This window comes from Nicotiana sylvestris, chromosome 9 (genome assembly GCF_000393655.2).
Source record: "Nicotiana sylvestris chromosome 9, ASM39365v2, whole genome shotgun sequence".
Lineage (NCBI taxonomy): Eukaryota > Viridiplantae > Streptophyta > Magnoliopsida > Solanales > Solanaceae > Nicotiana > Nicotiana sylvestris.
In genome coordinates, this window is record NC_091065.1 from 150,430,973 (window position 1) to 150,495,165 (window position 64,193).

The 64,193-nt window shown below is 38.7% G+C and overlaps 3 protein-coding genes and 1 long non-coding RNA gene across 6 annotated transcripts; 2 read left to right on the forward strand and 2 right to left on the reverse strand.

Annotated features, from left to right (window-relative positions):
• Positions 1–13,626: 13,626 nt before the first annotated feature.
• Positions 13,627–20,346, forward strand: LOC104219166 (protein ENHANCED DISEASE RESISTANCE 2-like). Of its 2 annotated transcripts, none has more exons than XM_009769800.2 (11): positions 13,627–13,845; positions 15,663–15,848; positions 15,977–16,294; positions 16,374–16,463; positions 16,609–17,085; positions 17,739–17,877; positions 17,975–18,137; positions 18,237–18,365; positions 18,821–19,015; positions 19,130–19,252; positions 20,013–20,346. In XM_009769800.2, the coding sequence occupies exons 3-11, from the start codon at positions 16,051–16,053 to the stop codon at positions 20,133–20,135; spliced, it is 1,683 nt and encodes a 560-aa protein (XP_009768102.1). In that variant the 5' UTR covers positions 13,627–13,845; positions 15,663–15,848; positions 15,977–16,050; the 3' UTR covers positions 20,136–20,346. The 2 variants fall into 2 exon arrangements, with proteins under 2 accessions (XP_009768102.1, XP_070012386.1); XM_070156285.1 differs by having other exon boundaries at positions 15,663–15,697.
• A 1,219-nt stretch (positions 20,347–21,565) lies between these two features.
• Positions 21,566–23,507, forward strand: LOC138876844 (uncharacterized). Its single transcript, XR_011402120.1, has 3 exons — positions 21,566–21,652; positions 21,767–21,926; positions 23,418–23,507. It is a non-coding gene; the product is annotated as an uncharacterized lncRNA (long non-coding RNA).
• An 18,064-nt stretch (positions 23,508–41,571) lies between these two features.
• LOC104219167 (protein IMPAIRED IN BABA-INDUCED STERILITY 1-like) lies at positions 41,572–46,673 on the reverse strand. 2 transcript variants are annotated; one of them, XM_009769802.2, is made up of 9 exons: positions 45,866–46,673; positions 44,819–45,103; positions 44,366–44,683; positions 43,965–44,192; positions 43,646–43,743; positions 43,263–43,317; positions 42,684–43,133; positions 42,198–42,315; positions 41,572–42,091 (listed from the first exon to the last, which is right to left on the reverse strand). In XM_009769802.2, exons 1-9 carry the CDS (start codon positions 46,265–46,267, stop codon positions 42,084–42,086), a joined length of 1,962 nt encoding a protein of 653 aa, XP_009768104.1. In that variant the 5' UTR covers positions 46,268–46,673; the 3' UTR covers positions 41,572–42,083. The 2 variants fall into 2 exon arrangements, with proteins under 2 accessions (XP_009768104.1, XP_009768103.1); XM_009769801.2 differs by having other exon boundaries at positions 43,209–43,317; positions 45,866–46,672.
• A 4,983-nt stretch (positions 46,674–51,656) lies between these two features.
• LOC104219168 (probable WRKY transcription factor 4) lies at positions 51,657–56,189 on the reverse strand. Its single transcript, XM_009769804.2, has 4 exons — positions 55,480–56,189; positions 53,495–54,198; positions 53,239–53,397; positions 51,657–52,122 (listed from the first exon to the last, which is right to left on the reverse strand). Exons 1-4 carry the CDS (start codon positions 55,873–55,875, stop codon positions 51,840–51,842), a joined length of 1,542 nt encoding a protein of 513 aa, XP_009768106.1. The 5' UTR covers positions 55,876–56,189; the 3' UTR covers positions 51,657–51,839.
• Between the last annotated feature and the right edge of the window lie 8,004 nt (positions 56,190–64,193).

Genomic DNA, 64,193 nt, shown 5'->3' on the forward strand with positions numbered 1-64,193 from the left:
TCGTAAGCTGAGCAATAAACCTGCTGATGTAATTCAACCTCCCTAGTAAACTCATCACCTTAGTCTTGTTCCTTGGAGGTGGCAATTCTCGGATAGCTTTAATCTTTGACGAGTCCAATTCAATACCTCGGCGGCTGACTATGAATCCCAACAATTTTTCGGATGGCACACCAAATGCGCATTCTGCAGGGTTGAGCTTAAGATTGTACCTGCGAAGCCTTTGGAGGAATTTTCTCAAATCTCTGACGTGATCAGACTGCTTTCTAGACTTTATGATTACATTATCCACATAAACCTCGATCTCCTTGTGTATCAAGTCATGAAATATGGTTGTCATTTCCCTCATGTAAGTTTCCCCAGCATTTTTCAACCCGAAAGGCATGACCCTGTAGCAGTACGTTCCCCATGGTGTGATAAATGCCGTCTTCTCCGCATCTTCCTCATCCATTAAGATATGATGATAACCCGCATAACAGTCCACAAAAGACTCAAGCTCATGTTTGGTGCAATTGTCAATCAGAATGTAAATATTTGGCAGTGGGAAGTTGTCCTTGGGACTCGCTTTGTTGAGATCACGATAATCAACACACACCCTGGTCTTGCCATCCTTCTTTGGCACAGGTACTACATTGGCTAACCAAGTGGGATACCGAGTGACCCGAATGACTTTGGCATCAAACTGCTTAGTAACCTCTTCTTTGATCTTTACGCTCATATCAGTCTTAAATTTCCTCAGTTTCTGCTTGATAGGAGGGAATACCGGGTCAGTGGGCAATTTGTGAACCACCAAGTCAGTGCTTAAGCCTGGCATGTCGTCATATGACCATGCAAAGACGTCTTTGTACTCAAATAACGCTTTAATTATCTCTTCCCTGAGTTGAGGTTCAATATGGACACTTATCTTAGTTTCTCTGATATTATCTGGGTCCCCAAAATTGATTGCTTCTGTATCACTCAGGTTAGGCTTGGGTTTTTCTTCAAAATGGCTTAGTTCTTTACTAATCTCTTCAAAGGTCTCATCCTCATCATATTCCGATTCGTCATCACACTCTATTTCTTGAATTACTATTTCAGAATTAGATTGGCTTTTAAGACTGGGCCAAAGATTCCTCATTCATGTCATGTTATTGAAACCAACATAAAAAGAGTTGTACAAGGAAGAAAAGAAAACAAAAATAAAACTGTCAGGAATAAGGAAAAAGGGAAATTGCATTTCATTGAAATTGAAAGATAACAAGGTTTATACATCCAAACAGACGGAACATAGAATCTGAATTACAACCCTGGAATAATCCAGATAAACTAAAAGAAAATCAAAGCAAACTACCAAAACTCCTTCCTGGTGGGGAGAGGAGTAGCTTCCCAATTGTTAATCTTTGCCCTGGGCCCAACAAATTGCACATCCGCCTTGCTAGAACCCTCTCCAGCTTTCATCATATTCACCTCGTCGAATAATTTCTCAAACCTTTCAAGCAACTCCTTATCAGGACCAACTACAGAACTGGGAACTGTTGTTGTTGGGCGTTTCTTGGTGCTGGGCCTGACAAATGATCTGGAGAGACGTGGGATGGTCTTTGGGAGGACCCATGCCCTCTGTTTCAACTTTCTGGCTCTTTTTATGTCTGCAACTGTAGGCTTGAACCCCAAACCAAATGTATCCAAGTTTTTGGGGAGAGACACCGACTGTACAATACCTTGCAGAGATGCACCCAAACCCTTGCCTGGTACAAAACCATTTTTCAACATTTCAACGGCTACCATGACTGATGCGGCAGCTACCCTCGGAGTTGGAACGCGCTTCCCTTCTGGAATTTTCTCTACCGATACCGTGTCAAAAACCTGATAAACCGATGGCCCCTTGTCGTTTTCAAACTCTATGAACAGAACAATGGCATCACTGTGTGCACACAAATTATCCTCGCCGTGCACAACAATTTCCTATCTATCCCATTCAAACTTGACCATTTGATGCAGAGTAGACGGGACCGTTTTTGTAGCATGAATCCAGGGTTGACCCAATAGCAGATTGTAAGAAACAGCCACATCGAGCACCTGGAACCCATGGTAAATTCAACTGGCCCTATTGTAAGCTTAAGCATTATGTCGCCGACTGAATCTTTCCCTCCACCGTCGAATCCCCGAACGCAAATACTGTTCTTGTGAATTCTTTGATCATCTACCTTCAATCTGTTTAGAGTAGAGAGAGGGCAAATATTCGCATTGGAACCATTGTCGACCAGTACCCGGGTAACCACGGAATCTTTGCATTTCACCGTGAGATAGAGGGCTCTGTTGTGCTCAGTACCCTCCACGGGCAACTCATCATCAAAAAAAGTGACTCTGTTTACCTCAAATATCTTGTTAGCTATCTTTTCCAAGTGGTTTACTAAGATTTTGTCAGGAACGTGGGCCTCATTCAGGATCTTCATCAAAGCCTGACGGTGCTCGTCTGAATGGATCAATAATGACAATAGTAAAATCTGAGCCGGTGTCTTCATCAATTGCTCTACAATGGAATAGTCCTGCACTTTCATCTTTCTCCAGAATTCCTCTACTTCTTCCTCGGTCACTAGCACCTGTTTGTCTTTGGAGCTCTTATCTTTTCTCAACTCTTTGGGGGCAAAGCATCTCCCCGATCGAGTCAAACCATAGGTCTCACAAACTTCTTCTTTAACCTCTTTCCCCTTGTAAGTCACTATCACTTATTCATAATTCCATGGGACCGCCTTGCTATCGACTATCGGTAATTGAGTTATCGGCTTAATAATGACAGGGTCTGTGCGGGCACCCTCTACAATTACAATAGGCTTGTTCGCTACTCCTAGCACAATTACTTTTTCTCTTTCTTGTTTTACTGCAACACCACTTGAAAACCCCTTCTTGCCTACCGCGGATGGTTCACTGTCTGCCCCACTCAACCAGATCATTGATTTCTCACTTATTGGTTTTTCAACCGGCCTGATTTCACTGGCCCAGATCATCATGACGGTCTGTGAAGGCTTCTTGGGCTCCCCTCCCCTATGCACTATCTCGATCATATTTGTCTTAGGATGGGCCGGCAATAGATTCTAGTTGATATTGGGTTCCTCGGGAGCTTGGACCTTAATCCGATTAGTATCAATGAGCTCTTGAATAACTGTCTTCAATTGCCAGCACTTCTCTGTATCGTGCCCCCGATCACTAGAACAATATTCGCAACTCACAGAGTGATCAAGGTTCCTCGGGGGAGGATTTGGCAGTTTTGTCTCGATCGGATTCAGCATACCCAATTGTCGTAACCTGTGGAACAAACTGGTATAGATTCTCCCAGTGGAGTAAAAGTTTTCTTCTTTTGCAACCTCTCGTTCTTAAACGTTTGGTTGGGCCGAAAACCTGATCTAGGAGGGTTCCGATAGGCTCTTAGGGGTTGATAGACATTTTGTGGAGCTGGGTATGTATTTTGTGGGACTGGCGCACGCCATTGTGCGTGGGCCGGAGGTTAGTTGTATGTTTGGGCATGGTGGACAGAAAAATGGGAGTCTGGTGATGGATAGTAGTGTTGTGGTGGGATATATAGGGTATAAGGGTAGGTTTGGTGGTGGGGTCGAGGCTGGTTATAGTAATGTAATGGACCCCTGGGTCCGAACCAAGCTCCTAAATCAATCGTTGCTACATCCTCTTTCTTCTTCTTTCCAATTACTCCTCCAATTCCGCTTTGAATGGCCTGGGTGGTTGCCTTAATAGCCGAATAACTCATGATTTTGTTTGTCTTGAGCCTTTCTTCTACCATACTACCCATCTTTACCACTTCATTGAAGGACTTGCCTATAGTTGATACCAGATGACCGTAATAAGTAGGTTCTAAGGCCTGCAAAAAATAATCCACCATTTCACTTTCTTTCATTGGAGGGTCAACCTTTGCTGCCTGTTCTCTCCACCTAAAACCATACTCCCTGAAATTCTCATTGTGTTTTTTCTCAAGTTTCGTCAAAGACAGACGATCCGGAACAATCTCGAGGTTGTACTGGAAGTGACAAGCAAATGCCTGAGCTAGATCATCCCATATGTACCATCTTTCATGATCCTGCCGAGTATACCATTCTAGCGCTGATCCACTCAGACTCTAACTGAAATACGTCATTAGCAGCTCGTCTTTCCGGCCAGCTCCCCTCATTTTGCTACAAAAACCTCTCAAATATGCCACTGGCTCACCATGCCCATCATACAAATCAAACTTGGGCATCTTAAACCCTACCGGCAGTTGCACATCCGGAAATAGACATAGATCTTTGTAAGCCACACTTACTTGACCTCCCAACCCAAGCATGTCTTTGAATGACTGTTCCAGACTTTTAAATTTCCTGAACATCTCTTCCTGTTTGGGATTTCTAGATGGTTTTTCAGTTTTCGCAGGGAGATCAAAATGAGGAGTGTAGGAATAGGGCACAGGAACCTTGAAAGTGGGCTCCGGGGGGTAATACTGGTTATCGTGAGTCTGGAACAGAGGCTCACTGGAGGATTGGTGTAATGCCGCAGGTGGGGGTGCCACAAAAATAGGAGTGGCTGGTGGAGGAGGGTACAAGACTTGTTTGGGCGATGGAGCTTGTGATGTATGGGAAGTGGTTCCATAGCATTGTTAATAGAGGGGAAAGGCCGGAGATGAGTTCACAGTTGTAGGTTCCTAGGTCTGAGCCAATGGCGGGACAAAAGCGGGGTTGGCGGGGTAAACTGGCGGTGGGTGCCCTTTTTCCCATGCTTGGTACATTTCAGCCATCTGCTGCTTCAGCTTATACAACTCATCTTTCAAATTAACCTCCGATTCTTCTACCTCTTTTGACGGATCGACAATACTTGCCTCAAGTTCCTGGTTGGCCATGTTCAGCTTGTTTTTGGACCAGGTGTTGTAAGAGTAAGTTGCCAGAATGCCAATCAAACTAACTACCTGCCTGAATTATAATTTCATCAATAACAAACTTGTTAGCGATTAGGGCTTTAACAGATAAGCAACCGCACATTTGAGGAGTGAGTGCACCTAAGCAGTTAACCGTTTCTATTATGCATTTGATCGGATGCTTGCGTCATCCCGGCTTTTCCTTATTTCCGTTTGCAACTACTCTTTTTCTCTCTCCCTTTTTTTTCATTTTTACCTTTCCTTGCTTGGTCTATCTTTTGTTTTTATTCTCTCATGACTCTTTCTTGCTTTGCCACTGTTTCCTTCTCATTGTGTCTCATTTCTTTTCCTTCTCTCTCTTATTCTTCCCCCTTTTTTTATCACTCTTTTTTCTTTCTTTTAGTTATGGCTGAATCCTATGGAGATTGCCTACGTATCATGACCCCGCATGAATTAGACCAAACGTAGTTCTAGAGATAAGTGCATAATATAAATAACAAAATATTTTGGGATTTTCAAATTTTCATAAAATAAAACAATTTTGATTACAACCACTCATTCTACCAAATTATAAAATTAACAGACTCGAAAAGGGAAATTAACAGACTCTGACTCAAAACAAGACCAACAAACTCTGATAGAAGGTGAAAACAACAGACTCGAAAACTGACTAACTGACTCCAATAAAAGAAAATACAGACTCGCAAATAGACTAACCGACTCTAATGAAAATCATGAATACATTAATGCCTCAAATGCTCCTGGGGCCCGCGGGACATCATTCGGTCTCGCCACAAGCCTATATGCAAGATCCCTTTGAAGCCTCTCCAAGTCACTCATTATCTGCCGGACAAATGTCATCATTGCCGCAAAGAAGTTGGTGCGAGTCATATCCTCACATGCTTGGCATTTCACAATAATGTAGTCGGCAATGGTTCTGATCCTCTCTTGGATTCTACCTTTTCTTGAAGTAGACGCCCGACTTGTTGATTCCGGGCTTCTAACACCTGAGTGTCATGGAGATGTTGATTTTGCAACTGTTGCATTTCTTCCTCCATCTGAGCCATCAACTGTTGCATTTCTTCCTCCAACTGAGCCATCAAATCATAACAGTGTTCCCTATTAGCTTTGAAATCTTTAGCCTGCTTGGATGCCTTATTCTCAAGAGTAGTTACTTTTCTTTTCAGGCTGGTGATTGTCCCTTCATACTTTCTCTTCATTTGTTGCACAAACTGTGTTCGACCTTTTCATTTTCCGCCAATTGAGCCCGGACTTTTGCTAGACTGGCCTCAGACTTTTCTAGGTCATCTTGATACTCAAGGGCTTTCTTTTTCAGACTGCTTATAAGCCTTTCATCCGCTCGACTTCTTTCCGGGTTTCTAATAGCTATTTTCATCTTTCGTATTTGAGCTTTGAGGGCTTCATTTTCCTGGGTTAGCTTCTTTTTCTCGCCTTCATCTGCGGCAGCTTGCAACCCATTCTCAAACTGAAGGTCCATGACTTGTTTTTCTAGCCTGCCTATGGTGGCTTGGTACTCATTTTCTTTAGTCAACCAGTCCCATTGCATCTGTGCTCCGTCGGTAAATTGTTGGACATGGGGTTTCTTTGCAGGCCTTTCGGGTTCATGATGAACTCGGGATCTTTTACCATACCACGCAGTGTAACCAGGCTCCACCTCGCTCTGGACAGATCTCGTACTTGAGTTCTAGGCTCTAAGAATTTGCACTGATGCCAAATCCGACGCACTCTTTCTTCTGGAAAAGCGGCTTTTGGTTCCAACTCAATAACCTGCCGACTCAAATGCTCATCGTGTGGGATGGTCTGGTATCGGCCTAACTGACGTAGAACTCGGTGCAGAGCATAAGGCTGGATACTCCGAAGACCCATTAACAGCACAAAGCATACCTCAGCCGACATATAAACTACCTCGTTGACCGAGAGCCAACCGAATGTCCATTCGATCTTATTTGCAGTCAAAGATCTCAAATGAGCATGCCATGCTTCCGTACCATCTGGGAACTCATAACCCTATACCCGCTTTTCATGTTTTTCAATGCACTCGAGGCCAGTCATTCCACAATTCAAGTATCCAGGACGGTGGCAAAGGTGTTCCTCCATCCATAATTGTAACAACATATTGCACCCTTCAAAGAACTTTCCCCCTTCTCGATAAAGGGTCAGAGCTCGGTAAATTTTTGCCAAAATCATCGACACTATGGTCCCATTTGCCTTTTTCACCATAAAGTCAGCTATTCCCGCGAGTCCCAACTCTATGTTCCCGTCTTTTCTGGGCAAATCAAAGTACCCAGGAACGCCGTTATAAAAGCTAATCCTCTTCGAGCTTCCCACTTGTCTTTATTTCCCGCGTGAGTAAGACCGGTATCTTGTGTCTCGAAGCCACGAGGATTCCTGTAACATCGGTATAAAAAGTAGAAGGTACAGAATCTTTTGGCCAAATTTCCGTTTCGGATGTTCTGACTGATGCTTAACAGGTCCAAAAATTTGCGAGGGGTTAATATTCTTGGTGCTACCGGGTATTGATTTCTAAGATTCCCCTCGAGACCGACGTAGCCTGCTATCTCTTCCAGGGTAAGAGTTAACTCGAAATCAGCAAAGTGGAATACATTATGTGTTGGGTCCCAAAATGGTATCAATGCCTCGATTATGTCTTTTCTCGGCTTAACCTTCAAGAGCCCGACAAGACCACCCAATGCTTTTGTCACAACTTTTCTGCTATTGTCCCCCAAATCATGCCACCACATATGTAGCTCCAAAGGGATCTTTTCACGGACTGAGAAAGGTTCATTTTGAATTGTGCTCATCCTGCACATTTATCAAGGTGATTTTAATTAAAGAAAACTATGAATCATTTTGACTCAAGAAAAATGACCATTTTTTCAAAAAAATTCACAAAATATCCAGCTTTACCAATACGGCCTTTCAGCACTCCGAAAACGAAGTTAAAGCTGTGTCGGCTAACCAGCCAAAACCTTTAAAAATGACTAAAGGTGGTTGTTCTTGAAAAAACAACTTTCTCGCGCCCTTTTGAGGGACATTCGGCTATTTTGACAAGAGTGGCATCACCTTACTTATTTGCAATAAACATAAATTTTGTTCTTTTTGGGCTATTTTTGCAAAAAAGGAAGTTGGACCCGATGGGGGTTACCTACGTATCTCACATCCGGTGAGAATCAAACTGGCGTAGTTCGGGCAAATAAAATAAAACCAACTATTTTTCAAAACAAAACCCTTTCTTTTTTCATTTTCTCAACAAAAAAAATTCGGCAGAGCTTCAGTACCATTTGGACATTGGTTTTCCAAAACAAGTGATTTAACTCACTTAGCCCTCACATTGCTATTCTCTTTTTCCCAACTTTCTCTCATTATTCAAAAGCCGGTCAGCATGCAAATCCCAATCAAATAAATGCACAAGTAGCAAGTAAGATGCATCAGGATGGTCTTTTCATTTTGGGGTGCACCTGTCCTAGACAGACCCAACCCCTGTGTTGAGTCTCCAAAGTCAAATGCACGTGATGCAAGCAAACGTTCCTACTATGGATCCGGCATTAGGTCTTGTTATACTAGATTTAAAACCTGGATTTATTGTTCTAGATCTGGATTACCCGAGCGGACAACTCGAGCCGGGGGGAGGGCAGCGTACCGGGAATACAGAAGCTTCACCGGTTTTGCAACTTGTCCGAACCTCATTCTAAAATTTGGGATATGACTCTAATAGAAAAGAAGTCACACGAAGTGCACACTCCTCCATGATTTAGAAGACTCAGAGAGAAGAAGGGTTTCGTAAAAGTTTATATATAGTTCATAGAATATCCAAGCAACACGTAGCACATTAGGCCCAAACATGTAACAAAAATCAGATAATTAATAAACCCAACTATAATAATTCATCTAAGCTCGAATTCTGAACCCTGAACCAGAGATTCTGGGTTCGATCCCCAGCAGAGTCGCCAGAGCTGACACACCTCCTTTTTCCTACACCCGGAAGGGGTGTATAATAGGGGAGTTTTTTCCAACTTAAAGTGACAATCGAAACGAGATTATTTATTTAAGAATCAGAATCACCACTTGGGATAATTTATGGTGTCCCAAGTCACCGGTTCAAATCCCGAATCAAGAAAAAGATTGACTCTATTTTACAGTCCGCGGACACAGAAATCCGGGTAAGGAATTCTGTTAACCCGGGAGAAGGTGTTAGGCATTCCCGGGTTCCGTAGTTCTAGCACGGTCGCTCAACTATTACAATTGGCCTATTATCTGATTTTAATACATGTTTTAGCCTATGGTATATTTTAAATTTCTAACCGCTTTTAATTATTTTAAGGAAAATTTCAACGTCATCTAAAACACGTCTTTGGACCACGCCACGTGAAATGCAGCCGCAGTCCGAGACATATTTTATTTAACGTTGTTAGGATTTGGATTTGGGTCACATGAAATGCACACCTGAGTTTAGGAAAGTAATTTTAAAATAGCGCGCCTAAAGCAACTATGCATTTTTAACTTTGCGAGGGCCATGAAAAATTCATCTAATGGCACACCTCGATTTCTAAAGGATTAAAATTAATTAAGTGAGGGTCATGAATTTAGGGATTTTATTTGGCATGGCATGCCTCAATTCTACTTTTAAAGGGGATTCAAGAATAATTAATTAAAGAACGTATGGAATTCTAATTTATTCCAGGCCAAACTTATACTAATGATTCAATAAAATAAGGAACTAGCAAAAGGCCGCCCCAAAATGATTGTAAAGTGGCCCAGCTGATGAAAGAAAACCTGTTTGGTTGACCATTGTTGTAGGTTCAATATGTGAAAATACTGGGATTCAAGTGTAGCCCAGCTTGGCAGCCTGATTGTGGAAGAAGACTACAGTTCGCAATCAGGCCAAGAATGATAGCCCAAAACACGACGCATCAAAGGCACTTGGAGCAAAATGCAATGCGTTTGAAACCTTACAAATGCATTTTAAAAAAAAAGACTTTGAATGGAGTAATCACCACTACAATTTTAATTTAAACGCATTTGAAACCTTACAGTTCACACACGAATTTTAAGACAACCTGATATGCAATAACACCTCTTTCACACACATTAGTCATCAACTACAAAACTCAAAAGCATCCATCGCTTGTATTAGAATCTGATGCAACTATAGCCCTTGAACAAACTTGAATTTCAAATCATTTCTGAAAAAAACGCGATACGCAAGAACTGAGACTGGCCTAGGAAATTTACTAGTTTTGAAACCAAACACCTACAACCATTTGATAGCCTTATGGATTCACATAACAAGGACACGAGAGTAATATTGATATTCAATAGAGACCCAAGCCCCAACCCTGTACATCATACCTAAGTTTTTCCCATTCAATATTTTACCATCATGATTCAGAACATCACATACAATCCATAGGTTATTCCCTAATGATTGCCAGACTTAAATGATTACAAGAATTCAGTTATTATTCAATTATGCGACTCCTAACATACATCATGAAAGCAGATACTGATGACTCATTCAACACATATTGCATAGGGTCTATAACGTTTGAACCATCTACACTTCAAAAGAACCACATTCAATTCTGAAGTAAACAGATGACATGTAAGAAACACATGAATCAGAAAAATTTAATAAAGGAAATGAAAACTAGCTATAGGCCATTAGACTACTGGTAGAAACTCCAGAACTTTGTTTCCACTTCATTTCATCAAAATATGCATTTACATTCTTCAGATCTCATGAGTAATACCTGGATATCGAAAGGGGCAAAGAACAAAGTGAGAAATCAGCAGTAGAACAAGCAGAAATCAGTACCAGCAACACTCAGTAAACCAATTTCAAACCCCAGAAAATGACGTACAACAACCCAGGAACCAGTTTCAAACACACAATAACCCAGCAAACATCAAAACCCAACCTCGATGACTAGACCTCAAACCATTTCAAAACCCAAGCCAGCAGAAATTGATTCAGGAAGTGAAGACCTCAAAATGCAAAGCATAAACTCAATGGAACAGTATTTTCTATCAAAAAATTCAGCTGTTGTGATATTTTTTCTCTCTCTCTTTAGCTTTGAAATCTAAAAATATGAAAATCTCAACAACAAAAAGAATCCCCTGTTGAATGCCCGGAAGTATGCCTTTATAGGCAAGGAAATAGGGCAACTAATTTGAATTAGATTTGCACCTTAGTCCCTTTCTCAATTCTCATTTTTGCTTAAAAAGTCCTTAAATTACTGACTTGTTGGCCAAGTAAGGCTATTTTGTAGCTTCTAAGAAGCTTCCTCAGGCTGTTAACAAAAGACTCCCTACCCCAACTTCCAAAATTACCCTTTGAGGACCCTATTTTTACCTTTAAGCCAAGCAGGCATATGGGTCAATTTAAAAAGGGGCCTCGTTTAAACTATGGGTCCAAACATTATAACCCAATCCACAAACTCCAAGCCATTAATCACTGAGCATTGAGGCTCAGATGAACGAGGGTGCTTGGGCCAAAAGCAAGAAGAAGAAAACAAGGGAGGAAGAGAATTGAGTCCAAAGAACTCAACTGATTCACACAAAAATGACTTAATTATCCTAGAAACAGTTATGAACCAAACAAACGATTCAAACAAGATAAATAAACTACTTAAATAGCACCTGGCTCCAATTACTTCTAACGTACTAATCCAAACGAGTTTTAAAAGAAATGATACAGAGGAGGAAAATACCTACTGACTAAATGGAAGCATGCCTCTCTCGAATAGACTCATCGGTTTGGATCTTGCATAAATCTGATAAAACTTCAAAATAAGTCGAAATCCAGGCTAGTCGCTCATCCTCACAGAGAATAGTTGACTAGCATGGGTTTTGACCCATTAATAGTCCAAGAAGTGACTCCGGCACCAGACTTGGTTTTGGGCTGCGAAAACTTGGACTCAGATTCAAAATTCGAACAAAACTAGGGTGGTTCGAAGGAAAATAATTAGAGATTGGGGAAGAGGGGATGAAAGAGGTCGAGGGGTGTTATTTTGGGGCTACTTGATGGTGGCGCCGCCGGGCTCGAGGTGGGGAAAAAGGGGCGGCGGATTAAGGTTTCAGGGGTGGTCGAGGGTGAGAGAGAGACGATGAAGGGGGGTGAGAGGGGGTTCCGACATTTTTATATGGAGGAAGTGATCAGTTCTAATCCGTTGGATCTTGTTGATCCAACGGTTGAGATGGGGAGGGGTCAAACGATGTTGTTTGGTTAGGTGTAGAAATCGGACCGGGTTGGGGTGCGGTTTTGGGCTGAGCCAACCGGGTATCTGTGTATAAATCAATTGGGCTTGGAGAAAATTAAACAAAAGGCCCAAAGTCTGATCTTCTTCAACTCTTTTCCTTTTCTTTTTTCAATTTATTCAACATTCTTTTTTTTTCTTTTTCCAAAATTTAAAATTAAAACCTAAATTAAATCTTAAAATCAAATTAGCCTATCAAAAATACTAATTAATTCTAAACAATAATTAACATAACTAATAAAATAACCAAATTTAAAGAAAACTACCAAAATTCGAAATTAAACAATAAAATGCAAAATTGCTTAGTTTTGTGATTTTTCCATTTTTATAAAATAACTAATTTGCTCATTAATCTAAAAAATATAAAATTAAATCCTAAATGCAAATGCAACATATTTTTGTATTTTTCGTGAATTAAATAAAATAAACGTGCGTAGACAAATGCAAGCAATTAACAAAACGAAATTGCAAATAATAGGAAAATTTATTTTGTTTTGAATTTGTGAGAGTAATTCATATAGGGCAAAAATCACGTGCTCACACATATGATTCAAATTCGTTAAACTAAAGCTCCACTCGTGCATGTTGTAGGAAAAACGGAGAATTAAAATGGATCATAGGGCTCCTGATTCTCACTGCCTGGCCACTTGTAATGCTGATTTTGTAGTTAATATATACAAATATTGACCTTAAGTATTTAAAATAACGGTAAACTATGGAAAAACTTGTTTGATGAGTATTTCAACCTAATTAGTAATAACCTTTACTCAAAAAATATATAGATATTTCAAGTGAAATTTATGTCTGTACACAAATTCAACTTCCAATATATATATTGCGACTTCAACAATATAAGCAATAGTGTGGTATTCTCTGCATACTTAAAATTCTAAATTTGTATTTGAAACTAGTACATTAAGATTACGAGTGAGAGTAAATCACAATATTCTTTGCCACAATTCTTTAGTATTATTTCATTTTTCCAACTATTTTTTAATTTTCCAATACAATTTGAATTAAAAGGGAAAAAAGGAATATGAGAAAATACTTGTTCGCATTTGTTATTTAATTTTCACGAATCCATAATTTTGATTATTCATGGACAAATGATAAACTGATGAGGAGGAAAATATATATAATGATGTAATTGTTACTTTAGTGCATTTAATTTTGTAAGGGAATAAAAAGGAGCAAGAGAAAAACTTATTCGCAGACGTTGGTATTTGCATGAAATTATATTAATTGTATTATTAATGGATAAATGACGATATGTTATCTAACAATGACTAAGTGATAGAGTTTATGCAAACATTAGTGCATGAATATTGAATGGATGGAATGGAGCTAGCCGGTAACGAAATAAGCAAACAGTCACACATGCAGCTAAAAGAACGTTCCTTTTTTTCTTCTTCTTCCTTCCTTTTTTCAACATTTCTCTTTCTATCTATATAATCACTCCGTCAAATTCCATTGAAATATAAATACAGGGGAAATAAATTCATCAAATTATATATATAGAGCTGATTGAGAAAAGAGAAGGTTTGGAATTGCTGTGCTAGCTCTCTCCCTCTCTTTCTTGGTTCTTGTTTTGTTCTTTCACAAATTATATAAGAGAGGGAGAAACCAAGCCAAGCTTCTTTCATTATCTTCCTTCTTTATCAACACTCCTCTTACATTACATGTATGTATGTATAACAGGTACATACTCTTTCATTTCTGCTTCCTTTTGCTATTTCCTGCATAGGCGCACACACATGCATGCCGCGGCGAAGCCAGAAATACATACAAGGGAATTCAAAAATATATAAGAATTTCAACACATGTTATTTGAACATGTGATGGAAGCAATTTTTGAATTCCCTTTGCCACATTACACAAGAATCTTCTCATATGTCAAAAGAATTCACCAGTTTATACGTAATCAGAAAATTTCATTTTTGCCCTATTTGCGCACAATGTAATATTTAGCTACAGGGGATATATTCCATTGAAACTCTTGACATCACCTAGTTCCGACCCTGCATGCATGCTTGTATGTAAATTTTTGAGTCACAACTTTGCATTTTGGATCACACTCGTCACCTAGGTTATATAGAGTTAATGTATACGTGTATGTATTCAAATGATCGATCATTGTGTGTATTTAGTATGAGTACATTAAGTATTTTTACTATTTCTTTGTACAACAACAATAATGCCTGAATCTCAAGCTAGTTAAGTTAGGCCATATACATATTCTTTCAACTCATGTAGTTTCATTTAAAACCGTCTCAATTCAATATTTTAAAAGCTCACAAGCTTGAGAGACAGTAGCTTTGATGTGATCTTCACGGACAGAAATAGATTACGGTCAATTCGATAATGATAAAGTGGTATTGCTTTTTCAGCCCAAACACAGAAAATATTCCTCAAATATGACCTAAAACAACTCTTTTTCTATCATTAATCAAATTTTTATTTTGAAAAATATGAATCGGATTTTGAAGAAGGGGAGGAAGAAGGAGCATGAGAAAGGACAAAAATAGGATGTCATTTCATGTACAAATGGGTTAGATATATAGATAGAAGCAACGTCAGAATGCCGCGGGACACTGCTTCATCATTTTTTTTTAAAAACCAAATTTGCAATAATAAATTATAAGCAAAACAAAATTTTGGTATAAATATAACAAATGACACCACCACTAGTAACAACACACTTTGTTGGCTCGCTGGTGAAGCGACTTATCTCTCTTTGAGAGGTTGTGAGGGTTCGAATCCCCATCTTCTATCAAATAAGGAGCATCAAAATTTGAGGTAGAATATGTTCCTTATGCACAAAGAATAATTCGAAATCAAATGAATGATGAGCTAATTTTGAGTGGTAAATTGATGCCTTATATATTAGAAGTATTAAAAAAAATAATTCGAAATCAAATGAATGATGAGCTAATTTTGAGTGGTAAATTGATGCCTTATATATTAGAAGTATTAAAAAAAATAATTCGAAATCAAATGAATTGAGGTTTACTATTGATACATTTTAGAAAATGAAATTCGTTGAAGAGAGTTGTATTGTGTTTTCTTAATTTTGAATTGTTTGTTTTTTATATGACGTAATTATTCACTTCTTTAAGTGTTGATACCGCTTATGAATAACACTATGCATGCCGCTAAATGGAAAGTTCTTGGCACTAAATACATTGTACTTTTGAAATTATGGGTACAGAATTTAATATTTATTAGAATTTTAGTGGGTTTCACATATATATCTATATTCCATGACGATATTGAGTTTAGTTGAAATCATTAAATATAAGTTGCATATGGGCTCTTTATGCTCCTCAATAACTATTTTTGGTGGCAAGAATTTTGCTGATTTAATCTTACATGTGACATATGAGTTTCACTGTTGCTAAACCTGAAAAAAATCTGTTTCTATCTTATCTCTATGAGTTTCATTATGTTGTTGAAAATTTGGGTACTACAAAATCAATACTAATGCAAGTTGATTTATACTTAATGCTACTTTGCAGGTCCTGTTGGTGTGTGCTGTAAAATTTTGGAACTTGTATGTAGATTTAAAAAACTATCCTTTTTTTTTCTACGTTTGCTCTTCTGAAACTGGCCTTCTATAGACGATACAGAGGCGGATTCAAGATTTTAGACTAACGAGTTCAGTGTGTTGTTGTATCCACTACTCCTTTCCTTTGTGACAATAGGTATGGAATTTGTATAAAAGCGAGTTTTAAATAAAACATTTATAGTTCGAGACGAAGACATTAGGTGTATGGGTGGATCCCCTCCTACAATAATCACACAGTTCAATTTACTTGTGCTCAACTACCAGGTATCCTTATTTCATCTGCTGGAATGGGACAGCAACAATTAGCAGAAGCTACTTTTGTGAGCTGAGTTAGAAAAATGGGTGCTTGTGTATCAACTCCAGGCCATACAATCAAAGTACAGAAGAAACACCATCGTCACCATAGAAAATTCCGTGGAAAGAATTTAATCTCTCTTGCAGAAGGAACTAGGAGAAGAAAGAGTGATGTAGGACCACATATTGCTGTTAGTGAGTTTGTTAGAAGATCTGAGGTCTCCAGTTCCAAATACCATCTCACTCAGACTCAGTTGCAGTGGCATCATACTCAATCAGATGCTAATGGTAAGTTTTTCTTTTGAATCGTGTGGCTATAAGACTTTTGAAACTTGTGCTCTAATTGTGTGGCTATTAAAACTTGCAGTTCTTAGCCAAGAAGAAGCATGGTTTGACACATACAGCAATGTTGAGTCTGACTCAGACGATGACGATGACTTCAGTAGCGTCCACGGAGGTAATGACTTCAGTAGTTTTCCTCTATTTTTTGGACCAACATACTACTTTAGTCTATAAGCAATGTCAATTCTTTCTTCGCGATAAATGAGCAATGGCCATGTCCTAATTCCTCATTTGCTTATTTATACTCTTCAATTTTGTAGATCTTTTTCCTAAACCTGGACAAGTAGTTCAATATGAAACATCGTCGTGCTTTATGGATAGCAAACTTAAGTACAAGGAGTACCACGAACGATATCTCAAGATAGACGGCAGTAGAACAGACAAGTTTTTGCTCAAAGATGGAGTTAATAGTCCAAAAGGACTTGCACTTATAGGTGGTCACGGCTATGAAGTTCCGTCCCTTGGGACGCATGAAGTCCTTGGAGCCCAAAGGAAGAGATTTTTGGACCGCGCTTATGGAAGTTTTAATAGTGTTAAAGAGGATAAATTTGGTGTGCAGGAGAAAACTCAAGAGAATGTGCTCAAGACTGTCTTACCAAAGCTGGTTACTTCCTTGAGTTTCAATGAAAAGATTATTAGTTCATCAAATTCAGGCCACGTTTCTCAAGTAAAGCAATCGACTATTAGGCTTTCTCTAACGAGAACATCTGTGGATGGAAAAGAAGAAAATAAGTACTGTAAGTACTTCACCATTTTCCATTTCAATATTATTCATCTTTAATCAAGTCTAATTTTCAAAAATCATTATATGCATATGCAACGATCATTATATGATATGTTATGTGGCGCCCATGACGGAGGGCAGGCAGATAAGGGCGGGTCATGTCAACTTAGGCGAATCCCACATCGGAATGGGAGAGGAAAGTGAAGAGCTTTATAAGGCATGACACAAGTTCACATGGTACACGCGCTTTTGTGGCATAGCCTGAAAGACAAATCCATGCGGGCCTAGGCCCAACGCGGACAATACGTTCCATGGGCTTGAGTCGTGACAAATATGGTATCACCGCGAACCCACCTCTTTGAGAAGGTGGTGGGGCAAAACCTCAATGAGGATGCTAAGTCTCAAGGGGGGTGAATGTGAATGTGACGCCCATGAAGGAGGGCGGGTCATGCAGGACTACATAAGTTCACATGGTACGCGCTCTTTTGATGCTCGATGTGGAGTAGCCCGAAAGATAAATCCCTACGGGTCTGGGCCCAAAGCGGATAATACGTGGCATTGGCTTGGGTCGTGACAAAATTTAAATTTCCTGTTCTGGAATATAAAAACATAGGTGAACAAACCTATTGTTGAGGACGTGTATTAAACATAGTTGTAATCTTGTAGGTTCATCGAAAAAATATCTTTATCGTCCCAAGGCCGGGCTCCAAATTCCTTGTAAAAGTACAGAAGAAAAGCTAACAGCAGGAAGTTGGTCAAAGATTGATCCGTCCAACTTTAAGCTCCGTAGTGACAGTTATTTCAGGTACAAATTTAAGTGGATTCTTCTCCTTTTCCAATTAATAAGTTGTAATGGATTAGTCATTATACATATATTTCTTAATTTTTCCCTTGAACTGCAGAGACAAGAAAAAATCACCAGCACCAAATGTGTCTCCTTATACTGCTATTGGTGTTGATTTATTTGTGTCCCCTAAAAAGATCAACCATATTGCACAACACCTTGTGCTTCCCTCTGTAAAAGGAGATGGGAAATTTCCACCATTACTAATTGTTAATATTCAGGTATAAGTGTAGTCTCTGCCCCGTCCGCGCCTTCTCAGATGAGTTTATATTAGATATAACATCCTATTCTAATGAAATATTGTCGATATTTTGTTTCAGTTGCCTACTTATCCTGCTCCAATGTTCGTCGGTGATGCTGATGGTGAAGGCTTAAGCCTTGTATTATATTTCAAAATTTCTGAAACTTTTGACAAAGACATTTCTCCACAATTTCAGGACAGCATCAAGGTAATTTCATGTCAACTTCATGAGTTTTCCTTCTGACACGTAGAGGATTTCATCTATGCTAGTCTTGGAAGTAAAATACACATCGTGTTATGGTTTTCGCTGTCTTACTTGAAAGATATGATTGTCAACAAGGGCAGCCCAGTGCACTAAGCACCCGCTGTGCGCGGGGTCCGAGGAAGGTCCGGACACACAAGGGTTTATTGTATACTGTATTACAACTCGTGACCTCTTGGTCACATGGCAGCAACTTTACCAGTTACGCCAAGGCTCTCATTCCAAAGATATGATTGTGAGAATATGCCAAAGTTAGAAGATAGACTGAGCTCTTCTGTCAGAACGATTTTGTGATTCATGAACACAATGTCTCCATTTTCTCTTCCATACAACAACTACTACGCCTCAGTGTTTTTCCATATTTAATTTTAATTTATATGTGCTGTTGATTGGTATGACAGAGATTAGTTGAGGATGATATGGAAAAGGTAAAAGGATTTGCAAGAGAATCATCTGTTCCTTTTAGAGAGAGGTTGAAGATTATGGTTGGGGTGGTTAATCCAACTGAGCTTGTTTCAAATGCTACTGAAAGTAAGCTTTTAAATGCTTACAATGAGAAGCCTGTGCTTTCGCGCCCTCAACACACCTTTTATCAGGTGGATCCTCTATCCTTTGGATTTAGAGTTTAAGCTTTATGCACTGACACTGTAAAATCTTTGTTGTAATGGGACATGAACGTTAATGCTATGTTCTTTCTCTGTTTATTCCAGGGTCCAAATTACTTCGAAATTGATCTTGACATTCATCGCTTCAGCTACATTGCAAGAAAAGGACTCGACTCTTTTAGGGAGCGTTTAGGATTTGGAATACTGGATCTTGGTCTAACAATTCAGGTTTCTCATCATTTTTTACTTACTCTCTCCGTTTCATATTACATGAGGTACTTTCTTTTTAGTCAGTTCCAAAACAAATGATACATTTCTAAATTTGGAAATAATTCAACTTTAAACTCTTTCATTTTACCCATTTACCCTTAATGAGAAGTTTTTATAGCTACACAAATGTCATGGCCCCACAAACTTTTTACCCCTTAAGCTTTTAAGACAACAAGTTTCAAAAGTCTTCTTTTTTCTTAAACTCCGTGTCGAATCAAACTATCTCATCTAATATGAAACGGAGGGAGTACTATATTACACAAATAATTGGATTCTGTAGGAATGAGAAAGTTGGCTTAGATTTTGGCTTGACAAATTTTTCACAGTAGCAACGCACGTTACTTGCTATTTTTAGGTGGTACCAATCCATACTTAATCTAGTCAATCGTCTGCAGTTATCTTTTAAGTAACTTGATTGTGTTACTCCCTTCGTTTCAATTTATGTGAACCTGTTTGACTGAACACAAAATTTAAGAAAAAGTTGGAACTTGTGGTCCTAAACAAGTCTAAAAGAGGCCCAAAGTATTTGTGTGGTTATAGAAGTTTCTCATTAACGGTAGAATTGTAAGTTTAAGCTAAATTGTTTTCAAATTTAGAAAAGGGTCATTCTTTTTTGAACGCACCAAAAAAAAATATGTTCACGTGAACTGAAACAAAGGGAGTAATATTTTTCATACGGTCAATAAATGGAACTTAAACTTTTTCTTGAATCGTACAGGCACAGAAGCAAGAAGAGCTACCAGAGAAAGTGCTTGGTTGTTTGAGATTAAACAAGATTGACTTTGTTGATCATGGCCAAATACCAACACTTATGTGTGTTGAAGATTCAAGTTCAGATTGATATTGCTACTAGCACCTGCATCTGGTATGGAGGAGGCTTCAAATAGCCCCCTTGTAATTAAGCAATTCCGGCTTTCTATAAATGACATAAAAGAATTCTATAAGAGGCGAAAAATATTTTATGTAATATGCGAAATACTACTATATCATGTTAATACAACAATTTGGTAACACCCAAAAAAGTTTTGCTGATAAAATGTGAAAAGGTCTTATATATAGTTTCTCCTCACTTGTCATGCATTCTGTCTTCCATATATTTTAGTGCTAGTTTGCTCCTATGAGATCCTTCATTTGTCTTGATATATCATGTCGTTTGGTTGTGGTGTTGGAGTATTAATCCCAGCATAAAATCTCTCATAGGGTCTCATAAGAAAAAAATAATCGCCTCATGACTAGCATTGTTTGGTTGATGATGTTAAATAATATCCATATTTTAATTATAAGAAAATCTATGCATTATTTTAAAATAATAATATATGCATTAGCAATATGAGATTAAATTATTTAAACAAAAATACTCTTTTAAAGTAAGTAATTCATATATAATAATTCTTTCGTTATTAATCATGTTATAACAATCCCTTCATTATTAATTGTATAATAATCCCAACATAACTAGTGTACTGGTGGGAAAAAAGCACGACACGTGTACCAACAACGAGGTGACAAGTAGCACTTATAATTGGGTCAATAAAGAAAAATAGAAAGGAAGGATAAAACACCCATAATGTTTTATCAGAGGAGGTACCATATCTAATAGCTGAAAAAAAAGAAATAGGCACGAGATGAATAAAAACTGGAAAAGGGGAAGATTCACGATTCTGTTATAAAAATGGAAGAGGAATCAATATTAGCTTTGATTACGGGTGATCCTCTATTATTACTGTATCCATTACAATTAAATTTAGTAACGGGCAATCAAGGTAATTAATATCGTTAACGAGTCAGAATTAAGTAGGAAAACTGTTACAATTGTGTATCCTTATACAAGGACTCATACCTCATTTTGTACAATCATTAGAACATATCTAAATATATACAATCAGTTTTTAATTTTTTTTGGTTCAAGATTCCAATCCGCAATTCTAGAAAAAATTAGCAATCAACAATAATCTTTCTTTCCTTACTTATTATTTCAATTATTTGCTTTATTTCTGCATTACCAAGAAAGTGAAATAATTTTGGTTATCAGTAATTCAATTTTTCTTAATATTAACTTTGGCCATAAAAATTATTTTTGGGTTAAACAAATTGGTTCCGTTATCGGAAATCTGATAACCTGTTCACTTTCCACATTTTATTTTTTAACAACAAACATGTCTACTGGTAACGAAATTGATCATGTGAATCAACAAGATAGAACTCCATCACATCACACATCCACAGCTACTCCACAACATTCATGAGAAAGTTCACCTGAAAGGTCTGCTACTCGCACTGATGGGCAACAGGGTGAACAAATCAACCAACAAGATACTTGGAGCAGTTGATTGCACAACATGTAAATGAAGCATGATGGTAGGCTAGGAACACGTGTTTTAGCTGCATTATGCACTCTAATTACTTCACTTTGAGTGTGTTTGAGCTTAAATGATAGTGATTTGCACTTATTACGTGTTTTATGCTTTGTAGGAGATGACTCCGAGTTAAGAAGATATTCTGGAGCTAAATCGACTAATTAGAGCTTTGAAGTCTGAGTAAAAGCCAAGGAATCAAACTGGGATCGCGTCCGGGACTCGTGGACTGGCGTTGCATACAAAATTTGGAAGAAAGCGCAAGGGTTATGATAATTGTAACAATTCTCCCTTGATTTTTCTTTGTGTCGTGGTTCTTTTCCAAGGGTTTTGTTTGAACCAGGTGTAGTTAGTTTTCTTTTTTAGGAATAGTGAAGTCTTGTGCTATGTATTAGATGGATATGACTTTTCTTGACGTTGTTGTGCCTTGAGAGTAGTGAGTGTCTTAGTTGTGATGCCTAGGTTCAGTTCTTGACTCATAGATAAGTGCCTTAATTTGGTTGATTGTGACTTTGCTTAATTACTTTTACTAGAGAGTCGGGATAGATCCAATCCTGTGTGAGTTATGTGCCATATGTGTGCGAGGTTATTGGTGATATGCATGTCCGTTGATGTCTAAAATTTACTTCATATGTTTGCAAAGTGAAATAGTAGTCTTGTTCAGTCTAGACATTTCTTTGTTGAGCCAATTATATGCTTTTACCTACCTAATTAATGTATATCTTAGTTAGCTCCATTGAGCATGTATTCCTATTTCTTTGGCAACCACACTACAAGCTTGACCCCTTTATTTGAATTGTCTATCTGTTTGAATCTTTTACCTCTTGTGAGCACTTTAGTTTGTATGAGCTTGTAAAATCTAAGTGGAGGTATGGTCAGGTTTTTGAGTGGAACTATTGAAAAAGGAGAAATGTGCATTGTTTGAAAAATTATGAGAGCCACATGTAAGGAATTGAAAAAAAGAGAGAAAGAAAACTCAATCAAAACTCTGAAAATAAGGAAAAAAAGTGTGTTAGAAAAGAGAAAAAGTGATCCCTTGCTAGTAGTAGTTCCCGTCTTGTTTGTACTTAAAGATATAGGGAGCTTAATGTTGTGAAGGTTGGGATTTGGTCCAAAATAAGTGTGGGGTTTAAATTATGAAATTGTATGTATTAAAGTTCTCAGGGAGGTGTAGTCACTATATTCATATGTATCCTACCCATCCACAGCCTACATTACAATCAAAATTAAGTCCTGTTTGATCTTTGACTAAATGAGCTCAATTAGTAGAGTATTACATTATGGGCAAGATTATATTATATTCTATGTGGTGCATGAATTTGATTTCTAAGAGTGAGTTAATTCTTTCTATCTTGAGTTCTTATTTGTTGTTGAATTTTATTATGTGTGGAATTACTCTCTATTGTTTGTGTGAGGGCACATGATTTGCGAAGGAAAGTTAAAGTCTTTGACCTTTGTGTTAGAGTAAGTGAATAGGTTGTGAAAAATATGTGATAATTTTGAGTCGAGTCATGAGATTAGGATGTTACGATATGGTGTTTAGAATATTTTAAATATTCTTGGCATGATGCGTTAGGAAAGTTGTAAGATGAGAAGGTTGTTTCTATGTGAAGTGTAGTTTGATTACTCGAGGACGAGCAATAATTTAAGTGTGGGGTGTTGATGGTAGGCTAGGAACACATCTTTTAGCCGCATTTGGCACTCTAATTACTGCACTTTGAGCTTAAATGATAGTGATTTGCACTTATTACATGTTTTATGCTTTGTAGGAGATGATTCCGAGTTAAGAAGATATTTTGGAGCTAAATCAACTAATAGGAGCTTTCAAGTCTGAGTAAAAGCCAAGGAATCAAACCAGGATCGTGTCCGAGACTCGTGGACCAGCGTTGCATACGAAAGTTGGAAGAAAGCGCAAGGGTTATGATATTTTTACTAATGCTTCGCATTATGCGTAGCACATTACAACGCATCAAGGCAAATGTGCGTCAGAAATTTTAGAAGTTCCGAGACTTGTAGTCTTTGGATCTGACAGAAAACTACACTAATTCTAGGCATAGTGTGTGGCATCAGTACAAATTTTTGTCAAACAAGCCAAATTCAGAGAGTTTACAACCGAAAAAAATGCACTAATGCGATGCACACTGCGTAGCACTGTGCGACGCATAAAGTGTAAAAAGTTTGTAGGTTTTCCTATTTCAGCTCAAAGAGGGTAGTTCCGTCTGGGTTCGTTCCTACTTGGTATAAATACACAAGAAACACGTTTTTGAAGGGACTTTTGACGTTAGAAGCTTTGGGAAAGGATTGGAGGCTACAAGACATGGGATTTCATCATCTCTCCATCAATTCAATACGGGAGTTTGGAATGTAAAGTTAGATTTATGCTCTCTTATTCTTTAACTCTTTTTGTGATGACTTCCTCCATAATTATGGAGTAGTTTACCTTAGGGTTTGACGTGCTTTGGTGACTTGATTATTGTTTATGGATTTGATTACTGCTTAATTGCTTGAATTTATTGGAAGAGTTTTAACTCTAGTTGTGATTTTATTCATTATCTTATTTAATCGGAAGAGGAGCATAATATTGAATATTTTGCAACGCATGATTTAATTTATTTTTGTACTTCTTTAAAGTAATCGAAAGAGCTTTATTATCTACCTCTTAAATTAAGATTGAGAAATATTCGAGAGAAGTTTCTCTTAGACTATTCTAACCAATATATTCTTGCAAGTTTCACCGCACTTCACATTAGTTTATTTAAAAGATTTAGATTTAATCGAGATAGGAGTCTGATCGGAAGCATAAGCTAATCACCTATTGTAAATGTTTCGGAACTTGGGTTGACACATGGATTTTAGATTATGGGACATCTCATCATATGACTTTCAATAGATCTTCTTTGCTAGATATTAGAATACTACCCTGTCCCTTGTTGGTTACTCTCCCAAATGGTTACAGAGTTAGAATGACAGAAATTGGTAGTGTGTCACTTGATCCTCAAATCACCTTGCATAGATTCATGTTTGTCCCATCATTCAAATTTAATCTCATATATATCTCTTCTTTAACTGCCCAACACAAGTCTTTAATAGCTTTCATTGATACTTGTTGTCTTCTGCATGCCCCTTCAATGAAGAGGCCTCTGGAGATTGGTAAAATCAGAGATGAGTAGTACCTTCTTTGTTCTCTCTGCTTGAAGAATGCTAGTAATATTTCAGCATCTACTCTTTCTGTTTCTTGTATTCCATCCCACACCTATGATATAAATAGATCCATCTGTAATAAGTCATCTACTACCTATGATAAGGACTCTTCATAATGTGATCACCTCTCAAATGTACATAAATCCATTCATAATAAAACTTTTGTTTGTGTTCCTTTTTCTTGTTTGTCTCATGGCAATGATATGAATGTATTTTGGCATAACAGATTATGACATGTTCCTTTTGTTAAAATGAAGAGCATTACCACCATTCCTATTACCTTTTCTAACAAACAACCCTTTATGTGCTCCATTTGTCCAATGGCCAGACATACCAGATTGCCATTTCCCCAAAGGACCAGCAACACCAAACATATATTTGACTTGTTACATATTGATTTGTGTGGACCGTATAATATACCCACATATAACAATTATAAATACTTTCTTACCATGGTAGATGACCACAACAGATCCACCTGGACTCACCTCCTATCCAGCAAGAGTAATGCCCTGCAAGTTCTCAAAGCTTTTGTTTCTCTAGTTAAAAACCAATTTCACACAACCATAAAGTCAGTCAGATCAGAAAATGGTTTAGAATTCACTAGTGCAGAAGCAATCTCTTTCTTCCAAGATCAAGGCATTGTACACCAAAGAACTTGTCCATACACATCACAACAGAATGGTGTAGTTGAAATGAAGCATATGTATCTTTTAGAGACATACAAGGCACTCTTATTTCAGTCAAAGTTGCCTATGAGGTATTGGGGAAAGTGCATTCTAACAGCTACATACCTGATAAACAAACTTCCCACTTTCTATCTCAAGAACAAATATTCTTTTGAACTTTTGTACAAGAAAAAGCCAAACTACTCTCACCTTAGGAGCTTTGGCTTCCTATGTTTTCCTACTATACCAAAAACACATAAGGATAAGTTTGAGCCCAGAACGGTGCCACATGTTTTTGTTGGATACCCTTTTGACACCAAAGGCTATAAAGTGCTAAATCTGGAATCTAAAAGAATCTACATATCTAGAGATATAGTCTATCATGAAGACATTTTCCCTTTTGCTATTTCTCCTACTACTTGTTCCTTCCCATCAACCATCCATTCAATTACCTTCATCACTGACCTGCATACCGACGCTCTTCAATCCACAACAGACACTCCACTCAGTTCAAACAATGTTGATACTGCATCCGATGAGTCTGCCCTCGATCACTCTCCAGGTTCTCTGTCTGAGTCACAGCCTTCTATCCCATTGTCACCTCACAAGACTTACCTGACAGTACCTTACAAGATCCTTCACCAATTCTAGAGCCTAGGAGATCTAGGAGACAGCACAAGCTTCCCACTCACTTGCAAGATTAAATTTACACCTTAGATAATTTAAGGGTCCACAAACTCTATAGAGAATCAGGTTCTCTATCAGGTTTAACAGAACACACGCACATTGCAGTAAGTAAATGACAAGAGAAATTTTACATCTACAAATTCCCAGCTCAACGGGATTAAAAATCATGACCTACCCTTGTATGATTTCAACTTCACTATTGAGCAACTTTTAGATTACAACTTATGCAACCTAGGAATTAACCTCTTAATCTCTCACTAACATGTAATACTCTATTACAAAAACTTTACAACTCGACTAACTCTAGCCAAGACTCAAACACAAGGGCTTAAAATTTACAAAGGGTTTCCTACAGAGTACTTCTAAACAAGCTAAGTAGGAATTACACTTGAAGAACTATTACAAAGTTACAACTCAACTAAGGACATATAATAACTTGATATGGGAACTAGTCCGTAGTCGTGTTGTTCTTTGTTCTTGATGCACTTGAGAATTGCTTGATGGATGATCAATCAAATGAGAGAGCTTTTTTGTGTATTCTCTAAGTGTTGAAATATTTGTTTTACCTTCCTTGATGTTAACAATACATTTGTGACATCACTTGGGATGATGTAAGCAAGGTAGGTAAAAGACACTCCCCATAAAGTTAACTGTTGCACTGTTTCTGCACTGTAGCGTGTGCAGGCAACAACTTTACAGTTAGGGAAGTTGACTTGTGAAGTTTCCTCGGGAAACGATAGCTATCTGTTCCCTCTTTTGCTCCTCTAACTCTAAAGAGTTGAAACATATCCCAAGCTGGAACCTTTCGATCTTAAGGTTTTGAGAATACGTAACTGGTTCTTGACAGTAAGTTTGTTAGATCATCAAAACATAAAATAATATACTTGTAACCTATCAATTTCCCCCTTTTTGATGATAACAAATTTATATTTGAAAATCCCAGAAAAAGCCGCACAAAACCAGATAGTGAACCAGAAAAACCTTTAGTTCCCCCCTGAATCTGTATTCCCCCTTAATTAGTGCATTCGGTTATGCACATTATTCTTCCCCCTTTTGGAATCATAAAAAGAATAGCAACAAGTTTATAGCAAAAAGAAGTCTAGCGTGAGTTAACTCATGCCACTTGTGTGCACACAACATGACTAAAACAGAGCATAAAGACAAGGCACAGATAGCAAAAAGGGAAAACTTGCATTAAATAATTTGTATTTTTCAACAGGAGCAGAGTCAATGTTACTACCACCATCCACAATTTTGAACAACAAAAAAAATACCACAAACATCACCATAAAAACTAACATTGAGGGAATAGACTAATCACTAAAGATTGGACATTGAGGGGACGCTGTTTAGGGAGCACTGGAAGGAGAGGGCTTAGATGCAGATGCAAGGGTTTGGAGGACTAAATACATTCGAGCATTTGCTAACATTTGCTCGTTGAGAAGTCTCTCTTTCAGGTCCTCCACTTGTTTTCTGAGCTTAGCATTCTCTTTTGTCAAACGAGCAACCTCTTCTCCTTGAGAACTACTGGAACCAGGTGTCTCCTGCAGCTGACTTAACTGAGTCTCAAGGATAGCATTCCTTGCTTTCAATTGCCTTATCTCTGAAGTAGCACTGTTTTGAGCATTGATCAGTTGAGATATGGTATAAGTGCTTCCAACCCCTCCAAATTTCTCGATACACTCACATTCTTCAAGAGTAGCTTTGGAGAAAGTTTGCTTCTTTGTGCCCATTTTAGCTTGTCCCGGAGGAACCTTGAAGTGCTTAAAGACCTTGGTGAGAAGGAACTCATACGGCAGCCCATGATTACCATCTTTAAAGTCTGCCACTTTGTTCATGTGCTCTATTATAATCCCAGGCAGATTGATGGTAGTGAAGTTGTCCAGTGCTTCCATGAGGAACAGGTCTGCACGAGAGGTGATAGGTCTTCTCTCAGCTCAAGGTAGTAGTACCTTGTTCACCATCTCAAACAGTAGTTGGTATACAGGAAGGAAAGCCTTCTTCTGAACATGTTCCCCCTGCTGAACCGCTCTATCCTTTAATATGGCGTTTCTGAAGTTTTGAGAACAAGATCAATGAACACTAGACAACCCTTCAGCAGGCACACCAAAAATGGATCCCAACAAGGCAGATTCAACTACCATATTAACTTCATTCACCAACACACAGATGTGATCATCCTCAAGTTTGAATAGGTCAGCATAGAAACTTTGAACTTCCTCTTCATACACCATTGGAGCATCATTTGTGAACGAATGTGTCCACTATTGGAACTCGCATATCTCAACCAGCTGTCTCATACCAGCCTCCTCCAAGATATCAGGGGCAAATGTGCCCCCCCCTCCCAGCACCTTTTGACTTCTCAACCTCTCTTTCCCAACACTCCTTGGACCAACCACTCTGGCCTTCTTTGAGGAACCAGGTTCCTCATCAATATTAGCTTTTCTCTTAGCATACTTGCGAACATTCTTCCCTTTTTCAACAGACTTCACAGATTTTTCACCCAATTCTTCCATCACACCATCACCAGACTCTTCCACAGACTTATTACCAGATTCTTTCACTATATTTTCACTAGACACAAAGTCATCAGACTTGTTCAGATTTTCAGCAGACATAGAAGATCCCCTTTTAACTTGGGGAGACCATGCTTCTGTGAGAGCTTTCTAGTCAAGGAACCAGGTTCCTCGACTTCTTCCTCATCCACATTTACCACATGCACTAATTTCTCATTCATTTCTTTCCCGTCTTTTACCAACTTTCTTCTCCTTGACTTAGCTTGGTTGTTTTTAAGAGCAGACTCAAGAGCCTCCTTCCTTTGCAAGCTAGTAGTAGGTCGCTTAGGAGTAGACTTTTGAGAAGCCATTGGTCTACGCTTAGTCAGGCTTGATATTACCAAATCATTAGAATCCTCTTCACTACCACCTTTTCTCTGGACACAGATCTTTCCTCAGGCACTACCAAACACAAAGGCTCAACATCAAAATGAGGAGAGGCATCAGGGTCAATACTGACCTGGGGCTCTTGAGAGGACCCTTGAGTTGGATCCTCTTGGGAGGGATCAGGTCCCTCATTTGGTACCCAAGTAGTATTGTCCTGTGTTGATTGTTCAACAGGCACAAGGTCTCTACCCTCTTCCACAGTCTTAGACCGTTGAGTCCCAAAACCATCATCACCTCCTTCTATAACAACCCCTTCATTAGCTATGGACAACATGTTCTCTATTGCCTCTTTCTCTTGTACATCCATGGAAAATTCAGTAGAGGAAGGAGTGTTACCTGTGGACACAAGATCAGGAGCACTCTTTGTTGAGTCAAACTTCTCTGAACCATCAGTTTGATCTACCTTTGACCCTTCTTTCATAGGCAAACTTGAAATTTCCTAATTTACTTCTTTGTCAGCAGTAATTTATTTATCCCCTTTTTCCGACAAAGTATGAGAAGGGCTCTAGGCTACAAATCTTTTGGGAGTCGAGATTTTGCGACTCCTATGAGAACCAAAACTCGAGTGGGTAAGATAGGAGACGGAATGTCGAGGTGACTCTGTCCTAGGGTTTTGGCTAGCAGTAATTTGGGGTTAGGAGCCTAATATTGGTGTTTCAACAGGTGAGAACTTAATGGGGATATCGCTTGGAACACTCGAGGTTGTTTGATTTTCAGCCATGGTGAGAAGAAGATAAGGGATTTGGCAGTTTGAAGAGAGGCAGAAGAATGGGGTTTTGAAATTTGATGGGAGGAGTTGTGACAGTGATAGATATATTTATGATGGATGAGGGACCGGTTAAGAAAGGGCAGCAGTTTTGGGAGTTGGGTCGGTTCTCAATAGGTGAGATGTTTGGGTTTAAAGGATGCAAATAAAACGTAATTGACATACTGATGACATGGCACTTATTTTAACCGTTTAAAATTGTGCATGAGAGAACAAAGAAACTATTAACCTGTGTTAAGAGAACCAGGTTCCCTGACTAATCTTGCATCTGTAAGCTTTGCCGTTTTTACCCACGCGTACCGCATCGACTGCCTATTTTTTCTATAATCATCATGCGTGTCTACCTGTAATGGTATAGAGGTGAGTTAGACTTTGCCAGAAAATACTTTTAGCTAAATTTACCTGAACATTTCTTTCATAACCAATCATTGTGGGACCAAGTTCTCAATTGGGTTTATCAACCCCCGTGCCAGGCGATTTTTCTCAAAGTATTCTCTGCTCAAGGCTTTGGTGAATATATCTACAATTTGATCTTTAGTTCTGCAGAATTTCATGCATATATGCCCCTTTTCAACATTGTCTCTGAGAAAATAATGACATACATCAATGTGTTTGGTCCTCTTATATTGAACTGGATTGTTTGCCATATTGAGTGCACTTGTGTTATCACATAAGAGAGAGATACAATTTGAGAACACTCCAAAGTCTTCCAACTGTTGTTTGATCCACAATAGTTGAGCACAACAAGAGGCAATTGCGACATATTCTGCTTTTGCAGTTGAGAGTGCCACTGAGTTCTACTTCCTTGTACCCCATGATATTAGGCAAGAACCCAGGAAATTTGCCATTCCATACGTGTTTTTCCTATCTACCAGATATCCTGCATAATCAGCATCAACATACCCAATAAGATCAAAGTTATCACCTAAGGGATAGAAGAGGACCAGGTCCTGCGTTCCTTTGAGATATATCAGTATTCTCTTGACAGCCTTCAGATGAGATTCCTTTGGCTAAAAATAATGTCTGTTCTGCTTGCAGTGAGATATAGGAGTGACCCTACGATCCCTCTATAGATGGTTTGATTTACAGGGGAACCAGGTTCATCCATGTTTAGACGGGTAGCTGTGGCAATAGAAGTGTCGATGACTTTTGATACTTTCATATCAAACCTTTTTCAGCAGCTCATTGATGTACTTCTACTGACTTATGAATGTTCCCTTCTAAGATTGCTTTACTTGAAGTCCTGGGAAGAAACTCAGTTTCCCATCATACTGCTCTCAAACTCACTCCCCATGAGTTTTGCAAATTATTCACAAAGAGAGTCAGTTGTGGCTCCAAAGATGATATCATCAATATATACCTGAACAATTAGCAGGTTCCTTCCTCGTTTCTTCAGAAAAAGAGTGTTGTCAATCTTGCCTCTTGTAAATTCATTTTCTAGAAGGAATTTTGACAACCGTTCATACCACACCTGGGTAGCCTGCTTTAGCCCGTACCATGCCTTGTCCAGTTTGAACACATGATCAGGATGCTCGTGACACTCAAAACCAGGAGGCTACTTGACATAAACTTCTTCTTTCAAATAGCCATTTAGAAATGCACTTTTGGCATCCATTTGGAACAGTGTGAACTCCATATACGATGCAAAGGCAATAAAAATTCTAGTGGCTTCCGTTCGAGCTACTGGAGCAAATGTTTTATCATAATCGATCCCTTCTTCCTGATTGTAGTCTTGAATTACAAGCCTTGCCTTGTTTCTTGTTTTATTTCCAAACTCATCAAGTTTGTTCTTGAATACCCACCTAGTTTGTATAATAGTTCGATCTGCAGGTCGAGGGACCAGGTGTCATACCTTGTTTCTTTCAACTTAATGCAGCTCATCTTACATGGTTGTGATCCAGTCTGCATCTTTCAGCGCTTCTTTGATATTTTTGGGCTCTATTTGAGAAAGGAAGGCTGAAAAGGCAAGTGATTTTCTTGATTTTGATCTTGTTTGAACTCGTAAGTCAAGAGGGGTGATTATGTTGTCAAGAGGATGTGAGCTTTTGTGCTTCCAATTTGGTACCTGAATCTTATTGGTAGAGGAATCAGGTATGTCTGACTGAAGTTCTTGGGAGCTTCTTACTTCAGCAAGTGGAGTACCTTAGACTGCATCAACAACTCTATTTTTAGCTTTAGTTGGTGTAATCATGGGACCAGGTTCCTCCTCAACAGATGGAGGTACACTGGCATCATCTTCACTAGATTCTTTTACACGACTCATCATATCTGTTTTTCTATTTGCCATGTCAATAACTTCTCCTGGAACATATAAGGGTTCTCCATCTTGATTAACATGTCTGTCCTTCTCACGGGAGAGGTGAGATTCATCAAAGATCACATGTATACTTCCCTCAACACATTGAGTCCTTTTGTTGTACACTTTGTAAGCTTTGCTTAGAGATGAGTATCCCAGAAAGATTCCTTCATCACTTTTGGCATCGAATTTTCCAAGAGTTTCCTTTCCATTATTGTGAACAAAGCATTTACACCCAAAAGTCCTTAGATGTGTCAAATTGGGCTTCCTTCCATTCGGCAGTTCATATGGATTTTTTCCAGAAAGGACCTAATCATGCACCTGTTCACCAAATAGGAGGCAGTGTTGACAGCTTTTGCCCAGAAATTCTGTGCAATTCCACTATCAATCAACATTGTTCTTACCGTGTCTTCAAGAGTTCTATTCTTCCTCTCCACAACACCATTTTGTTGAGGTGTTCTTGGTGCTGAGAATTGTGAGTGATACCATTTTCGGTATAGAACTCATCAAATTTCGTATTGTCAAACTCTGTCCCATGATCAGACCTGATGCTGGTTACCTTATTACCCATCTTCACTTGGATCTTCTTGACAAAAGCAACAAACACTTCAAAGGTTTCATCCTTGGTCGTGAGAAACAAAGTCCATGTGAATCTGGAGTAGTCATTAACTATCACAAAGATGTACTTCTTTCCTCCTCTGTTTGGCACCCTCATAGGTCCACATAGATCCATGTAAAGGAGATCAAGTGGCCTTGAGGTGCTGACTTCATTTTTGGGCTTGAATAAGGATCTGACTTGCTTGCCTTTTACGTATGCATCACACACTTTGTGATCCTTGAAGCTTGACTTGGGAAGACCACGAATCAGCTCTTTCCTGACCAATTTATTCAGCATTGTGAAGCGTGCATGACCCAACCTCATGTACCATAGTTCAGCATCATCATCTACGACACTTAGACAACTGAGATCACCATTCTGCAAGGACTCAAAATCAGCAACATAAATATTTTTCTATCTTTTTGCTACTAGCACCACCTCACCAATCACTAGGTTTGTGATTGTACAAATCTTTAACATAAATTTCACCTTGTTTCCCTTGTCGCATATCTAGGAAACACTTAGCAAGTTGTACTTCAAACCATTCACATAGTACACATTTTCGATTGAGTATGAGAGAGACTTCCCAATCCTTCCAACTCTCACAATTTATCCTTTCTTTCCATTTCTAAAGGATACACTCCCTCCTTGTAGGGCCTTAAGTGAAAGGAAATCGTTTGTACTTCTAGTCATATGCTTTGAGTAGCCACTATCCATGTACCATTGTAGGTTGCTTCCTTTCACTATTCCCTACAAAAAATCAAGAGTTAGACTTAGGAACCCAAACTAGTTTGGGTCCCTTATAATGAGGAAAGGGGTGAAAGAGGGATCTTTTGCTCCATGCAGGCATCATGCGTTTTTTATATGAGGGACCAAGTTCTCTACCAGTAGTTACCTTTTCAGCAAAATATTTGTTTTTCTATTGTGACTGAAATCTAGCCTTATAGTTTTCTTTAAAGTGACAATTATTACTTTAGTGAGTGCAAAACCAATTGTCAGGTACAGTAACATACTTGTTATGGGGGTTGTAGGGAATCTTTTCCCTTTAAAACCCAATCCCCTGCCTGTTTCCTTCATTTTTGGTGCACATGGCAGTGATAGCATCAGAGGACCAGGTCCATTTGAGTGACTTTTCAAGATCACTCTTCATTTTGCCTAGTTCTTCCTGAAGTTGTTTGTTTTTCTCAAGCTGAGCACACAAACTAGACTTCACTGAATTTAACTCACTTTCAAGCTTAATATGTGCCTCTCTTGCAACTTCCTTTCCCTTTTGAGAATTTTTAGGCCTACTCTCCATTTTAAGTTCCCCAATTGTTTCTTTCAAATCCACTACCACCACTAAAAGGTCATATCTCTCGTGCTCAAGGTTAGAAACTTTCTCAGCTAAGACTTCTTTTTTCCTTTTTGCACACTCAGTGATCTATTTTAGGTCTACCACAACCACCATTAGATCATCTCTTTCATATTCTATATTTGCAATTTTTTCATCTAAGGCATCCTTCTCTTTCTTCAGGTTCTCAATTGTTTCCTTTAAATCAACTACAACAACTACAAGGTCATCTTTGGTCTATTATGTTTCTCATAACTCCACAGTTAAAGCATATTTATCATTTATAAGATTGTGATAAGCATCAATTAACATATTTGCCAATAATATGAGTTTTTAGGAGAATAAGATTTCAGATTTCTCTGAACATCCAGAAAATTTACCTCATCATTGTCGTCATCTTCATCATCATCAGACTGAGCTATCAAGGTAAAGATTGAATCATACTCAGTTGCTTCACTTTCCACTGTCATCATTGAGATATCACCATGATTATTTTCTTCTTTAGATTCGCTGGAAGAGTCTCCCCATGTAGCAAGAGCCTATTTTACAATATTATCAGCGGCATTCTTTCTATTGTAGCATTTATCAGGAACCGGGTTCCTCTTGGATGCTTTATCAAATTTGTTTTTGTACTGATATTGATTTAGGAGAGGGAAATCCTTGATGAAGTGTCCTGGCTTACCATATTTATGACAGAGGTCATAATTTTTTGGCTTGCTAAAACCTCCCCTTTTTGGAATGCCTTCATTCCTGTGAACCATCTTCTAGAATCTTCTTGTCAAGTAAGCCATATCACCATCCTCACCACTTGAATCATTGATGTCCGTCTTGAGGACCATATTCTTCTCCCTCTTGGGCTCTCTTCTTTCATTGTTCTTCTTCTTCTTCTTCATTTCATATGTTTTCAGATTGCCGACAAGCTCATCAATGGTTAGCTCCTGCAAGTCCTTTGCCTCTGTAATAGCGTTCACTTTGTTTCCCAAGAATTGGGTAGCACACTAAGGATTTTTGTGACAAGATTATTTCTTGGAATGATTTCACCATGAGAGTGAAGCTCATTGATAATAGAGATGAACCAAGTATGCATATCTTGGATGGATTCATCGTCTTTCATCCTGAAGAGCTCGTATTCAGTTGTGAGCATGTCAATCTTAGATTGCTTCACCTGTGTTGTTCCTTCATGAGTTGTCTGAAGGGCTTCCTAAATTTCCTTGGTTGACTGATATGCTGATATCTTGTTGTATTCGTCAGGATCAATGCCACAAACAAAATTTTCTTTGCACGAAAATTCTTCTCTACTTCCTTTCGATCAGCATCATTGAACTCCTTCCTTGTCTTGGGAATGGCTACAGCTAGGTCTCCAAGACTCTTGGTAGGAACAAAGGCTCCATCACAGATAACATCTCATAGCTCTGAATCTCCAGCCATGATGAAGTCGTGCATTCTGGTCTTTCACCATCCATAATATTGTCTGTTGAACCTTGGTGGTCTGTAAGTAGACTGGACTTCTTTGAAGTTTGGAGGAGCAACCATTAGGATCCTTTCTAGATGTTAACCTGATAAAAAGAATTTGCTCTGATACCAATTGATAGAATTTAAGGGTCCACTAAACTCTATAGAGAACCAGGTTCTCTATCAGGTTCAACAAAACACAAGCACACTGCAGTAAGTAAATGACAAGAGGAATTTTATGTGGAAAATTTCCATCTCAACGGGATTAAAAATCATGACCTACCCTTCTAGGATTTCAACTTCACTACTGAGCAAGTTTTAGATTACAACCTATGCAACCTAGGAATTAACCTTTTAATACCTTACTAACTTGTAATACTCTATTACAAGCCACTTTATAATAACTTTATTACAAATACTTTACAACTCGACTAACTCTAGCCAAGACTCAAACACAAGGGTTTAAGATTTACAAAGGGTTTCTTACAGAATATTTCTAAACAAGCTAAGTAGAAATTACACTTAATGAACTATTACAAAGTTACAACTCAACTAAGGACATACAATAACTTGATATGGGAACTGGTCCGTAGTCGTGTTGTTCTTTGTTTTTGATGCACTTGAGAATTGCTTGCTGGATGATGAATCATGTGAGAGAGCTTTTTTGTGTATTCTCTAAGTGTTGAAATCTTTGTTTTACCTTCCTTGATGTTAATAAGACATTTGTGACATCACTTGGGATGATGTAAGAAAGGTAGGTAAAAGACACTCACCATAAAATTGGCTGATGCACTGTTTCTACACTGTAGCGTGTGCAGGCAGCAACTTTACAGTTGAGGCAGTTGACTTGTGTAGTTTCCTCTGGAAATGATAGCTATCTGTTCCCTCTGTTGTTCCTATGACTCTGAAGAGTTGAAGCATATCCCAAGCTGGAACCTTTTGATCTTAAGGTCTTGAGGATACGTAACTGGTTCCTTATCTGGTTCTTGACAGTAAGTTTGTTAGATCATCAAAACATAAAACAAGGTACTTGTAACCTATCAACACTGTACCTCAATTGAAATCCACTCCTCCTTGTGTAACTAATGATCAATCAACATCCCCCACTTCTCTTAATGCCTTATTTTCCTTAAACAGTCACATCTCACCTACATCCTTAATCCATGATAGTCAATTACTTGTAATGAATGTTTGCAATGACTGTGAATCATCTTCATATGAGAAAGTTGCACTCAATCCAGCATGGCAAGCAGCAATGACTCAGGAGTATGAGGCATTACATGCAAATCATACATGGGATGTTGTACCCTTACCAAGTGGTAAACAAGCCATTGGCTGCAGATGGGTTTATAAGATAAAACACAAAAATGATGGAACAGTAGAAAGATTCAAAGCTAGGTTGGTAGTGAAGGGCTATACTCAACAAGTAGGCATAGACTACATTGAGACCTTCAGCCATGTTGTAAAGATGACAACAGTTATAGCTCTTATAGCTACAGTAGTAAAGAAATAATGGAAAAATTTTCAGTTGGATGTGAATAATGCTTTCCTCCATGGAGATCTCCATGAGGACGTGTATATGCAGATGCAACTAGGGCTAGAAACTGATTCTCCAGGCTTGGTCTGCAAGTTGAACAAGTCATTGTATGGCCTTAAACAGGAAAGCAGACAATGGTACTCTAAGCCGATTGAAGCTCTATGCTCAAGGGGATATGTGTACTCCTTGAATGATTATTCCCTCTTCTACAAACCGATCTTTCAGAGATTGTTCAGCTTAAACTTTTCTTACATGATCAGTTTAAGATCAAAGATCTGGGAATACTACATTATTTCTGTCACATCTCAACCTTGGGAGGTGTGGTTGGCACCCGATGCCCGAAGGCCCGAGCGAACCAACCATGAGATATGATCTGAAATATAATAACCTGCAGGCAGAAGAGCCCAACACGACATATATATATATATATATATATATATATATATATATATATAAACTAGGCCAACAAGGTTGCAACAACGGTATAACAGCTATCCAGAAGGCCGATAGGGCGATACGAAAAAATATATATACAATGACCGCTAGTCTGCAAGCCTCTAAGAGTGTAAGACAATCTCAACAGGGCGAGACAAAGCCCCCTAAATTCCCAAAACCACACATATACATCTGTAATAGTACCTATGGACTCAAAGTCGGCAACTCCGAAGAAGTGGAGTGCGAAATCCAACGCTGATCCTGGGGGTCCTACTGAGGAGGCACGCTACTCTGGCTATCTGAACCTGTGGGCATGAACACAACGCATAAAAATACGTCAGTACGAAATATGTACTGAATATGTAGGGCGGCAAGTGTAACATGAAAAATGTAATTAACAAGAGAAGAGACATAGAGATAATTTGAATTCTGAAACTAGCCTCGGTAGGAAACTAAAATTCAACATGGATATAAATGTATGCTCGTGACACCGTCGTTCACTATCGCTACTTATAATATATCACATTATATAATAATAAATCCCTCTGTGGGGCTATAATATCCATAACATACCCGGCCATAATAAAGGCTCGGTAGAATCGTACCCGGCCACGTGAAGCTCGGTAATCCCAACTGATCAGTGGTTACACAATATGTGTCATACCTGGCCGTCTATAGTGCGACTCGATAATGAAAGTAAATACATACATATACTAAATCATGAATTATATAGGTGCAATGCGAAACTAACCTTAAAAGACATATTCTAAGAAGAGTCGAAATGGCCTATCATCATTATTCCCCGACTATCATGGTTGTGAATAAAAATATTTAATTTTCAAATACGAGCCAAAAATTACTAAGAACATGAGAGTTATTTATTATGAGTACCTTTGAAGTAAATGTTACTTATTCATGATTTATATGAACGTCGAAAGGAGAATGAGTAAAAAGGCTCTAGTTCTTTTTAAGCAAGGAACAAGGAAATCCGAGAATTCATAGATATCCTCTAGAGTAAGCAATCTATGAGAAAAGATCAGGTCTAAGCATCTTTATAAGTTGAAGGTGAAATAACTCGAATCCGACGAGACAATTCGATAAACGTTTATTCGAATTCTAGTCATGCCGAAAAGTATAGCGAAAGCCCTACATACCTTGTCGATGGAGTTATATACTGTTTCCAAGACCTCAAAAGCCTTAGGAATGATTTCCTACATAATACAAACCATTCAAAATCAAATTCAAGCTCATAGCTTAAATAATTCTTCATTTAGACATTTACGCGAACAACTTGTGGCCATGAATTTGTAGACTCTTTTGTAGATTAATTTCCCCCCAACACACCACCAAATTTTACTTTACTATATCTCCTCATCGACAGGATTCCACCCATGTCTTCACAGATCCAAACAACACAATAAAACCATATAGAACAGCCCCAACAATCAAGCCATATTAAGATAGGTTTCTTAACAAAATCAAGAACATTTCTATAGAGGTTTCAACTATTTCTTAGGAATTCTTATGGTAGAAGTTTACAAAGATCAAAGAGGAAGTTAAATCATACCTTATGTGACCAGAATTACTCAAAATTCGAAATTACTTCAAGGCGGAGTCTTGCTATGAAAAGTGAAACACCGAAGAATTCACGATTCCGAAGCTACCATGGTGTTCTCCATCTTGAGGATGACTAAATTGTTGTTATGCTTGGCTAGATGGATGGGAGAAGTTTGAGAGGAAATCCCTAGGTTTTTGGTTCTGTTTTGGAGAGGATAAAACGCAGGGGTTCTGTTTTAAAAATTGACTTAAATAAAGAAATTTTAACAAACCCGACTAGGCACACTGTTCCCATAACAGTGTGCACCCCTGTACGAAAATGTTAATATCTCTCTACTCCAAAGTCGTATTAACGAACAGTTTATTGCGTTGGAAACTATACTCATAGACCTTCGATTCGGTAGGTAGAACACACCATAACTCCTAGTATATTATTGAGAGAAAAGTTCATCAACATTTTATACAAATTTCAGTGAAATTTAAACCCGTAACTTGCGCGCGATCTTTGTCGAATTTTTAATCACAACTCAAATGACTTCCAATCTTAACGTATAACTATCGCATCATTTAAATATCTCATAGAAATTATATTCCTATCGAATTAGCCCATTTACAGTATGATAACGTCGAATACACAAGGTGTAACATTTTCCTTGGCTTGGAGGTTTTGTATACAGCTGATGGTGTGATCATTTAACAAAGAAAGTTTGCTCGGGACATGCTTAAGGAATATGACTGCCTCCCATACAGTAGTCTTTCTACTCATCTTGATCCCAATGAGAAGCTGATGGCCAAAGAGGGAAAACCATTATCAGATCCTACATATTACAGAAAATTTGTGAGAAAGTTATACTTTCTTACAAATACCAGATTAGACATAGCTTCCAGTGTACAATATCTCAGTCAAATCATGTAGGATCCCAGAGAACCACATTTGAAAGCTGCCTTCCATCTGCTTAGGTGTTTGAAAAGTGATCCCACTCTAAGAATTTTTCTGTCCAATGATTCTGATTGTAGTCTGAAAGCATACTATGACTCAGATTAGGCAGCCTGCCCAGATTCTAGGAGATCAGTTACTGGATACATAGTCCTGTTGGGGAACAGTCCAATTTGTTGGAAATCCAAGAAATAAGAAACAGTTTCCTTATCATCTGCAGAAGTAGAATACAGGTCTTTGAGGAAAGTTGAAGGGGAACTGACTTGGTTGTGCAAACTTTTTCATGAACTTACTATCTCTTACCCTAAACCAGTCTCAGTCTTTTGTGACAACCAATCTACTTTGCACATAGCTAGAAGTCTTGTTTTTCATGAAAGAACTAAACATATTGAAGTCGACTGTCATTTTGTGAGAGACAAGCTTTATGAGGGCCTCATTTCCTTACATCACATTGCTACTGCTACTCAATTAGCAGATGTACTTACCAAAGTTCTCACAGGTGTCAAACATTCTGCCCTCTTAAACAAGTTGGGTGTGAAACTTTTACCTCCAACTTGAGGGGGGGAGTATTGAGATGTATTTATGTTTCATGCTTTTATACCTTGTACCTTTAGCTTTACGTGTTGTACAATTAGTTACAGTTAGTTAGTGTTGGTTTGTGTTAATTAGTGGCTCAGCTTAGCTGTCAGTTAGAGTTAGTTAATTTTGTCCTGTACTAATGTGTACATATACACTGTTACATAACAATACAAAAGTAGTTCATTTTCTCATTTCTGAAATCGGTCTTCTTCCTCTTTCTCACGCGAAGCTTCTAGAGCTCTTCAATGGAGCTTAGTCGAGTGACAATTCACTCGTTCATGGTGTAAATTGACAGATTCAATATTTCACAACTTCACGCTCATTAGCAAACTCAACCCTTGTCGATAGAGCATGTATTCTACTTACTTCCATTACAGCCTTAAGCATCTCTGACGTGTTTTCACACTTTTGAATGTGAGAATAAACATCATTCAAAGTTCTACTCTCTTTGTTATACGTAAGGATTTAAATTATATCCACTAAATAGTGCAATGATATTTTTATACTATCCGCGTAATTTAACCTTCTATAGAATAGAAGGCAACTTATCTTTTCTTTAAGTTACTAATTAATTCCACTTGTTATGATTAGTTGCAATTACCTTTTAAATGGTCTGATAGCGTAAAAAAACGCCTACAATGGATTATATGTAAATCATTAACATGTGATGTCACTTGTATGTACATACAAGAGTATAACAACTTTCAAGTCAAAATATTCCAACATCTATGGTATTATCAAGAGCCTTCTTTAAGGCATAACGCCGTATTGCAATGGCAAATTCTTCTACCAGGTTGGAACCTTTGTAGATCAAAGTAACTCATTTGGTTTGTGATAACGGATCATATCTCTTTCTGTCCCATCCTCTATCGACATTCTTCCGTATAATCAATTGTATCCGAATAGATATATACACAAATTATCAAAGACACAAAGGATGGTGGAATATTGGAATTTGTAGTATATAATATATAAACATGTGAACTAATGGAACATATGTGTGTGTGTACATATTTTCCAGTTACAATGAGGGAAGCCTAGACACTAATCAAGAAATGGAAGGAAAAAAGGTTCAGGGGATACATGTTGCGATTCTCCAGCATATTATCAAATTCCAATTCTGCCAACCACTTTCAGGATTCAGCATCAAGATTCTGGCGATTCCATCATATTTGGTATAAAAACTAGTAGGAGTATCTCTTTCACCAGTCAATGTCTTTGTCTGCACGATCTCTTTACTAGTTTCCCAAATGATTTGCCAGAAAAAAAATAAAGTCGCAAGGGTCAGAGTTCACCGAGGCCAATTCATAAATAGAGTGGCCAGGGCAAAAATGAAACGAAAAGGCCACATTGCTTAACAGACTTTGATTTTCTTTCTCGATCAACAAAAAGTTCTCCCGAGTCACTTCACTGGCTAAGGGATGCAGGATGCACTTCTAGCTCATTCTCATTATAAATCTACAGAAGAAACCAAATTTGGCTGAGGTTTCTATAAAATAGCAATGGTTCTTTATGGATTTTCTGCAGTGAGAAAGAGAAACTACCAGATATAGAATGTCTTTACCTCTATAAAACCGGGATCTGCGACCATCTTGGCGAGTTTGATTATCGCGCTTTGCATCACTCCTCTGTTGTATCAATGGTCCTGAGAACCCAACCCTTCTTTGTTTGTCATTGTAGTCCTGTTTCATTTAGAAAGATATACAGCTTTATCTCCAACACAGATATTCTGTAATATTGCTACTTGTGGGCCTTTACGAATACCAGGTTTCACAAGTAACATGGCAGCAGCAGCAAAAAAATTTAAACTTTTATTGCATTACATGATATTTAAGTTACTCCAGTTAGAAGGAAAGGTTCATCGTAGGTCCAATCCTCCTGTTTCAGAAGGCCCTCAACCAGCGGAGTTCACAGACTGACTTCTGTTGCTAATAAAGACTTGCCTTTTGAAATGCAATAACATCTCTAAGGATACACATACCGACCCTAACTTGTTTGGAACTAAGGTGTAGTCGTTGTTGTTATTGTATAATAGATCGAGAATACTAACCTCTGACAATTCTTGAGACTCGTGAGTATATTGCCTGCCAATAGAATGCGTGGCGTCATTGTTGTGGCCTCTGTCTTCGGTGTTGATCCTGCTCGAAAAGTCATAACTACCTTGCATGTTTAAATCCGAGGTATCTGCAGCATGCAGTACATTGGAAAGGTCAAAGGCAATCAACTTTTGACTTCTTGAATTGGCCTGTGGATGTGGCCTTGTGGCTGCAGAATCTTGCTTTCTCTTTTTCGCCCAGGTAACCCCACTTGACGCTGCCATTTGAGCAGGGACAGATCGAATGCTTTCGCCCTGAGATTCTTCGGTCGTCTGAGAAACCTCTGACACTGTATCATAAGATGGCTTCATTGATATACGTGCCACGGTAGCTCCTTTTCCCTTAGAAATATGACCACTATCACCATTGTTTCTACGACCATTGTGGATATTGACTTCAGATTCCTTCATAAATAAAAAGGAAGCGTGTCAATGTACCATCAATATGCAATGTATCTGTATGAGAGACTGGACAAAGACCTCAGTTGAGGCCACTATGCCGAAGTTGCTCGATTTTTGAAGATCTTTTTGCACCTTTCTTGAATCTCTTGAAGCTCCAGATGCTTTCATTGTGGAACTGGCCTTCTTTCTGAAAATGTAAGAGGTTGCAGATCAGATTAAGCTTCTAAACTGAGGGGAAGATAAGTGCAAAATCATAGGAGTGGAGTTTCTCCAAATTAAGCAGTTGGAGATGGATGAAATAGATATGTTTAAGCTATAATGTTGAACTAGTACTCGAACCAGTGAAGGAACAGCGAAGAATCATCTTTCTTTTTGTGCATACAAATGCATGCAGATTAAGTTTGTTGGCTTTTACTACATTAGTATATCTGTACCATCCAGATGACAAGCCGACAATTTGAGGAACTACAAGCAGAAAACACTTTCTGTGAAGGACAAAGAAGAAAGGAATTCACCTCCGTGCTTCTTCTCGGAACTTTGCATCAATTTCCTTGTTTGGGGGGTACTTAGGCAAGCTTGATGGATCACAAGCGTAAGGTTTTGTATTGAAATACTGCAGAAAGGTATACGACAAATGTTGAACCAAAATATTAGCATGTTGGGAGAATTGTGTTGAATTTGGAAACAGGACATCCACAAAAAACTGAGATAGCTCGAGGACACTCAGTCTTCAGTAGTGCCAAGGGAAAAAACAAAAGAAGGAGATTTTTGAGTAAAAATGAAAATTTTCAATGAGAAAAAGATTCACGTACTGCTATCTGAATGAAGACTTACCTCAGAATCAATAGCAGATGAAGCAGTTCCACGTCTGTGAGGGTCAATTGAAAGAAGTTTTTCTATAAGGTTGACAGCAGTTTTTGGTAATTCTTTACATCTATCTCGAAGTGTACTCTCATAAGGATGTTGGGGTTTAAAAATTGTTGCAAGTGGAAGTTTAGACTTTCTCCAGTATTCGTCAGATGGAGAACCACAGAGTTTGAATATTTTGTGCAATTGTTCAACCTGCAAAAAGTAGAGAACCAAACTTTTTCATAATTGACTAAAATCAGTAACATCACAAGGTTACTTGGCATAGGATTAACATACAAGCAAACCATCATTTTCAAGACTTTATTCATTGATCTCCTAGTAGGAAATGTTATCAAAAGCAATTCTAAACTTCTAAAACCACATACCTCAGTCCTCCCTTTCAGGAGAGGCCTCCCGAAAAATAGTTCTGCAAAAACACAACCAGCACTCCACAAATCCACCGTTAGCCCATAATTTGTGGATCCCAGCAGAAGTTCAGGAGGTCGATACCATAATGTAACTACGCGGCTGGTTAGTGGTTGCTTGTGCCTAGCACTAAGGAAATTTGCAAGACCAAAATCTGCTATCTTTAGAATTCCTTCATTGTTTATCAAAACATTGGATGTTTTAATATCTCGGTGCATTATACCTCGAGAATGACAATGCTCTAGTCCACTCAGCAGCTGCCGCATATAGCATTTGATCTACTTCCATCCAAAAAAAGAAACAAAAATTTGAGATGTTCTTTTCCTTTTTGCAAGTCAAGAAATTCAAACAGTGACCTTAACACCAAATTTAATGGTAGAGACTAGAGAGTCATAGCTTAAATATTAACAAACCTGTAAATCAGTGAACTTGATGTCAGGACATGACAACAGTCCAGAGAGGTCATGTTCCATGTATTCAAAAACAAGGTATATGCAGCATGATAACCGAGAAGTGATTATTCCAATCAGCTTCATGATATTTGGATGGTCAAGTTTGCGAAGAATTGTTATTTCTCGGGCCATAAATCTGACACTATCTGGCTGGAAATTGTCAAATTTCACCTTCTTCAGGGCAACCATTTTACCAGTCTCGATGTCACGTGCACGATAAACACTGCTGTATGTACCTTGTCCAATCTACAAATGTAGAAGGCAGAACAAACTATTTGTAAGAAGAAAAATATTTTGCAGTCATTAAATGATGATATACAACTGAAATAGCCTGTCCTAGTGTCAGTGTCTCAATGCATTAGGCGGTCAAGGCCTAAATATGTTGTCAAATTTGAAAATATAAATAAGTAGGACACTAACAAGATAATAAAAGAAATAGCCATAAGAATGTGGAGATAAATAAACCAACCAAAAACATTATCAGCTCGAGATTAAAATAATTAGAAAGTCAATTATATGTAGCTCATCCTGTTGGTATCATGGTATGGAATGACATTAGAAAGATACACCAATTTTTAAAACACGGTATCCATTTTGAGGATCAGAAAAATTGTACCATAGATAATGCAAGGTTTTTCTCCACAAGAAACTGTGTTTTCATTACAATAATCAACATCATTACTACACCTCAATACAAACTAGTTGGAATCAACTACATAATTCTTCAATATCATTTGTTCCATTTCAAACATTCCATTTCCAGCTGTGTTTTTCATTGAACCAACAAAACCGTATTCCATCTAATCGAGGCCGCGGAGGCGGATGGAGCATATAATGCATGGTTCAAGGGAACTCATTATTTCAGCCACGAAATGTAGATATATACATGAAAATCACTAAAACTTCAACAAATATTAAATTATGAACCCATAAAGTTTGAACCTAAATATTGAACTCCATCAAATTTAAATTCTGGATCCGGGTCTGATTAAACGGGACATTAATTACCTTTTCTAACCTCTCGAACGCGTCTGATCTAAGGGGCAGCCAACCCTCAATAGCGTCAGACGCGACGGCAGTGAGCCACACGGGCCAACCAGCAGCCAAATGTTCTCCTTCTGTTAACCTTCCAAATTTGATACTAAAATTAGCCTTTTTTTCATTGCTCCCTTTCTTGGAACCCCTACAATTCGAGGAATTCCTTCGAATTAAAGATTCTGCCTTCTCCTTCTCGGGTTCCTCTTTAATCTTCTCCAGAGGGCCAAATCCCCTCTTATTAACATGCTGCAAATTGGGATCTTTAATAACTTCTCCATTTCTGTTAATAACAGCAGTTTTTATAGAGGAGGAATCGTAATTGTGGTGTGGCGGGGAATGGGCCGTGGCCTGCTTGGAGCTGACACAACCCATGTCCCCCCATCAAAGGAATAAAAACTCTTATGGGAAAAAAGGATCACACACAGGGGGAGGGGGGAAGAGAGAAAAATAAGGATCAAAATTGAAGTCCCTACATTAGCTCATTATTGAATCTTGGTTGTAAAAGATTGTTGTTCCAAAAATTAAAAAAAAAAAATTGAGCTATTTTTAGGGAAGCAGCACATTTTGGGAGGGTCAAAGATTTGATGACCCTATGAGAAACGGCGAGATATGTGGAGGAAAGAGGATTTTTCCAAAAGAAGAGGGTATTTTTGGTTGTGTTTATGGGTTCAACATTTGTCATCTTTTTTTCTTTTTAAAACATTGGTTATAGCCAGAAATTTGACTCATTGCATGGAGAGGGAGAGAGAGAGAATGGATTGGCGCCATAGGTGACATGTAGCCGTTAAAGTTTGTTATTCCTCGTCATGCTTTTTACTGTTTTTGGATTGGGAAAAGGTACACATTTGCCGCTATAGCATATGGTTTACATTTGCCCTTAGTTATACTTTTCATCCGGATCTATCTTCACCATTAATAAAATATTTATAGTTGCCCTCAATTCAGTGGCATCGAACCCTTCTATTAATTTGTTTATATCAGCTGCCAGGTCAGCAGGTCCCACCCATGCAGGGGATCCCCTACCAAGGCAATCTTCACCTCACCAATCGCAGACGAAACACACAACATAATCGCGGCACTAGGAGAAACACCATCCCAATGCAATTCTACAAACAAACCGGTACTACAAAGTGCTCATGTGGAGCTTATATAGCCTTGGATTCTCCCTCCTCAATAGCTATCTTTTGGGTATGGTTCTTCCTAGGTTGTATGAATGGTGTCAGAGTCACCCACCACCCTTTGTGCCCACCGTGCCTCGGATGGTGACGCCGATATTGCAGTGTTCGCCTGGGGCTAGAAATGTCTAGCACACAGCCGTCGAGTACGACGGATACGGAGCATGATGGTTTGTTACGATCTATTGTTAGGAATGAGACTTGAGTCCCACATCGGTACTACAAAGTACTAATATGGGGTTTATATAGCCTTGGACTCTCCTATCTTAATAGCTAGCTTTTGAGATGTGATTCTCCCTAGATTGTATCACACTAGCAGAAACACCATCCCAATGCAATTCTACAAACAAACCGAAAACAACAGAATGATTATGCACACAAAGATACCACCCATCAAAGTGTTCCAAGAAAACCAAATCCGTCTCTGAAAATTCATCAAACAGTTGAAAATTGAGATTCTTCCACAAACACAATAAAGGTTCAAAAAGGTATTCCTCAAATCAAGAAACAAATCAAACTCAGACCTCAAAACAACTGAATAGCTTCACCAGTCCATATACAAGATCTAAGTCCAGAAGTAAAAGCAAATTGATCAAGAATTAAATTTTGTTTCCTCGCGTAATTGCAAAACACAAGATTCTTTTGTGGGTCATCACTAATTGAATAGCTATGAAGCATGGTATTATACATTTAAAGATTTGGTTTTTTATGTATTTGAAAATTGAAGCTACGTAATCTGTATAGTGGATTGAACATGCTAAAAGTTTGCTTAGTGTAAAAGGAATTGGGTCTTGACCAGTTTTGACCATGGCTATCCAACGGGACGGGACGGGACCAAATTAACGAGACGGGATGGGACGACATTTAAGCGGGACGGGACGAAACGTTCGTCCCATCCCGTCCCGCTAACAAACGGGGTGGGACGGGATGGGACGGGTTCGTGGGCCTTAAGTTTTTTTTTTAAAAAAAACGTCTAGTTTTTTGAAAATTACTATGTTTTTAAAGTTTGCAACGGCTAGATTTTTGACTTATTTAATAAACTTAAATGTTACTATGTTAAAATGAAAATTAGAAAACTAAGTAAAGAATTATAAAATATTAAAACAAAAGACTTGTAATGAAATATTCTAGTAATTATAAATTTATAATAGAGTTATAATTTATTTAATATAATTTCAAAGTATTAACTATTAAGTAACTAAGACAATTCATAAATAAAATTCAACGCTTAGAGTCTTTTATTTTATTAATAGAATTTTCAAATCTCAAATACAAAGAGCACCTAATCTACGCAGCCACCTTCTAGGAAGGATTCTCTTTGAACTAGGTCTCTTAGTAGCCAATTACAAATTATCATACTAATATTTGTAAGCTCCTATATAGCTTCTTTGTAACTTATCAATTCTCTCGGACATTCTGCTGGAATTGGCAATGTTGATTGATGTTCCATGAGCTCCATGCCGTCATCGCTCCTAGTGGTGAGTCATTTCATCAATATGTTTTCTAATTCTAGATCGAGGAGAAGGGTTAGGATTAGGATTACTACTACTTTCACCTTTACTATTTTTTTTACTACTTTTCTTAAAAATGCCAAATACATTTTTAGGTACCATAATTTAAATACGAAATTAAATTAAAAAAAGCTAACACAAATATTAAACACACAAATGAAATACAAAAATATAACACGTAAAGTAAACACAAAAATCAAGCACTAAAATGATACGCAAAAATTATATATTAAAATTAGGAGATGGAACGAGTGCACCGTGATTAAATATTGAAACTTGAAGAAATTGCCCAAAATATTGCTCCAAATACTTAACGAATTAATTTGAAGCTTGAAAGTTGCTCCAAAAAATTTGCCCAAATACTTGAAAGTTATCACTTGATACTTGATAGTTGATACTTGATGGTAACAAAATTGAGAGAATAATATAGAATATAGATAGAATATTAGAATGTAAGAGATTTGAGAGAGAAGATTGATTTTTTGTGGGAAAAAATGAAGAAGAATGGGGGTATTTATAGTAGAAAATAGGGTCAAAGTGTAATTTAATAAACTTAGGGGTTATATTAAAAGTTTGGGGGTAGGGGTGTTTTGGGGGGGGGGGGGTAGGGGCTGTGTTGGACCGTTGGCAACGGCTATTTTTGCAATTTAAGCCGTTGCCCAACGGCTAGTTTTTTAAAAAAAAATCTGGCGGGAAGGGATGCGGGACGGGACGGGACAAACGGGACGAAATGGTCGTTCCGTCCTATCCCGTGTCCCGTTTAACATTGGCCCATCCCATTTAACTTGAAGCGGGACAAGACAGGACGGGATCGGGATGGGACGGAATGGCCCGTCCCGTTGGACGGCCATAGTTTTGACCATTAAGGCATGAAATTGAGTGATGTCAGAGATTTTATTGCATGATTGTATTTGAGAAATTATGTTTTTATCATTGGAAAACATGAGTATTACTTGGGTGGGACTTAGATGACTTGGCAGCTGATATGGGCTAATTAATAAAGGGGTGCGATGCCACAATAGAGGAATATTAGGATTGAGGGCAATTTTAAACAGTTCATTAAAGATTGGATCAGGACGAAAAATATATCGGGGACAATATAAACTATATATCATAATAGAGGGACAAAATAGGACCTTTTCCCTTTTGGATTTTACTAGCTTTTATAGTATCCCTAGAGGTGTACATGGATCGGGTTGGTTCGGTTTCTATCAAAACCAAATCAATTATATCGGTTTGAATTGGTTCGATTTTGTCGGGTTTTTCGGGGTTTCGAATTTTTTTTGTTACATGTATATTAATCTTACTTTATTAAAATTATATATAAAGCTTTGATAAGTGAATATATGTTTAGTAAATATGGAAAAATTTGACAAACATGATCTATTAAAATATTCTAATGGAAGAATTTTTTTAGTAACACATGATAGTTATTTTCTTAGTCGTCTAACAATAATTTTTCGTTAATTTACGCTTTCAAGGTTAATACATGAGAGGATCTCAAATATTTCTATATTTTCTAAAGAAAAATCATTATAAAGTCTTAAAAATATAAATAAAAAATTGCATATTTATATGTCGGTTTGGTTCGAGTTTTTTTACTCAATACCAAACCTAGTCGGGTTTTTTAATCGATTTGGTTTGGTTTTTCGGTTTAGTGCGATTTTCCGGCTCGGTTTGCCTGTATCCTTTTCCCAATTTTTTTTTCCTTTTTGTTTTTGTTAACGGTTTCATATCCGCCCTAACTAAATGTGAAAATGTTTCCTACTAAGAGTTCCTCTATTCCGTGAGGTTCGCTTCGAACCTCTAAGTAATAATGGAAGGTCCGTTCATCCCTCCATACTTTTTAATCATCTCTCTTCATTGATGGATCGAAGTAGGAGGCATAGGAAGTAAACACATTATTCGACTTTTATTATAGTTAAACACTTATTAAATGATATAGTTTGAATATTAATTAAGTTTCTTAATGGTACTTTGTATTTATCAGCTAATACTCAAGATATGCTTTTGTTTGCGTTACCGCTGAGTCGGTTTCATATTATATGTCACTTTTTTGTATCTATTTCAAAACAAAAATTATGTATTTGGAAACTACTTTATCTTAACATTCTACTTTACCCCCGATGACTTTAGCTTTAGGGTCCCATTTAACATAAAAACTGTTTTTTTTATAAGGATGAAAAAAATGAGAAGTGGCATGTGAAACTCTTACCCCCCCTTTCATTTAATTTTTAATGATTCAAGTGAATTTGGCCTATGTGTATTTCGTTAATTATATATCAAGTCCTCCTTTATTTTGTAAATTCCATGTCAGGTCAAACACAATCGTATAAAATGGGAAGGACTATTAGTTGCTTTAGCAGGGGGCTACCTCCCGGGAGAAATTCAAAAATAGCCAGATTTACAAGTGATCATTCAAAAATAGCCACAGTCTCAAAAGTAATCGAAATTTAGCAATTTTTCATGTAAAGATAATTTGGACGAAAACACTATTCAAAATTCGGAAAAATACTCCAATATAATATACTGAAACTCCAGCATATTATACTGGAGTTCCAACATAAGTATACTGGAACTCCAATATATTATACTGGAGATATTGTATAAATAATATACTGGAGTTCCAATATAATATACCGGTCCAGCATAATATACTGGAGATTGGAGTATATTATACTGGAACTTTCTACGTGTTGGAGTTCCAGCACTATGCTGGAAGTCCATACACAGGGGCACCGATCTCCAGTATATTATTTTGGAACTTTCCGTGTTGTAGCAAAATAATGACTATTTTTCAATGACTTTGCAAACACTGACTATTTCTGAATGATCAGTCCGAAAACTGGCTACCCCGTGTTACGGGTTTCTGAGTTGTTGATAATAAGAACTGCTCTCAATTCTACAGGTTGTTCATTAATCAATGAAGTAAAATAACTGTATTAATTGGGGCCATGCATTCCCACTTACTTTTTAAATCCCAGCTAATATTTCCAAGTTCGTAAATCTATATTCCTGTTTTCAGAAAAGTTCATAGGCCATTAGTTTTTGAAGCTAGCTCCAGAAGTTTCAAACTACTGTGAACAAACTATTTGAGCACCTTTAACTGTTTAACAATATATAGACATCTTGCGCAAGTAGCCATAAGATTTACAAACATTATACATCGAATCAGTATGAGGTTTTCAATAAAGATTTAATCTTGATGGCAGCAGCAAATGTATACTTGTTTCACCCTTTCCCTTGTAGTAATGCAACTTATGCTGCAATCTGTTCCTCTTTCAGCTGCCTACACACTGGTATTTCATTGTTGTTATGAAAAGCAACATTTTCATGAAGTGAAGGCCTCCAAGTTGCAACGTCTTGCTCGTTCAACTGGCGAGTACTATCTTGGGCTGTGCTATGACTTCTGTTTCTAGCAATGGGAATATCGTGATTGTGTTTGCCTTCATATGTTGTTATGACAGCTTTTGGATCTGCTGAAGCCCTTTCGACATGTTTGCGGACATTGCATCCAGGATATGTGCAGCGATAATAACTCCTGCATGCAGATCCAAGACTGAATGTCATGCAACTTAAGAGAAGGAATTAAAAGTAAGGACCAGCACAGGGAGAAGACGCATATTTCAGCCGTAAACATGAGAATCATACTCCAAAAGATTTAAGAACAAGCAACTGTTCAGACGGGATTCTAATTCTTTTCTCGTTACGAACTCTTGATCCCAAATGGATTCATTGAAGAAAGATTCTAAGAGCAACTTGGGACAAACAAAACAATAATAAAGTGACATTGGCAAAAGAAAAGAGAAGCTAAAGTGGAACAACGCTCTTTTGTCATCTATCATACCAGTATCAGAAAATGAGATGTGAAGAGCCTGGTAATTTGAAGGAGACCAGAGTCCACTACGGACCTTATTCCTTTCTCCTCTTTTTTTTTTTTTTTAACCTTTTTCTCATTAAAGTCCAAACCACAACTTTAGGAGGGCTCTCTTGATGCCAACTGGATTCATTGAGACAAACAAAACAACAATAAGGTGCAGCGGCAAAAGAAGAGAGAAGCTAATTTGGAACAGGGCCCAATTCACGCCTCGTCCTCCTCCTCCCCCTCTCTCTCTAATGTCCAAAGCAATACTTTAGGAGGCTGAGAATATTTTGCTCAGACATAATGAAAGATGACGTGTAAAATAGACCAAAATAGAATCCAAGATGAAAGATTTGCTCCTACAACTTCCATAAGAATACAATATTTCCTATTTCAATTAATTTATATATTTTTATTGAAGAAGAAGATTTCTTACGGCTTGAAACTGCAGGAACAATGTCCAAGAGAAGTTATCCTGAACAAAGATACTCATCACTCAATGCAAAATCACAAGGCACTAGCCAGAGTAGGGAGCAAGAATATTTATTGGCGCTTAATACTACATTCAAGAATTTGACTTGGACTTAGTAGATTTCTGGATTATTTGTTTTGCATTCACCAAATGCCTAGGGATTTATTCAAGTGGAATATCCTGGACATAGGACAAAAAGCAGGACACAAGTAAACACCACTCCTTTAGACAACTAAAGGGTAGTCCAAGCAAAGATGGATGCAGCAGAACGACTAATGTATTCAAAAGGTCACAGTTAAGATACATAGAGTAAGTAAAAGTACCTCGGATGATGATTCCCCTTCACCACTTTCTGCCCATATTTTCGCCACTTGAACCCGTCATCCAAAATGTCTACTTCACTCCTTGTCTGCACAACAATCTTGGATTCTGATACTGCTTTATGTGATGAAGCGAGATTAGGAGCCTCAACAGCTGTCTTCCTGCATCATGGTTACTTGTATCAGATGCATATTCGTTTCAATTACATTTTCCTTTGTTCATTTTCAAAAAGAGGTTCCTTATGACAAAAGAGCTTACATTCTCTTCACATTTGGTTCATCATCATGTCCCTCTTCTGCTGCTGTTGCAGTGTCCTCAATTTTATCACATTCATTAGAGAGAAGAAGTCCAGATGCCATTTCAGTAGACACTTGTCCAGAACGACCAGGGAGAGCACCATTTAAGCCGTTGACTTCGGTCCCACTCAGCATTTCGCTTTCAGGTTTAGCTTTGGAGCAATCTGAACCATCCTGAGCACAACTATCTCTTCTGCGTTTGCTTGGTTGAGGAAGTTCATGGTTGTGATGGCCTTTATATGTGATCTCAGTTATGTGACCATCAATGGATAGCTCGACCTTCTTCTTGACAGGACACTTGAGATGTGTGCATTTATAGTAGCTCCGAGGACATTCACTTGCTTTAACCATCTTCTGTCCATACTTCCTCCAGTTGTAACCATCACAAGCTGGTCTATCGACAGAAGCAAAAGATGGCTTGTCCTCAGATTGAGAAACCAGTGGCAGTTCAATTTTCTTGGTCTGCTGGTCTGACGGCACAGCATCTAATTGAGGTTGTAAAGAACATTCTGATGGCTCGGTCGACGTTTCAATTCCTAATACTTGAGCTGATGTCCCTTGCGAGGAGAAATGATACTCAGCTTGGGTTTGTAAGTAAGACTGGGATAATGCTGCCTGCGCTGTGACGTGTGCTAGGGCCTGCTGGTGTGACATTCCAAAAGGACTCTACAAGGGGAAGTAGAATAAGTCTATAAGTAACAGCCTGATGCCACTATGATCGACAACTTCGTTTAACTATTATTATTAAGAATATGGATCAAGGGTCTAACTCATTCCAAAAAATAACTCTGAGGTGAGAATTGCTCAAAACCATATAAGGAGACAACAACTCATTCCCTTAACCAATATGGGACACTTACCACCGCCGGCTAGACATCTTATGCATGGAGAATATATTATGGAGGTCCAACATTGGGAAACCAAGAATGAGGATGAGTCTGACTCGGATAACAAATGGTTCTTCGGCCTAATTCAACCACAAAAGTTTAACTCATGAGGCCAGAATTATCCAAGAGTCCAAGACCATATGAGGAAACAACAATTTATTCCCTGAAATAATGTGGAACACTAACAATTACAAACAGTCATGAATTCATCATTGTGGGTGCGGGCATTATCTGGCTCGAAATATATATAAGTTGAAAACTTTTTATAACATATATGCCAAGTCAGCACCCATCATCACCTATTAGTGGTACTCCGCACCCACAAACTTAAAAGCTCAATCTGTCCCTGTGACAAACTCTTTGTCACTTATGCACGAATAACAACAAAAACATCAACTAGGCCTCAATCCCTAATAAGTTTGGGTCGGTTATATGAATCCTCAATCCTCATTCACCAAGTTAACTCTCATCTCATGCTCACCTATGTAGGAATAGTCATTCTTAATAAGAAAACGCCCACTTGTTGGATGTCTTCATAATTATGTTATTCCCCTTCAGGTATATATTAAAATTAATCAAAATAGAAGCTTTTGTTGTACTAAAGGTCAAATCCCAAACTTTGTGCAAACCAAAAGAAAAGCTTCGACATGTGATTTCTAGCTCGTAGTTCACATATAAGAGTTGAAGGGGTGCCTTGGCGTAACTAATAAAGTTGTCATGTGACCAGGACGTCACGGGTTCGAGCCATAGAAACAGCCTCTTGCAGAAATACAAGACTGCGTACAATACCCTTGTGGCCCGGTCCTTTCCCGTGCGCGGGAGCTTAGTGGACCGGGCTGCCCTTTTTTTAGTTCACATATAAGACTCTTGCGAAACTACACCTTTGACTAAAAGCTAGCGCACTTTTCCAGAAGTAGAAACTTATTATGTAGTTGAATTAATGAAGTTACAAAATCACTATTTTCAAGAACCCCAAAATCATGCTTTAAAGCTTTTTCCAGAACCAAACAAAGAAGTATATTTGATTATCTTCTGGAAAATGAACAGTAAAGTCAATTACCTGAAGAGGGGAAAGAAACCCAGGTGAATTAAGCAATCCAGAAGGAGTAAGACCAGTGGGAATCATAAACAAAGGAGAATTTTGAGCCAACATTAAACTCATGGGTTGATTCTGCTTATACCCTAAATTCTTCTGATTCCCCTCTTTACAATTCTCTTCTCCGGTTGAATTTTCAGGGAAAAGAGTCGGTGGTTTTGCTAGTGGAGAAGCCATAGCTCCAGCAAGAAGCTGGGAGAAAGACGGGTATTCGGATTCCGAGAAGAAGCTGGAGACAAGTGTCATTGGACCTGGGCTAAAATAGGGCATATTTCCACCGCCAAAAAATGCTTCAAAATTAGGGGCTCGAGGTGGGATTGTTAGCTCTGAAACTGCTGAAGCTTTGAACTTTTCCCCCATTTTTTATGGCAAAATTCCAAGGGGTTTTCTTGTTTGTTCACCCAGATAAAGATATGAGCGAAGACAAAGTTGTGAAATTTAAGGGGAAAAAAACAAAAAGAATCAATAGTTTAATGTTTGCTGTTGATGAAATGTTAGTGTTCAGGTGAACAATTTGTTGATTCTTTGGATGTTTATAGATATGTATGAGAACGTACAGTCATTGAGTTGTGGGGTGGATTTGTTTAATGAAATTTGGGATTTGGTTATTGGTTACAGCTTTACTTTGTCTGGTTTTGCTCTTCTTTGTTGTTTGCATGTCGTCTTGAAGTTGCCTACAACTTTGGGTTATTATTATTGGACAACGAAATGTTTATAAAACATTATCACTTACGTGCAGGGGCTGCTAAGTTTAGAAGCTGATTTACGATTGAATTTATAGTGTAAAACATTATTATATTATTAGTATAATCTAATATATCCTCGACACCAATTACTTCAAGATTAAGACGTAGCTACCGGGGCTCTTGGCGACTGGTAAAAACTTACCCGCATCGGATATTTATACCAAATCAATAGATATATGACATGTGTCTTGTATATGAATTTCAATCATTTAACCATAGTAAATTACATGTATTCTCATCTAATTAAATTAATTAACTATAGTGAGTTAATATAGTTTGGTGTAAACACCCGGTGTGGATAAGTATTTACCCTTGGCCGCCTGACCCATTTTTAAACTTAGAATTGCAAATTAATCTTCAAATTTTAATTATTATAAGATTGACCTTCTTGCTTAATGAATGCTTAAATGGGATTTGGGTTAATTATAAAGTGAAGGGAAGTTGAGACTTTATCTTTAGACTTTAATGTCTCACTTATTACACTTTGGGCCCAACCTATAACAATAAAATATTTTTAGAATTTAAAAAATAAATTAAAAAAAAACTTCGGATCACCCGGGACCATGCAAACTTGCTCGCAAGATCAAATCACATATATAACATCTAAAATCAAGAATCGATTATTAAAATTCAAGATTTTCAAGTTCAAAACTCATCTTTCCAACTTTTCACATAATACGCTGAAACGGTCTCGGGTCATCCGAGACCCCAACCGAACATGCGTACAAGTGCAAAACCATCATAGGAACCTACCGAAATTGGCAAAATACGGATTCGAGGTCGTTTACCAAAGACATTGAGCGTGGCCAACTCTAGTCATTTTAAAAGTCAAAAATCACTTTCTTTTTTTACAAAACTTCATATATAAACTTTTCGAAAATTGACAAGGATTACGCACGCAAGTCACAAATCATCAAATTGAGTTATAAGAAGTCTCAAAACACAAAACAGAAAGTTAGCATTCAAAATAACCTATTGGGTCCTTACATGTTGGGATTAAATGCCCTGCATTTCTAGAACGTATACAAGGTGACATATGTAGGCCTATACACCCTCCATGTGGAATATTCAAGTATTTTGTGGTCCTTATTGATGCATCTACAAGATGGTCGCATGCGTGCTTATTGTCAACTCATAAAATGGCATTTGCGAGATTGTTGGCCCACATAATAAGGTTAAAAGTATAATTTCCAAATTATGCAATTAAGACAATTCGTCTTGATAATGCTGGTGAGTTTACATCTCAGACCTTTAATGTTTATTGTATAGCTACTAGAATAAAAGTTAAAATGTTCTAGCAGAATGTTGATTAAATGCCTCCAATTAAATGCTAGATGTCACGACCCAAAAATTCCTTTGGAACCGTGATGGCACCTAACACCTCTTGTTAGGCAAGCCAACAATAAATATGTGAAAATAAACTTCAATAATGATAAGGAATAGTATCAAAAAGTGTAATGGTATAAATATCTGAAGTTAAAATGTTAATACAAATGAATCCATCTGAAAATCTGGTGTCGCCGAGTGCATGAGCTCTATAGAATACAAAATACAAAATCTGAACAAAATATAATATTGTCTGGAAGACTGAATAGTAAGAACATAAGATAATAGAGGGGACTTCAACGCCTGCGAACGGATCAACAGTGCTAACTCAAAATCTCCCAACTAATCAGAATTCGGCTTACGGGCATTACCATGATCAACAATATCTGGATTTGTACACGAAGTTGTTGGAGACAAGTTGGGAGCACGAGCACTAGCAAAGGAGAGCAACCTGGACGAGCGTCAGCAAAGGGCAGTGGGAAGCGGTGCGTGAGCTTGCAAGTATATCGAGGGCTGCAAATCAACACAGGTTTGGTTCTCGAGAATTGGTACCTCCCGTTCTACTATTTTCCTTTTGGTGTTAGCTAAATTGATGTTACTTTATATCACAATAGTTAAATCATTCAATAGGTGTACAGGTAATCACTTGTTTCCTTCTAGTTTGATTTGTTGTCCGTTGTGCACTAGCGAGTCTTTGTAGATCTGTCGTAGGTGTAGTGGCGGCAGTCTGGGATGATAGATTAAAGGCATGTCCTCAGGTGGGGCAGAGTGTGGGGCAAAGAGTGGGCCCGGGGTCAGGGGGTGGGTCGGGAGGCAGGGGAGGTAGAGGGGGAAAGGGAGCCTATAGGTTGAGAATCGGGTCATGGAACATAGGTTCGCTAACGAGTAAGTCTATAGAGTTGGCGAAGATCCTTCAGAAGAGGAAGATTAATATAGCGTGTGTCCAGGAGACTAGGTGGGTCGGATCGAGGGCGAGAAACGCGGATGGGTATAAGTTGTGGTACTCTGGAGTCGTGAGGGGTAAGAATGGAGTGGGTATCCTAGTAGATAGCCATCTTAGGGAGTCGGTGGTAGAGGTCAGGCGTGTGAATGATAGACTAATGACTATTAAATTGGTGGTGGGTGAGTGTACTTTAAACGTCGTTAGCGCGTACGCACCGCAAGTAGGTTGTGATGAGGAGATTAAAAGGCATTTTTGGGAAGGGTTGGATGACATTGTTCGTAGTATTCCGCCTTCTGAGAGGTTATTCATAGGAGGGGATTTCAATGGTCATATTGGGTCGTCTGCAGGTGGTTATACTGAGGTGCATGGCGGCTTTGGTTTCGGGGAACGGAACGGAGGGGGCACCTCACTGCTGAATTTTGCCAAGGCATTCGATCTAGTGATTGTAAACTCGAGTTTTCCGAAGCGAGAGGAGCATTTGGTTACTTACCAAAGTTCGGTGGTGAAGACTCAAACTGACTATCTCCTCCTCAGGAGATGCGACAGAAGGTTGTGCGAGGATTGCAAAGTTATCCCAGGTGAGACCCTTGCAATGCAACATAGGCTCTTGGTGATGGACGTTAGTATTATGATAAGAAGGAAACAAGAGGTCAGTACGAGGCCGCCCGAGGATTAGGTGGGGCGCCTTGACTAAGGTTAAAGCCCAGGAGTTGGAAGGAAGGTTGTCGGCAATGGGAGCTTGGAGAAGTAGTGGGGACGCAAACACTATGTGGTCGACGACGGCGGACTATATAAGGAAGGAGGCAAGAGAGGTGTTAGGGGTATCTTCAGGCCGCACCGGTGGCCACAAAGGAGACTGGTAGTGGAATGCAGTTGTACAAGGTAAAGTGGAAGCGAAGAAGGTGGCTTACCTGCGGTTAGTGGGGAGCACTGGAAAGGAGGAGAAGAGAGCGAACATTGCGAGATATAAGGTAGCTAGGAAGGAGGCAAAGATGGCAGTGACGGAGGCAAAGACGACAACTTTTGCTTGTTTGTATGAGGAACTAGGGAACAAAGGCGGGGAGAAGAAGTTACTCCGACTCGCTAAGGTGAGAGAGAGGACGGCTCAGGATTTGGACCAAGTGAGGTGCATAAAAGATGAGGACGACAAAGTTTTGTTGGGGGATGACCAGATTAAGAGGAGATGGCAGACCTACTTTCATAAACTTCTAAATGAGGAAGGGGATCAGGATATTGTACTAGGTGAATTGAGGAACGCCGACAGCCCCCATGAACTAAGTGATTGTCGGGACATTGAGGTCGATGAGGTCATGGAGGTAATGCGCAAGATGAGAAGGGGCAGAGCTACCAGACCAGATGAAATTCCGGTTGAACTTTGGAGGTGTATGGATAGAACAGGTTTGGAATGGCTTACTAAGTTGCTTAATGTTATATCCAAGACTAATAGGATGCCCGAAGAGTGGAGGTGGAGTACAATGGTCCCGTTGTATAAGAACAAAGGCGATATCCAGATCTGTAACAACTATAGGGGTATTAAATTACTAAGTCATACCATGAAAGTTTGGGAGAGAGTGGTAGAAATGATAGTGCGAAGGACGGTGTCTATTTCAGACAACCAGTTCGGGTTCATGCCGGGGCGATCTACCACAGAAGCTATCCACCTTATTAGGAGGATGGTGGAACAATACAGGGATAAGAAGAAGGATCTCCACATGGTGTTTATCGATCTAGAGAAAGCGTACGACAGGGTTCCTAGGGAGGTCTTATGGAGATGCTTAGAGGCTAAAGGGGTCCTGGTTGCCTACATTAGGGCGATTAAGGACATGTATGATGGAGCTAAGACTCGGGTTAGGACAGCAGGAGGCGATTCAGATTATTTTCCGGTTATTACGGGGTTGCACCAAGGGTCTGCGTTCAGCCCTTTCCTATTTGCCCTGGTGATGGATGCTATAACGCATCATATTCAAGGGGAGGTGCCATGGTGCATGCTATTTGCTGATGACATAGTCCTAATCGACGAGACACGACGCGGCGTCAGCGAGAGGTTAGAGGTTTGGAGACATACCCTTGAGTCCAAAGGTTTCAGGTTGAGCAGGACGAAGACGGAATACCTTGAGTGCAAATTTGGGGCAGAGCCGACGGAAGCGGGAGTGGAAGTGAGGCTTGATTCTCAAGTCATCCCTAAGAGGGGTAGTTTCAAGTACCTGGGGTCGTTTATTCAGGGGTCCGGGGAGATCGACGAGGATGTCACACACCGTATAGGGGTGGGGTGGATGAAATGGAGGTTAGCGACGGGAGTCCTGTGTGACAAGAAAGTGCCACTGTTACTGAAAGGTAAATTTTATAGGGCAGTGGTTAGGCCTGCTATGTTGTATGGGACCGAGTGTTGGCCGGTGAAGATCTCACACATCCAGAGGATGAAAGTTGCAGAGATGAGGATGTTGAGGTGGATGTGCGGGCATACAAGGAAGGATAAGATTAGAAATGAAGATATTCGAGAGAAGGTGGGTGTGGCCCCCATGGAGGACAAGATGCGGGAAGCAAGACTCAGATGGTTCGGGCACATTCAGAGGAGGAACACTGATGCACCGGTGAGAAGGTGTGAACGACTGGCGGTGGTGGGTACGAGGAGAGGTAGAGGGAGACCTAAGAAGTATTGGGGAGAGGTGATCAGGCAGGATATGGCGCGACTTAGGGTTACTGAGGACATGGCCCTAAACAGGGAATTGTGGAGATCGAGCATTAAGGTTGTAGGTTAGGGGAAATTGTGATGTCTTTTTTACAGCGCACTAGAGTGAGACTAGCCAGTTAGGAATTAGTCTTAGGATGTTATTGATCAACTACTGATGATGGGCTTTATCTGCTGTGTATTAATACCTTACATCTTTCTTGTATTTCCTATATCTCTTATATTGCTCTTACTTTGTTTTTTATGGTATTTATGTTATGTTATGGATTTTATGGTATTTTATGTTGTTTTATTATGAGTCTATTGATAGTACTAATATAGTGTCTCTTGTTGCCTCTTTGAGCCGAGGGTCTCCTGGAAACAGCCTCTCTGCCCCTCGGGTAGAGGTAAGGTCTGCATACATATTACCCTCCCCAGACCCCACTTGTGGGATTACACTGGGTTGTTGTTGTTGTTGTTGTTGTACACGAAGCGTAGAGTGTAGTATGAGTACAATCGACCTCATGTACTCAATAAGTGACAAGTAGAATAATAGCGTATAAATTAAAATAACTCAAACAATAAGAGACTCAACTTAACACATTAGGAGGAAAAATAGACACGCTTTTCAGATAGACAATCAAGGCATCAACTTCCACATAATTCACTCGGACATGTATTTAACAAGATAAAACTGTTATATCAAGCTTTAACTATCAAGCAAAGTCATCAAATACCGATTACCATGAGGAATAATACAACATTACGCCTGCATGTTAGTTATACATGCCAAATCAATAAAGAATCACAATTTAAATATCAATTATAAATAATCTCAACATATATATAGTGTCTGGCACAAAGTACCCCTTAATCATACTTAAAGAACGCTCATGGTACTTGGATCAAAGCCTACGAACACTCACACACACACACACAAACACACTCAGTACTGTACGGGTGCCTAACAAAAGTCCCTCACCAAGCACATATATGACCATGTGCATGAGCCCACATTAATACCTGAATTCGGAGGGGTGAGTCTTTACCCAAGCACTGATCGGATCTACGTCAATGATCAAAATCACTTAGCCCAATATGGGGCCTAGCACATATGTCACCTCAATATCAATACCACTCATCCCAACATGGGGCATGGCGCACACGTCACCTCACTATCAATATCAAATCGGCTCTATGGCCAAGATCAGTTATCAATCCGCTCAAGTCTTCATATGCCAACATATCAAAGAAACATAATTCAATATACCACATGGAATATACAATGTGCCATAATTTAGCTCAAACGCATGTCATCCACAAAGAAACCAAGAACAAGTGAGATAACATATAAAAAGTGCATAGAGACAAAGATATAACACGCGAATATAATATTATGACTGAATAGTATGAGAACGGCTAAGATAAAAAGCTCAACATAGAAAAAAATAGCCCTATCATGTTTGAAGCAAATAAGCAAATAGCCTAGACATGATTCCTAGCATGAATAATAACTTAAGTAGTCATACAAATGGATAAAATATAAAGCATGATAGCAAAACAAGATGTACAATAGCCTAAGATCTACCCAGATCATGAATCACCATGGTGCATACATATACGCTCATCACCTCGCATATACGTTACCTCTAACATATAACAAATATCATAGCCAATGGGGAAATTACTATCAAATAAAGCTTAGGCAAGATACTTACCTCATCTGTGCTAGTCTTCAACCTCGAATCGCATCACAGCCTCGATATAGCCCTCTAATCATGCAAATCTAAGCCAAACATCATCCAAGGAAGTCAAAAATACGTAGGAAGGGATCTCAATCCATAAAGCTTCGATATTTGAAGAAACTTTCAAAAGTAAACAAAAATCAACCTGGGCTTACGTGCCTGAAATCTGAAACTATTACCAAAATCTGATGACTCATAACCAAATAAATCCAAATATATAATTATGTGACGACCCAAAGGGTCATCACCATAGTTCTTTCTTGTTCCGCGCTTCCGAGGCCTTGAAAACCTCGCTTTTAGTTGCCTCGATTTGCATGCGCAGTTCGGGCGCGTAGCCGGAAAGTTTTTTTTTATGTTAGAATATGCGAATTTTGTGAAAAATTTGATGAATTTTGATATTAATATGCATAATATTGACTTCGGTCAACATTTTGGGTAAAACGGACCCGGGCCTGTGATTCGACGGTCTCGGAGGGTCCGTAGAAAAATATGGGACTTGGGCGTGTACCCGGAATCAAATTCCGAGGTACCAAGCCCGAGAAATGAATTTTTCTGTGAAATTGTTTTCTGAAATTAATTAAGAAAAATGAAGAAGAAAATTGATCAGAAAACTGTGGTATCGGGCTCGTATTTTGGTTCCGACGCCCGGTACGAGTCTTAAATATGTGTTAAGCACTATCTGTAAAGTTTGGCTAAAAACGGACGTCATATGACGTGTTTTGGACTTAAAATAGGGAATTTGAGTTTTATGAAAGTTGAGAGAAAATCATGTGTTTGAGGCTTGATTCTATGTATATGATGTTATCTTGGCGATTTGATCGCACGAGTAAGTCCGTAAGATGTTTTAAGGTTGTGTGCATGTTTGGTTTGGAGCCCCGAGGGCTCGGGTGAGTTTTGAGTAGGGCTCGGGAGGTCTTAGACTTAGAAAAATATACAGGTTCAAATGTTGCAGGCCCAGCGCGGCCGCGGCCATTTCCGCGTGGTCCGCGCTGGCAGCCACGCGGTCGCGGTGCTTTTCTGTGCGGTCCGCGTGGTGAGGGTCGACTAGCGCGGTCGCGCACCAAATCAGTGCGGTCCGCGCTGGGTGGGTTCAGAGAGAGCCCACTTCTCCCCTCCCTCGGCGCGGCCGCAGTGCATTTCTGTGCGGTCCGCGCCAGCCCCCAGCATATATATAAATTCAGGATTTTCAGTCATTTTTCCACTTTTCAAAAACCCAAAACCTAAGAGGCGATTTTCCAAACAACGTTTCT

Coding starts and splice junctions, on each gene's coding strand:
- LOC104219166 (XM_009769800.2), top strand. CDS start 16,051: ATGGGTGCTTGTGTATCAACTCCAGGCCATACAATCAAAGTACAGAAG. Junction 19,016..19,129: donor CTCAACACACCTTTTATCAG/GTGGATCCTCTA, acceptor TGTTTATTCCAG/GGTCCAAATTACTTCGAAAT. Junction 19,253..20,012: donor ATCTTGGTCTAACAATTCAG/GTTTCTCATCAT, acceptor TGAATCGTACAG/GCACAGAAGCAAGAAGAGCT.
- LOC104219167 (XM_009769801.2), bottom strand. CDS start 46,267: ATGGGTTGTGTCAGCTCCAAGCAGGCCACGGCCCATTCCCCGCCACAC. Junction 45,104..45,865: donor CGTTCGAGAGGTTAGAAAAG/GTAATTAATGTC, acceptor CTACATTTGTAG/ATTGGACAAGGTACATACAG. Junction 42,316..42,683: donor AGTCTCAAGAATTGTCAGAG/GTTAGTATTCTC, acceptor TAAATGAAACAG/GACTACAATGACAAACAAAG.
- LOC104219168 (XM_009769804.2), bottom strand. CDS start 55,875: ATGGGGGAAAAGTTCAAAGCTTCAGCAGTTTCAGAGCTAACAATCCCA. Junction 54,199..55,479: donor GGTTTCTTTCCCCTCTTCAG/GTAATTGACTTT, acceptor TTCCCCTTGTAG/AGTCCTTTTGGAATGTCACA. Junction 53,398..53,494: donor GAACCAAATGTGAAGAGAAT/GTAAGCTCTTTT, acceptor ACCATGATGCAG/GAAGACAGCTGTTGAGGCTC.